The sequence below is a fragment of the Coenobita brevimanus genome, chromosome 5 (assembly GCF_032717465.1).
Source record: "Coenobita brevimanus isolate Jiangsu-jjx chromosome 5, ASM3271746v2, whole genome shotgun sequence".
Lineage (NCBI taxonomy): Eukaryota > Metazoa > Arthropoda > Malacostraca > Decapoda > Coenobitidae > Coenobita > Coenobita brevimanus.
Window position 1 is genome coordinate 3,424,160 of NC_136958.1, and position 70,000 is coordinate 3,494,159.

Below are 70,000 nucleotides of genomic sequence, written 5' to 3' on the forward strand. Positions count from 1 at the left end.
TTTGGTGCGGATCCGGATAAAGGTGCGGATCCAGGATTTTTTTTTTTTTTCCACTTTCTTTAACATCTTGAGATAGGGCGTTTTTCGACATTTTCGTAAAATTTTCAGTGACTATTGCATGGGTCTAAAATCGGGCATATTTAGGATGTTGGTATCTAAGAATGTGTACAGTTTGGCGCGGATCCATATCAAATTCCGGATCTAGCGGATTTAAATATGCTTTTACAAGGGGATCATCTTTTTCCAGCTGCCGTACATTAACAAATAGGATTTAGTTGAATTAAAAGGACATGCATGTTGGGCCTTGGCGGGGGTATAGGCTCTACTGAGTGCCATTCTAGTTTATTTATTTCGAAGACACAATCTCTCCGGGTACACTAGTGCATTACCCTGCTTGCTAGTGTACCGTTACTAGCTCTCAATATCAGGATGGCTATTATGTCGGGAACTAGAATTTGCTGCGGGATGCCAAGCTCTTCCTAATTGCACCTTCACCTGAGTTTATCCACTGCCTGGTTTAGCTTTGGATTAGATTGCTGCCCCAGACTTTCCCCGGCTCTCTAAAAAGCCGCTCGACAGGACAAGGCATGTGCGTGTGTGTGTGTGTGTGTGTGTGTGTGTGTGTGTGTGTGTGTGTGTGTGTGTGTGTGGAGGAGTCTTGGGAGGTCACTTGTGCTGCTAGATTGACGATTTGAAAGTGGGTGAGGTTCTTTTGCTCTCTCTCTCTCTCTCTCTCTCTCTCTCTCTCTCTCTCTCTCTCTCTCTCTCTCTCTCTCAGACTGTTTTACTCAACGTGGCCTCATACTGAAGGGGTTTATTAAGGCTATATCAAACCCTTCCCAATAAAGGTCTCTCAAGCTGAAAAAATCGTAAGAAAATAGCAAGATAAAAATAAAATGAAAAACAAAAAAAAAGTGGCTAATTGGGTTAACTGATGGAGGGAAGGAGAAAGGAATGCAGGAAATGGAGCAGAAGCGGAGGAAAGGAGAGAGAAATGGAGGAAAAAGTACAAAAATGGAGGAGTGTGGTATGTAGAGCAGAAAGGAATGTAAGAAAAAGAAGAAATGGAAGAAAAGAGAGTGGTTTGGAGAGGAGGAGGAATTTTGGAGGAGAGAAATGGAGGGAGGAGAGGAGAGAGGAATGGAGGAAAAAGGACAGATGTGGAGGAAAAGGAACAGGAGTGGAGGAATGGAGAGAGGCATTGAAAAGAAAAAGAGGAATGGAAGAAAATTTATGGAAGAGGGAGAGAGGAAAGGGGAAGAAACTACACACACACACACACACACACACACACACACACACACACACACACACACACACACACACCTTGTTAAATACAAGAACAGGTAGAGAAATTACATAGAACAAAATCAAGATAAATGTTGTTCCGCAGTCAGATTCCATGTTCAAGAATCGTGGAAATTTAGACTTAAAAGAAGTAATTAATCCCCGTTAAGACGAGAACAAGGTAACGGCGACGGTAACTCGGTATTCTTGTGGGTAATTCTGGTTTCTTCCAAGCATCAATGCACATCATCTTGCAAGAAAAAGAAGGTAAATGAGTTCTATCGCGTCTTAATAATGTGTACGTGATTCCTAAGACCGTCGGTACGTTTGTCATTAACTCTTTAAAGCTTGGCAAGGTATGTACGTAATTACCTTTGTGTATACCTGGTTTGTGATCAGTAATTAGACGTTAAATTGAGCTTCTTGTGTCGTTATTGTATCTGTATTATATGTGTTATTTAGGTCATTATTGCCAACAGCGTCTGCATCTGTCTCTTCGGTCACTTCCAATGATGTCTTATGATCAAATGCCCCCCCCCTCTCTCTCTCTCTCTCTCTCTCGTATCTATCTGTCTATCTATCTGTCTATCTATCTATAATATAAACAGCACTGTGTCGGGAGGGTTATTTTGCTTTTTTTTTTTTTTTCACCTTCAAGAGAAAGACTGTTTAAATATAGTAAGCAGAACTGGTGCGAGAACTGACCCGTGGGTTACTGCGGCTGTTTCCTTTCCTCTACCCACACGCAAGTTTATTCAAGTATCATGACTTCTAATTTACGTCTTGTGAGCCAAATACTGATAAAAACTGCTAATCCAGAAACAGAACAATATCCAACACTGTCATCTGCTATTCGACGTAGTGTCTTTTATGGGTAGTCATATAAAAGAATAGAATCATTTTTCCCTTATTATTATTATTATTATTATTATTATTATTATCGTTTAGATGTTAGGTTCGGAGGTATCAAGGCGTCTTGTCTTCATCGTCTCCTCAGAAATCCATCCCAGTTAATATAAAAGCAGTTTATATGGGAAAAACTCTGAACAAAAAAGCTTGAGAGCTAAGAAGAGAGTGTCCAGCAAAAATGATACCACATCTTCCTTCACTCAGTCATCCAGGCCGTCTCAGTTGCGGTATTGTGGAAAATTAAACAGGTATACGAGGCACGATTTCTTGTCTCAGAATGTGTGTTGCTTGTCTCATATTACGATATTTTTATCAAGAGATTTCAGTGGTATTATTCATTTTATTTTTTTTCCAGTGGTGGAGTTAGTACTGAGGCGAGACTAATTGGACGGTAATTTGTTTCTTTTTTTGTCACTTGAAGTTTGGTTATAAAACTGAGAGCCTTGTTACTAATTTGAGAGCTGTGTTGCCAAATTTGAGTGCTTATATATGTGTGTGTATATATATATATATATATATATATATATATATATATATACACACACACACACACACACACACATATGCATACATACATACTGTATATATTCGTATGCACCCACACCTACCGGTATGTCTCTCTCTCAACCAGTGCCAGTTTCTCTGTCTCTGTTGTCTGTCTGTCTGTCTGTCTGTCTCTCTCTCTCTCTCTCTCTCTCTCTCTCTCTCTCTCTCTCTCTCAATTTATTCCCTTGATTGGCCATTCACACTCTTTACGCATGGGTAAGTTTTCTCTCTTCATATTATCACTCTCTCTCTCTCCCTTCCCCTTCTTTGAGGGTCTCGCCTCTTATCTTCTTCAAATCATAATATTTTGTCACCTTTGTTTCATTGCATTTTATTTCATTTTGTTCCTTTCTTATTTTTTTATAATTATTTCTATTATAATTGTTTTATTTTTGTTTTATCATATACCTGTCTCCTATTTAATATTTTTTCATCCTTTTTTGTCTTTTAAGTAGTCCATTTAAATGTTTGCTTTTTTGTTTCCTTTAAAATCATTCTTTTCCATTTTTATTTGGTTTCCTCCGTATATATATATATATATATATATATATATATATATATATATATATATATATATATATATATATATATATACAGACACACACATATACACAGTATATAATGTATGTGTTATGCACATAGAAATACAAGTATACGGTATATATATTATATATAACTCATTTCCTTAAAAAAAATTTCCGTTCCTGTATATTTTGTATTTTTATTTTGTTATTCTTTGTTTTGCACTTTAACATGCTACAGGTTTTACATTGGCTAGTGCCAGGGAAATGTATCCGTTTGACCACCTGATGATTCTGTCCTGATTACTGCCTGACGATAGGTGTCTGCCTTTCATGTATCTTTTCAATGTGCGTCTCAAATATAGAAGTAATGGAAGGAAAGAGAGAGAGAGAGAGAAAGGGAGAGAGCTGGATTGTCACTTCCCACGCTCTCTCTCTCTCTCTCTCCTCTCTCTCTCCTCCCTCCCCTCTCCCCCCGTCGAGTTGGAGAGAGGGAGAGAGGGGAGAGGAGAGGGAACTCGTGCGAAAGATTGGTGGAAGAATTAGCAAGTCAAGAGTGTAGCGATGGTGGTGGTGGTGGTGGTAGTTGTGGGAATAGTGGTGGTGGGAGTGGTAGTTGCGGTTGTGATGGTGTGGCAGAAGTGGTGGTGGTTGTGTTGGTTTCAGTGGTAGTAGTGGTGGTAGTTGTGGTGGTAAGTGGTGGTAGTGGTGATGGCAGGAGTGGTACTTGTAGTGGTGATGGTAGGAGTGGTACTTGTAGTGGTGGTGGTTGTAGTGGTTGTTGGAGCTTGGTCGTGGTAGTACTGGTAGTTGTGGAGGTGTTGGTAGGTATGGTGGTGGTTGTGGTGGTGGTATTGGTTTTGATTGTTGTGGTATGGTAGTAGTCGTGGTGGAAGTGGTGGTAGTTGTGGTGTTGCTGGTATGTATGGTGTTAGTAGTGGTGATGGTACTTAGTTTTGGTTGTTGTGGTAGTTACGGTTGTGGGAGTGGTAGCTGTAGTGATGGAAGTAGCTGTGAAAGCGTAGTTGTGATGGTTGTTTTAGCTGTGGTGAAGGTAGTGGTAGTTGTGGTGGGTATAGTGAAGGTAGTAGTAGTTGTGGTAGTGATGATGCTGGCTGTAGTTGTGATGGTGGTGATATTGATGATGATGGTTGTGGTAGTTGTGGTAGTAGTGGTGGTTGCTACGTTGTTGGTGGTGGTGATGGTAGTTGTGTGGCAGTGGAGATGGTTGTGGTAGTGGTAGTGAGAACAGTGGTAGTCTTGGTCATGTGAGAGAGAGAGAGAGAGAGAGCTCGGTGAAGTGGAATAATGTAGTTATAGGGAAGTTCATTTAAAAACAAAAACAAAATCCCAGCTAAATCCTCTCTCACGGATTTAACAGTCACCCTTTATGCAAATCCCCTTACTTAATTAACTCTATCAAGAAAATTGTCTTCAGCATTCATTTTTCTTCGTCGTATCGAGAAAATTGTCTTCGTAATTCCCTTTTCTTGTCGATAAAATTGTCTTCATTCAATTTCTTCCTTATCGATAAAATTGTCTTCATAATTCATTGTCTTCCTTGTCGATAAAATTGTCTTCATTAATTTTTCTTCATCTTATCGAGAAAATTATTTTCGTTATTCATTTTACTTCGTCTTACCTATAAAATTTACTTCATAATTCATTTCTTCTTGTCGATTAAAATTGTTTTCATAATTCATTTCTCCTCATCTTATTGATAATATTGTCATCACATAATTTTCTTTTCTTCACCGAATCGATAATATTGTCGATTTTATTTTGTCCTCGTCTGTAAAATTTCCTTCATGTTTTAATTTTCTTCAGCGTATCATGAATATTTTCATTTTTTCATTCAATTTATTGCCAAGTTTGGTTTTTTCCCCTTTTCTCTAAAATTTTTCATTTCTTTACGTTTTCGCAATAAATATCATAATTTATTTTCCTTTGAATCATCTAATCGATAACGTGGTCATCATATTTTAAGTCTTTCCTTCTTCACCTTATCGTTAAAATGGCCTCATATTTTAATTTTCTTTTCCTCACCTGATGGCAAAACTTTCCTGTTTTATTTATCGTTTCTTTAGTCATCACAATTTCACACCTGTATTTTCTTGTTTGTCTTCCCCTCTTTTTCGCGGATACACGTGTTTTTATTTATTTTCATTTTATTTAATTTTATTTTAAGCTGCTGCCAGGCGATTTTGTTCAGCTAAAGGAGATTCTGAGTCAGTGGCTTATTTTCGCTCCTATGACACTTTTTTTATTATTATTATTATTATTTATTTATTTATTTATTTTTTTTGCAGTCTTCTCCTGACATGTACCCATTACCCACCCGACCTTTCTCTGCTCCCCCTCTTAAATCTGTACAGTTGTGAGCAGAAGTTTGTTTACATTAAGATACCTTGATGAAAGTGTGTGTGATCTTGCTAAAAATCATCATCGTCATCATCACCATCAACATCATCATCACCATCATCATCATCGTCGTCGTCATCATAATCATCGTCGTCGTCGTTGTGATTTAGTTTTGTTGTTCATTCATTCTCTTCTCCGTCCATCCACTGTCATGCTGTTATTCATTCATTCATATTTTGCATTTAATTTGCTGCCTTCTCTGTTTCATTGGAGGTAATTTTCCCCTGTTCGTTCTTTCATTCATTCGACCTTGGTGCTTATTCACTAATATACTGATTCACTCATTCACAGTTATTCGTTTCATTGTTTCATCCATCCATCCATCTATCCATCCATCCATCCATCCATCCTTTCATCCATCCACCCATCAATCAACGCATCCACCCTTTCATCCATCCGTCCATTTATCCACCCATTCATCCATTCATCCACCCTTTCATCCATCCATCCATCCATCCATTTATCCATCCATCCATCCATCTGTCCATGTATTTCCTGCTTCCTTTTATTTGTGTTGTTTTTCGTTCATTTTTTTTAGTTTCATTCCTTAATTTTCATTCATTCATTTATTCATGCATCTACATTTTCCCCAGTTCGTTCATTTATTCATTCATATATATTTTCCCTTTTTCATTCGTTCATTCATTTTTCATTCATTTATCAACTAAAAATGTGCACTTACTGATCGATATTTTCCCTATTCATTAAATAATCTTTGTACTTTCATTTGGTTTCCCTGATATTTCCGTTACAGGACAGGTGGGAGGGAGGGGAGGGAAGGGAAAGGAAAAGGAAAAGGAAGGGAGGGGAGGGGAGAGGAGGGAAGGGAAGGGAAGGGAAGGGAAGGGAAGGGAAGGGAAGGGAAGGGAAAGGAAGGCAAGGGAAGGGGAGGGGTGGGGAAGCTTAGATGAATGGAAGGGGAAAGACTTGGAATGGAGGGAAAGTAATTAGAAGGTAGAAAGGGTGAAGGGAGGGAAAAGAAAGGGGGAAGGGAAGAGTAGAAAGGAAGGAAGATGGGAAAGAAGAGGGGAGAGAGGGAGAGAGATTCGGGAGGGAGGGAAGGAAGGACGGAAGAGAGGTACAGAGGGAAAAAAGAGGAAAGAGGGAGGGAGGGGGGGAGAGAAGCTGGGGGGAAGGAAGGAAAGGGGGGAAGGTAGATTTAATGCACAAGGAAATGGAAGGAAAGATTTACAGGAAGGAATATGGAAGAAGTATATTTGCCCCATCTTCAGGTGCTGGCTACCGGAAATCAGGTGAGAGCGCACCTTTCCCACTCAGCAATTAACCTTGACAGGGAAGAACATGGGACCTTCTTGCTTTATTACATGGGACCTTCTTCCTTTATTTTCTTTATCTTCAACTTTTTATAGCAGTAGTCTTCTCTATAACAAAGAACTCTGAGAGGATCATGAGGTCTCTTGCTCTGTGCCATTTCACTGTACTACTCTGTGCTGTTTTGAACATATGCTTTCCACTCACTCACCCCGCCTGACCACTACGGCTGTCATTGTCGTAGTCATCATCATCATCACTACCACCACCACCACCATTGTCATCATCATCATCATCATCATCATCACTACCACCACCACCGCCACTATCGTCATCATCATCATCGCTACCACCACCACCACCACCACCATGGTCGTCATCATCATCATCGTACCACCACCACCACCATCGTCATCATCATCATCATCATCATCATTACTACAACCACCACCACCATCGTCGTCATCATCATCTTCGCTACCACCACCACCACCATCGTCATCATCATCATCATCATCATCATCATCATGATCATCAAGCCGAATGAATTTATAGATATTTTTTCCTCACTCCTTTAGTACAAAAAGATTCCTGAACCAAATTTAAAAAAACATCTTCCTAAAAATCTTAATGTAGATTTTTTTTTACATCATCATTAGAAGGAGATTAAGCCGAATAAGATTATCAAGAGGTAACAAAGAATAAAGTAAAATAAATGGCGTCATCGTACTGAAAGGGTTAATCTCACGGACCCCGCTCTCTCTCTCTCTCTCTCTCTCTCTCTTCTTTTTTTTTTTTTCCTCCATTCCTTTTATCTTTCCCATCTACAAGAGGACCGATTTTCTACTGCCGGCTACCCCTTCCATTCACCCACACTCCCTTCCCATTCTCTCTATGGTCACCTGCTCCTATCCCTCTTCTCCATTTATTTGTATTAATTCCTCTTCCTTCTTCATTCCATTCCATTCGTGCCTTTGTTGATTTACTAGTTTTATTTATTTATTTATTTATCTTTCGCCTCTACCAGACCGTGAATTTCCTCTCCTGGTTCCCCTTTCCATCCTTCCCTGGGTCCATTTATTACTAATTTTCCTTCCTGTTTATCAGTTCTTGTTTATCCCTTCCTTTTCTCCCATCCCATCACCGTTCCCTTCCATTCCCCATTCTCATCCTTGCCTTTCTTCTTCCCTTCCCATCGACCTTCCCTTCCTTCCCTGCTTCACATCCTTTCCCCCTTCACCTACTCTGCCCTCATGTCTGCCACCCTCGTCTGCGCACTGATCTCCAATTTTAATTAACAATATCAATTATTCCCTTCAACTCGAGGACTTTTTTTTTTTTTTTTATCGAGCTAACTTTATACGATTTTATACAGGTTAGGAGGGACGTACTGGGACTGAAGGGGTTACACTCCCTCCCCCACCCTCTAAATTCTCCCTCCGTACCCCGCTTGACTTTCCCTTCCTCTACAGTCTCCCTCCCCCTCTTCTCCCCTCTCAATCCCCTCCTCTCCCCTCTCCTACTCCTCCTCTCCCCTCCCTTCCCTTTCTTCCCTCAGCTTATCCTCCCATTCCCCTCTAATTCCCCTTATATCTCAACCCTTCCTACTTTTCTATCCTTATCTTTAGCTGATGGAATAGTTTTGTTTGTTATAACCTTCCCTGTACCAATTAGCCACGAAAGGACCAACAAACTCCCCTCCCCCTCCTAACTCCCACATACATTTCAGACTCTCTCCCCTCCCCTTCTTTTCCCCTTTCCCCGCACTTCCCTTCCCTCTCGTAACATCCCTTCCCTCTCGTAACATCCCTTCCCCTCCCCTTTTAGCATCTTTTCCCCTCCCCCCCAACTCCTCCTAGTTCCTCAAACCCCTTTCCCTTCCCCTTTCTCGTCCCCTCTCACGCCTCCTATCTTCCCCTCCCCTCCCTTTCCTACCTCTGTTTCTCTCCTTAACTCCCCATTCTTTCCCTCTCCTTCCTCTTTCCGTCTGACGTCCCCTCATCGTCCTTTCTCCCTCCCATCTCTCCCTGAAATCATCTACCCTCCCTTTACTTTCTCTTACCTTCCTTCCCCTTCCCTCCCCTCCCCTCCTCCTGATTTCCCCTCCCTTCCATTTAACTTTCCCTCCCTTGCTCCTAACCACCCCTTCCTTCCAACCAGCTCCCCCTACCTCCCCTTCTTTCCCCTTCACGCTTCCTAACTTTCTGCTTTCCCTCCCTTCCCCTTCCCTCTCTCTCTTTACTTCCCACCTTTCCCATCCCCTCTTCCTTCCCCCTCTCAATCAGTCCCCTCTCCCCTCTCCCCAGAAGTACCCCAAATTTCAAGGGGTTTCGGTCCTACTGGCCAGGACGACATAAGACACAAAATCGCACATAAGGGGATCGAATCGCTTTTGAGAAGGGATTTGTTGGGTTCAGTGTCAAAGCGATGGGTTCCAATCCATGTCTGGGTGTGGCCGGGCCGGGTGGTGGGTGGAGAGTTGGATTCCCCCCTCCCCCCCTCGCTCTCTCTCTCTGTTTTCTCTCTTTCACTACCATGCTTATTTTTTCTGTCTCTCTTTCCCGGCTTCCTACCTGTATACCGGTACCTGTGATTTTTCGTCCTCTCGTCTCTCTCTCTCTCTCTCTCTCTCTCTCTCCGGAACTATCCTTTTTTTTACCCCAAATTTGTGTACATTTTCGTTATTGCTTTTTTTTCATGTATTTTGTCTGAATTTCCTCATGTTCAATATCCCACAATGCTGTAGTAATTCCTTACATTTATTGTTTTAATCATCTGCAATTTTCTTTAGTTTCCCATCTCATTATTAACCATTTCTCTGTCCTTCCATTCCAGGTTTTCTTTTCCATAATTCTTCCTTCCTTGATCTCTTTCTCTTTCCCTCTTCCTCTCTATCTCTTTCCCTTTTCCATCCCTACTTCCCTCCCTCCACATCTGCTTCATTGGCTGACTTATCCTCTTATTTCTCTCCTCTTCCCTTCCTCCTGCCATTCCTCTTCCCTCTTTCTTTCCGATCTTGCTTTCCCTCCCTCATTCCTCCCTCCCTCCCTTCCTCCGACCCTCCTCTCTTTCCCTTCCTCCGACCCTCCTCTCTTTCCCTTCCTCCGACCCTCCTCTCTTTCCCTCCCTCCATTGATTTACTCCCTCCTCCTCCTCCTCCTCCCCGCCTCTTCCCCTTCCTTGCATTCCCTACATTCCTCTGCACACTCACACCTTTCATCCCTCCCTCTATTTTATCTCTTATCTCACATCCCATTCTCTCTCTCTCTCTCTCTCTCTCTCTCTCACACACACACACACACACACACACACACACACACACACACACACACACACACACACACACACACACACACACACACACACACACACACCTTTCAAGTCTTTATTGAAATTAATTCTGTTAACTCCATTTGTCGGCTAATTGATCTTGAATTGGGGTACTAGCCAGATACAAATTGTCGGCCCTGGTTTAAGATATTTGCCAATCATGGATCCAGGCTAGTATCTCCGGTGGCCTTACCTCCGTTAAACTCCAGGTGCCAGTCCTAGACCACTACATCGAGGTCCTTTTGAAAGTTAGGCGAGTTAATAACATACGTATAAAGTGTGTTAAGGGACTGAGCACTGGTCCCTGAGGTAGTGTGTATTAAACCTCAGCCAGCATTCTCTCCATGTTAAGTTATCACCGTGTATACCGTGTGCTCTAGCCATCTTAACTGACCTTTCGTGTGGAACCCTATCGAAAGCTTTACTGAAGAGCAAATAAATATCATATGCTTCTTTGCAATTTGCCGCCTCGTAAACCTGCGAGGAAAAATGGTGAGTTTGTGATAAAGGATCGTCCTTGCATGCATATGAGCTGTCATTTACTGGGTTATATCTTTTAAGTCTTCTCTAATTTTATTTGCTTAAACTGACTCCATCATTTTTCCTGCTATTGATGTTAGACTTACCGGGCCAATACGACGCCACTGAATTATCACTTACGAATAGTTTAAAATGGGTACTACTTTTTCTGTCTTCCTCTTTCCTGGAACTACTTCCGAACTTCAGTTGTTAAATAACGTTGTAATTGGCTGACAGATTTCTTCTTCGGTCTCCTTCATAATGTATTTTGCATATAATCGTCCGGACGTGGAGATTTTTTTTTTCTGTATGTTTAGCTTATTAATTTTTTTCAGTACTTCCTCCTTACTAATGGCTGTTTTACTAAGAACATTACCTGTATTTTCATCGTAAATAATTGGTGCTTGAGGGACCAGGTGTAGATTTTCCTTGGTAAATACTGATGCGAAATAATTGTGCAGGATAGAGCACATTTTATATTAACTGATAATGGTACCTAATTCTGTTCTAAGACGTCGTATCCTATATTTGTTTTTCGTACGGTGCAACTGACCAAATTCCTTGTATTTCGTATTGTTTTCTTGAGCAGCCATAGTTTCCTCATTTCCCTCTTTACATCGCTATTCAGAACCGCGTACTGGAGACGTAAGTGTTCCTCTTCCCTTTTTTATATATCTTTATTTAATTTCCTTTGACCTGTGAGAAATTTAATCTCGGCTCTGACTTACTCGTTCTAAACACCGATGAAGGAATAAATAAATCATTGCCTGTGTGTGTGATATTTATTTCTCTCTGACCGAAGAGATTACCTGACGTGCATTCCCACTAATTTCCTCTTCTCCACCTGTCACCTGAAATCTGTTCGGTAAGTGAGGAATTTGACGAATTAGTAAAGATAATACTATAGTCAAACCAGAATATGATGAGCTCTGAGGTGGGGCAGGTAAGAAAAGCGCATATACCAAACATTTAAACCTTCAACTTTACATTGTCGAATGTTAAGATATTAACAACTTTATATTAGCTTGAAATACTCTATATATATTATAAAAGAAACTTCATAGTAACGATTTTTTTCCTTTATGAGAATATAAACAACGACTGTAAGAGGGTTGAAGGAGTTAGCTGGTAATATTTATTGTAACCAGCTTCCTTATCATCCTCTTTCTTCTCTCATACCCCTCCTGTTTCCTCCTTATTTCCCATTTTTATTTCTCCTTTTCCCTGTCTCCCTCCATCTCGTCATCACCCATTCATTCCCTCATAACTTCCCTCGTCGTGTTCCTCTCCCCCACCTCCTTCTCTTCCATTCCTTCATTCCTTCTCCTCACCTTTTCCCTCCAATTCCTCCAGTCCCTCCTTACCTGGTCCTGTCCCTCCCTCTCATCTCCATCTATCCCACCCCTCCATTCCCTCCCACCTCACCCCCGTCTCTTCCATTTCCCTCCCTACCACCCTCTCTCTCCCATCCCTCCATTTCCCTCCCCATCGCCCTTTCACTTCCACCCCTACAATTTCCTCCCCCCTCATCCTCTCCATATCCCTCCCCAACACCCCTCCATTCTTCTCTCATCCTCTCTCCTCCCCCCCCCCCTCATCTTCGTCTATCCCCTCCCTCCAATTCCTCCTTATTCAGTGCATTATTTTGACACTCTCTCCTTCACTTTTCAGATTTTCCTCAGCCAGTCTTCAAGGTGCGGTAAGATTGACTGTTGCAAGGAGTGTCTTTGTTCTTAAGCGTACCTGGGACTTTACCTTCTTTGGCACTTGTCCCCAAAGCGTCTCCGTTGGTGAATGTGAGAAGTTGGGAATGAAGGATATAAATAATGATGATGATGATGATGGCGATGATGATGATGATGATGGTAGTAGTAACGGTAATGGTGACGGTGAGATGCTGCTGTTGATGATGATGATGGTAGTAACGGTAATGGTGACGGTTAGATGCTGCTGCTGCTGTTGGTGATGATGATGATGATGATGACGATGATGATGATGATGATGGTGATAATCTTCATCTGTAAGCCATTTCTTGAAGTTGGTTGTTTGATGATCACGATACCACAGAGTACAGAGGGTAGTGAGGTGTAATGTGCAGAATAAATCGCTAAGGTACAGACGTTACGATAACCCACAAAGCCAGGTATACCCTTTTTGCCTTGTTTTTCAGGGACACCCATTTTACCTTAATTTGTCGAGGGAACGGCATGTGAAATGGGCCACTCACTCATTCTTTCATCGTTCAAGCTCCCGGAATCATGGCATTTTTCATATCACATTCTGGTTACCTTCAGACGGTTTTCTGCAGCAGCAGGAGAGAGAGAGAGAGAGAGAGGGGGGGGGAGGAGAGAATGAAACCCTGCGTTCTTAAGTCATACGTCTAGTTTATTTACAAGGTACAGTATTTTACAGTATTTACAGATTACAAAAAAAGAAGAAGACACATCCACTGTTAGGTAAAATATTAAAAAAACAAATAAATAGGCCTAGTGGCGATCAACTATACACTTATATAAGGTGTTTGTTGTTGGCCGTAAACCCGGTAGACTGCAGGCTGAAGGTATGCATTTATTTATTTATTTTTCTGCAGTCCACCCTCCTCCTTTCGGTGGATGGGTTAACGTCACAGATCCAGCCATTCCCGTTTTCTCGCGTTAATCGTATATGTAGTAAAAAAATGGATTTGATATTTATTATTAAAAGGTACAAAATATTTATTCTTGAGTATGGAAGGTAGAGAGAGGGAGAGAGAGAGAGAGAGAGAGAAGAGGGCGGCGTGGCCAGATTTATTGCACACAGACGATACACAACGACATGCATTTATTGTGAGGCCGATGGGAGGAGGAGGAGAGGGAGATCGAGGAAGAGGAGGAGGGAGAGAGGAAGAGGAAGACCGAGGCTGGAGATAAAGAAGACATTATACACTAATCGTACATCAAAGAGGCATTTATGTTAGAAGAGGGTGACTGAGGATGATGGATAGAGGCATTGTAAAAGAAGAAGGGAAGAGGAGGAGAGAGAGGAAGAGGAGGAGGAGGAGGAGGAGGAGGAGGAATTTTCATGATATACTAATCATAAAGAAGAGGAGAGGAGGTGCAGTAGGACAAGTAAAAGGAAGAGGAGGAGGAAGAAGAGGAGGAAGAGTAGAAGAGGAGGAAGGAATAAGATTAAGATGACGATGAAGGAAGATATACAAGACGTGATATACACTAACCATACATCATACATAGTAATACATTATACACCCCAGTACATAGGGCGGTCCTTCATGGCTACACAACTGACCAGCTTCACTTTCAGAAGGTGTCACTGTCGCCATAGGAGGGGGGGAGGGGAGTAGAGGCGGTGGGGGATTATGGAGGAGTGAGGGGCTATGGATGGTTGTTTAGTGGGAGAGGCTATGGAAGGGTAGGGAGGGGTTGTGGAAGGGGGAGTGAAGAATTACTGAAGGGGAGGAATGGAGAGGGGTTAAGGGGCATAGGGAGGGTGAGGGAAGGGAACCTTGTATGGGGGTTACGAGCTGTGTAAGGGGGTCAGGAATCTATGGGCATGGGTAATGGAGGGGGGTGGGGTTGGAGGGGGTCGGTGGTGGTCCCCCTAGGTCATAATCTGGTGGTTCATCTGGGCCACCTCGCCGTAGTGGTTCCAGTAAGTCATGTAGTCCCACTGCGGGTGCGGGGGGTGCAGGGGGGCGGGCTGGTCACGCCGCTGCTCGCACACACCCATGGCGGGGGTCAGCATGTCCCCCTTGGCGATGGAGGTGGGGGGCGTCACTCCCACGTCGCGCTGCCCGGACATCATGCCGCCCATATCCCCACCGTGGCCTGCTGCTGTGGGCGGCTGGGACTGTGGGCGGTCGTCGGGCGTGGGTGAGAGTGGTCCGTCGGATGTGGGCGGCTTGTCATGGTGGTCTGGTGATGCTGGTGACTCCGGCCCCCCCACCATCCCCCCGAGGCCACCCCCTCCAAGCTCGTTCGCCAGCTCCCCAGCCTCAAGTCCCGCCAGCTGGCCGCTCTGGGCTGCCTTGTACAGCTTCTTGTACTTGGACCGCCGGTTCTGGAACCAGATCTTCACCTGAAACAAAACACGCTAGGATCAGCACAGCAGCGTTTGACCTACAACATAAATCAGCATAATCAGCAACACAGCATAATTAATAAGACCACATTTGGACTGTGCTGTGCAGTTTTGGGTACCCGTAACGTAGAATGGATATTAGAAGTACACAAGAAGTACTGGCAACAAGAGGTCTATTTACCTATAACCAGGTTATCTGCCGTGGCTAGGCTAATAACAAAGAACTTTCAGTCAGCATGGTCAGAAAGCGGAAGACTTCCGCCAACAACATTCAGATGACAAATATAATGCATAACATTAGTAATTTTCTTATTGAGGAAGGATGACTTTCGGTAGAAAGGCAGAGAATCGGTCGCGGTAGAAAGGCGGAGAATCAAGTGAAATTTCCTTGGAAGTATTCAAGAGTGTGTGTCTCCCACCAGAAGCACATTTACATGGAAGTGTGTAGAAATTTACTTCCCGGAACTGCAACCGTTCCTCTTCACTCATTCACTTTCCCTTCCCTCATCTCTCCTCTCCTCTAGTCTTACCTTCGTCTCTTCTCTGCCCTCCCGAACGCTCCCGTCATGGCTCACTGCCTACCTCCCATCCCTTCTTGTTTTGTCAATAGTATCAACTCAGAAATGGATGTCATAAGCATAATCTTCTCTGTAACAGCCTCGAAAGGGCTATTAGGTTTGTTGCTGGTTGGTGTCTTGTAATTCTTTGTGCTCTTCCCTCCCCTCTCCTCCGTCCCTGCCTCCCCCCACCCACCTCCCACCCGGGTAATCCCTATTGTGGATTTAGAGCTTCTGGGGCGCCAGAGGATTAGCACACGCCCCAGTGGAGGGATTAAGGGGAGGGGGTGGGGGAAAGGGAAGGGAAGGTGGGCAGGGGTGAAGAGGATGGGTGTGCATGAGTGGAGAGAGGAGGGAAAGGTGGATAGAATGAAGAGAGGAGGAGGAGGAGGAAGAGAGAAGGGAGTACGGTGGTTTAGAATGGAGAAGAGAGGAGGGAGAGAGATTGGAGAGAAGGGAGAATGGAAGATGGGTAGCGGAGAGAAGTGAAGGACTTTCTCAGTAAAGATAAAATTAACTTAAATCCATACCCTAACTATAGCACTCCATCCTTCCCACTGCCCCGTCTCTCTCGCTCTCTCTGCTACATAGAAGGTGAAGTGTTAGAGAGAGGAGTGAGGGAGGTGGAATGCAAGACGAAGGGCTGGATAGAGAATAGGGAGGGAATAGAATCATGGGAGTAAATTTCAAGCAGCCTTTTCAGTAACAAATCGTTTCAGAAGAGCATACATTCTTGTTACTCTTGTCTTCTACACACACACACACACACACACACACACACACACACACACACACACACACACACACACACACACACACACACACACACACACACACTTAACCTTTTTCTTCTCATACTTGACACCCGCAACGCAAAAAATATGAAGTACCTAAAAAATTAATGAAAAACTCCCCATTACTCTCTCTCTCTCTTTCACACACACACACACACACACACACACACACAACCTATTCCACCATTACCTTCACCCTTCTCACACACACCTGACACCACCCATGCCTATTCACCCACTTACTCCCCCTCCTCACTGACCTGCGCCCCCTCAATGAACGGCGAAAGTCTTGAATAGGCTAGGTAATTAGGCTACTGTTGTGTTGTTGACTCAGGTGTAGTGGTTGTGTGCAGGTGTGTGTGTGTGTGTGTGTGTGTGTGTGTGTGTGTGTGTGTGAGAGAGAGAGAGAGAGAGAGAGAGAGAGAGAGAGAGAAAAGAAAGCAGCATGGAAAGACAGCGATAGAGGGAAGAGAACACCACTACCACCACCATCATCATCATCATCATCATCATCATCATCAACCTAACATCTAAGCACAGTCCCTGTTTTTTTTTATTAATAGTTTTCACACACCCAGGCATTTTTTCGCAATAAAATGATTTGTATGTAATTTATGTATGTGTGTGTGTGTGTGTGTGTGTGTGTGTGTGTGTGTGTGTGTGTGTGTGTGTGTGTGTGTAGGAATTCATTTACGATTATAAATGATAGTCTGAATTTTGCATAATAAGGTTAATGTTGTTATATTACTACATTTTACTGTTCTCATTAGTTTCCTTAAATATTCCAATACTTTAAGGTTTTGCATAGGAGATGGGCGCCTTCACGGGGTGGCATCAGTATTCCCCCTCCCATCCCTCTCACTATGTCCATCCCACTGCCGCTCTCCCTCCCACCCCATCCTTTAGCTCTCAGCACTCATCCTCACTATCCATCTCCCCTCTCATAACTTCCATTCACTCTTCCTCACTTCTCTTACCATGTCCCTCCCTCCGTCTTTCCTCCATCCCTCTTCCTTCCCTCACTCCTCTTAACCAGTCTCCCCCCCCTTTCTCTCTCTCTCTCTCTCTCTCTCTCTCTCTCTCTCTCCCTCCCCTTTTCTTTTCTTTATCCCTCTTTCATTCTCACTGTTATTCTTTTTCCATTTGTCACAACCCTTCCCTGCTTTTCATCCCTTGATTTCTATCCACCACCCGTATATTCCTCCACCTTCCTCGTTCATCCATCCTTCCACTTCCTTCCACCCTCATTCCATCCTCTCCACCCTTCCATTTCCGTCCACCATTCATCCCTCCTTCCTTACCCTTCCCTTCTGTCCATCCATTTCCTTACATCCTCCATCTCTCCGTACCTACCCTCCTCTTCTTCCCACCCTCCCTCCCCTCCCGGACGGTAAAGATGGGGAGAGAGATAACAGTGAGGGGGAGGGGAGGGGAGGAGAAGGGGAGGGAGGGGAGGGAGAGGGGGGGTGTGTGACGTGTTCCCAAAGATACAAGTACAGATTATGTTCACGACACGCTACCACACCTCATGGCGGGGGGAGGGTGGGGGAGGGACGGGGAGAAGGCAGGGAGGGATGGAGGTGGAAGGGACGGAAGGAAAGGGATGTGGGTAGGGGAGGAGTACAAAGGAGTTCAAAGAAAAGCAAACAGTAACAGCCTTATTAGTCCTTTCATGCTTGTTTGGTATAGGGAAGGTTCTTATTATTAAAATATATATATATATATATATATATATATATATATATATATATATATATATATATATATATATATATATTCTATCAGTTAAAGACAGTGGTACGTATTCTCGTCGGTTAAGGAAGCTCCCTAACACCTCATCCTTAGTGATTTATTTTTAGGTATGGCTGGTTAATATCCTTTTGTACGTTATTTCATGCAGAGTGCGGCCATATTGGAAGGATTTATGTAACGCAGAAGACAGTAAGGTGTAACAAACAAAATAAATTGCTTAGGAAAAGGTGTTAGGGAGCTTCCTTAACCAGAGAGACCAGCCAAGGAGAGAGAAGCAGAAAGGCTTCCCCCCCCCACCCACCAATCCTTCCATCCGAGGCCGGTAGGAAATAGTGAGAAGGACCACCATGCAACGTAGAAAAGCAGAGAAAGTGAGTGAGAGAGGGAGGGAGGGAGGGGAAGGAAATAGGAGAGAAAAGAGGAAGTGGTTATTAATGAAAGAGGAGAGCATGTCCAAGAGTGATAAAAAACGAGTAATTTAGATTTATTAAAGTCTGATAAAGTCAAATAAAAAAAAAATAAATGGCCAAAGAGGTGGGGAAAAAATACCTGACTTTTGATATTTATTCAGTGTTTTATTTAAGGCGGGTTTCCATGAAGTTTTGTTAAGTCTTATATTATTTACCTTTAGCTGTTACCGCCTCTCTCTCTCTCTCTCTCTCTCTCTCTCTCTCCATCCTGCTACTCTCTTGCTCCTTAACTTCTTCCTTGGTCCCCCTCGCCTCTCCTTCCATCCATCCTTCCCAGACTTCCCCTCCGCCTGCCAAACCTCTCTCTTCCTCTCCAGTTTCTCCCCTCCAATATTTCTCCCTCTCCTCATGTGTTCCCTCTTACCCCCCCCCTTCCTCTCAGCTTATCTTCTCCCCTCTCCAACCTGTCTCACTCCCTCTTCCCCACCCCAGTTTCACCTCGCTATCCCATCTCAATTTTTCATCCCTCCCCACCCCAACCTGTTCCCTCCTCTCCCTCTTCCCCTCCCTTCCTCTCCCCTCCTTCTTCCCCTCCCCTGCCCCTTCCCCTCTTCCGTAATCCCCTGCTCACGACTCAGCCTTATCTTGCTGTTATATCAGAACACACAATACCTCCGGACCCCACCTACAGTCACTTGTTGTATTGACTTGCTCTTCGGCGGAGGGGGGAGGAAGGAGGAAGAGGATAGATGGGGAAGAGTGGGGAGAGGGATGAGAGGATAGATGTAGAAGAGTAGTGAGAGGGAGAGAGGATAGATGGAGAAGAGTGGTGAGAGGGAGAGAGAATAGATGGAGAAGAGTGGGGAGAGGGAGAGAGGATAGATGGAGAAGAGTGGTGAGAGGGAGAGAGGATAGATGGAGAAGAGTGGGGAGAGGGAGAGAGGATAGATGTGGAAGATTGGTGGGATGGAGAGAGGATAGATGGAGAAGAGTGGGGAGAGGGAGAGAGGATAGATGGAGAAGAGTGGTGAGAGGATAGATGGGGAAGAGTGGTGAGAGGGATGAGAGGATAGACGAAGAGTGTGATGAGGGGGAGAGGATAAATGGAGCAGAGTGGAGAGAGGAATGAGAGGACAGAGTGGTGAGAGGGAGAGAGGGATGAGGGGATAGATGGAGAAGAGTGTAATGAGGGAGTGGTGAGAGGGAGAAGGGGATGTGAGGGGAAAGCAATGAAAGAAAGAGGCTTTAAAATTATGTGTATTGAAATATAGTCCTTATTTGGTGATTCGCTTTTAAAATTAAGACTTATTCCTGTTTCCCGAAGTAGAGAGAGAGAGAGAGAGAGAGAATATGTGGGAGGGTAGAGAAAAGGTGGGAAAGGGGTTATGAAGGTGCGTGGGAGAGGGTGCGACAGTAAACAGGAAGGTAATGATGGACAGGTGAGGGGGAGGGGAGAGGGGAGAGGAGAGTGGGGAGGAGTAGGGACAGGCCAAAGGAAATGGGTGTGGGAGCATGTGGAGGAGGACGAAGAGGAAGGAGGAGGAGGAAGAGGAGGAAGAAATGATGATGATGAGGAGGAGGAGGAAGGGGAGTGGAGGGTCAAGAGGAAACAGGTGTTGATAATTAATACGAGACTAAATAAATAAATATTCCCCAATAAATAAATAAATGAGATATCCAGGACGTCGCCTTCCTCATTGTTGACATTATCGATCCAATATTTTCTGTGCCAATTAAGGAAGAGGAAAAAAAAATTAATACTGTCACTTGTAATTTTCTTTAGTGCCCCTTTGAATGCCTCTTCTCTTCACTGCAGTGTTGCGTCTCTCTCTCTCTCTCTCTCTCTCTCTCTCTCATTGTAATTTTGTGATGCTTGTGCTTCCCTTTTTATGTATGTTTACCTGACAGACAGCCAAATAGAGGTGTGTGTGTGTGTGTGTGTGTGTGTGTGTGTGTGTGTGTGTGTGTGTGTGTGTGTGTCAAGGAACGCACTACTATTTCCCTTTCCTACCCACAATAATTCATTTATGGAATACCGTGGCATTTCTACTTCCTGTTCAGTTTCCGTGTGAGTTGTTATATTCTGCTGGGTTGTTCTCACTTTTTGCTGGCGGGGGATATTGTGTGTGTGTGTGTGTGTGTGTGTGTGTGTGTGTGTGTGTGTGTGTGTGTGTGTGTGTGTGTGTAAGAGAGAGAGAGAGAGAGTTACTGTTTACTCTCCTTCAAGTTCCCTAACGAAAAGAGACGACGATGAAGGAGGGAGAGGGACAGGAGAAGTCGGGGAAGGGAAGGGAAGGAAGGAGGGAAAAGAACGGAAGAACAGGAGAAGGACCGATGAAATAAGGGAGGAAAAGTGAGGGAGAGACGAAGGGAAGAGGAAAGAATGAAGGAGGGAGGGAAAGTAGATGGATGGAACACCAGTCAAATGGAGAAGGAATATGGGAAGGAGACGGTGAGGAGAAAGCTAAGGAAGGCGAAAGGGAGGAAACAGAATGGAAGAGGGAATGATGGGCGAAGGGAAAAAGAATGAGGAAGTGGAGAGGGAAGAGGGAGAGTGAAGGAGAAGGGAAGAGAGAGAGGAGGATTGGAGGAGGGAGGGAGGAAGGCGCACTCCGTCCTTCTTTTGTTTTCTGTGGCCATTTATCCTTCCCACCCTGACCCCGCCTCCACGCTCTCTCTCTCTCTCTCTCTCTCTCTCTCTCTCTCTCTCTCTCTCTCTCTCTCGTTGTCGTCCTCTTCGACACTTTTATCATCCACGTATTTTCCTTCCTGTGTTAATTCCACTCTCACTTTCTATCCCTCTCTCTCCTTTTCCTTTCCTTCCCTTTCTTTTTTCCCTTTCTCCATCTTATTCTTCATTCCTTGTTCCCATTTACTATTTTCCACCTTCCTTGTCATTCTTTTGCTTCCTCTCCCTTATATATTCCTCCCTTTTTCTCTACTCTCCACTCATCTTCTCTCCTCCCCGTCTCTCCCATCTTTACTCCCCCCTTCTTCAGATTATCCTAGACGAGAACAGAGACGACGACTAAGATATCTTTTCGGAATTAGACAAGGATAGCAAAAGACAACTCCCCACTTCCCTATCCACCAGTCTCTCTAGGTAATGCCGAGAGGAAACACTAGTAAATACCTTGCAGCATAGGGGGAAAAAATCAGGGAAATATCATGGTAAGTACGAAAGGAAACCATTACGTGCACTATCTTAAAAACTGTAAAGGAAGTTAATATCAGGCATTAGGTACAGTTGGCAGCATATAAACCTGGGACAGCAGCAATGGGTAACAGAGATCGAGCACGTGGAACACCTGGCAACCTTGACATAATCACATACTTGCTGGCGACATGAATGAAGGAAGGTGTCGAAATATTAGTTGACATGACACGGTAAACGTGATGCATGAATGTTGGATATTGTAGCTAGACCTCCACTTCACACACACACACACACACACACACACACACACACACACACACACACACACACACACGTTTATATGTGGCCAACTGTACATGATGTAATTTTCCGTGATAGGTGATGGAGAGAACCATTATGTTGAATGTGTATTATTTAGCAGTGAAAATGTAAATTAGAAGCCAAATACACATCCAAACGATTTAGAGATTCCTGGTAGTGCTTTATCATTATATCTCATCGCATGGCAAGTTGTTACGTATATTTACTACTCTCTTCCTCACTTTACTCGTTTCTTAGTGTTTTGTTCCCTATGTAGATTTCTCTCTCTCTCTCTCTCTCCCTCCCCTTGCCACTTTGTTTTAGATCTACGACTCTCCTTCTCCCTCTGTGCTCTTTTCTTCAAGTTTTCTTTCATACGTTTACAGTTCCTTTTCCCTCCCTCTTTACCTTTTCCTTCCAGCTGCCTTCACTACATCAACAACTGAGTCACCATATCTTGTCATATAGTACTTTACACCCAAAAAAAAAAAAAAAAGTTCTTGTATGTTCTCCACCTTCAATTCTTTTTTTCTTTTTCCTCCCCCCCCCTCTCTCTCTCCTTCCATCCCTCCCTCCTCCCTTCCTTCCCTCTCTCACATTCCCTCCCTCCCTTCCTGCTTTACGCTCTCTGTCCCTTAACTCATAAATTGATTATAACGTACCCAATAACAGTCAGCCTCGAAATTACCAATATTATGTTTATGTAGATTCTTGTTAGTTTTTGTTAGTACTCCATCCATCTATTCTCTCTCCTCCTTTCCTCCCTCCCTCCCTCCTCCCATTCTTCCCTCCCTCCCTCCTCCCATTCCTCCCTCCCACCCTCCCTCATCTCATATGCGGAACAGTAGCCTAAAGAGTTAAAAGAGAAAAAAATCTTTAAACGTCGAGGGCATTCCAGAAGGAGTGTTGAGAGAGAGAGAGAGAGAGAGAGAGAGAGAGAATGTGGATATGTATGCAAATGTCTCATATCTGGGGGCATATTGTGACGTTACACACACACACACACACACACACACACACACACACACACACACACACACACACACACACACACACACACACACACACACACACACCTTCCTTTAGATGCTTATAAACCCTGGATATAACGCACGCACACAGATATACACATATTGCGTCATCGAGAGAGAGAGAGAGAGAGAGAGAGAGAGAGAGAGAGAGTCAGTAAGGAAGAAAGGAATGATAAGTAGAAAAGAAAGGATGAAAAGACGACAAAGAAATGTGGAAAAGAGAAATGACGGATAGAGTTATGAGAACGTCAGAAGGAAGGATGAAATACGGAAGGATAGGAAGGAGACAGATAAATAAGGGAGAGAGAGGGAAAATAAGGAGAGAGGGATGAGAGTAGAAAATAAGGAGAGAGGGATGAGAGTAGAAAATAAGGCGAGAGAGATGAGAGGGACAGGAGGATGGATGAAAGACAGTGTCCAGCCAGAGCCTTTGTCCAGTTAAAAGGAGCGACTGTCAGCAACGTAGTAAATCAGTGGGTGTCTTTACTACCTCCCTACCCTTCCCACCTTTCCCTCCCTCCCTGCCTTCCTTCCCCTCCCTCCCTTTGTCTCTTCCTTCTTCCCACTCTCTCTCTCTCTCTCTCTCTCTCTCTCTCTCTCTCTCTCTCTCTCTCTCTCTCTCTCTCTCTCTCTCTCTCTCCTTCCTTCCCCTTCCACTCTTTCTTCTTTCTTTCACCCCTCTCTACCTTCCTTTCCTTAATTCCCTTCTTCCCTACCCCTCCCACCCTTCCTGTTCACGCTATCTCCCCACCTTTCTTCCCCTCTTTCCTTTTCCCTCTCCCGTCTTTCCCCTCACACTACCTTCCCTTTCTTCTCTCCTTACCCTTCCTTTATTTCCCCTCTCCCTGCCTTCCTTCCCTCATTTCCCCTCTGCCCTATCTCCCTTTCACTACCTTTATTCCTCTCCCTCCCTTTATAAACGGGAATCGGTACTTTAGTTCTTTCACACCAACTTGGTCCAGATTCTCGTCCTTTTGCAGCTTATTTCACGTGCGTCACTGGTAGAAAAAGACATTGCAAGCACTTATTCGTGACTAGCATCATTTCTAGTGTTGGTCTAGGGTTACAACTCGATTATCATGATGGAGAGATGGAAATTTTAGTCCAATTTAGAGTGAAAGGAGTATAGATAGTCCCTTCATTACGGAAAGCTGTAAAATAAAGGATAATATTCTGTTGATGCCATGAACAAAAAAATACAAAAAAGGAACAAGAAAGCAAGAAAAAGAAAAAGAAAAAAAAAGTCACGTTTTGGAAGAATTAAAAGGTCCTAAAAATCTCCATGCGATAAGGATAATGATAAGAGACGTCGCATCGTACTGAAGGGGCTGCGGTATAGTGACGCTGACAACCCCCCCCCCACCCGCTTGTCACTCCAGTAGGGTGTGGAGGGGGGGGGTTGATCCAGGTCTGTGGGGGCGTATCCAGTCTCAGTGGTAAGAGTGATGGCTTACGTACCACCTTGCCTACACCCACACCCCCTCCTCTTTTTCTCTCTCTTTTCTCAATGCTCTCCTCTTTTTCTCTCTCTTTTCTCAATGCTCTCTTTTCTCTCTCTTCTCTTTATATGTATCTGTCTATATCTATTTGTCCTGTTTATGGAATTTATGTACCTGCCTACCTACCTGTCTGTCTGCCTGTCTGTCTGTCTGTTTATCCATTTATGTATCTACCTATCTATATCTTTATCTATGTCTGTCTTCCTGTGCATCTAACATGTACAAGGAAGGAGCCTGTAACAACATAGAAAAAAATACTGAGGTGAAACAGTTTTAATTCGATAGGAAGTACAATCGGTGACAGAAATTCGTCTCTTATTCCTCAGCGTCTGTTTCACACACACACACACACACACACACACACACACACACACACACACACACACGAGCCTCAGTGGGTGGGTGGTCTAGCCTGGTGGTTGCCGCGTTCCCCTTCCCTCACCCCCTTCCCCTTCCCCTCCCCTCCCCTTCCCCTCCCCTCCCCTCCCCCTCCCCTCCCCTCCCCTTCCCCTCCCTCCCCTCCCCTCCCCTCCCCTCCCCTCCCCTCAGCCCAGTTCCACCACCCACTTGCCGTTCCTCAGTGCCACTCTCTTGCATGTGGTACCCGTGCAAGGCTCCTTCTTAGGCCAGTTATCTAGACCACACAGACCTTGATCATTCCCAGGTGGTTCGGCTTTTAAGGGTACTAAATAAATCGTATTCCATTCACACACACACACACACACACACACACACACACACACACACACACACACACACACACACACACACACAATTATTAAGTGTGTGTGTGTGTGTGTGTGTGTGTGTGTGTGTGTGTGTGTGTGTGTGTGTCGGGTCGTGTGTGTGGTGTGGGTACCCCTGCTGAGAAACTAACAAGCCCCTGCCCCTCACACATACACCTAATAGACCTTCACCTCCCTCTCTCCCTCCCTCTCCTCCCACTCTCCCTTGCCGTTCTTGTTTCCTCCTCCCTTACCCTTAAATCTCCCTTTTTCTTCATTCTCCCTCCTTTGCCCATTTTGTATCCCTTCTCTCTTTTCTCCTGTCTCACATCCCCCTTTCCTCCAACTTCTCTCTTACGTCTCTTCTCTCCTTCCCTCTTCCTTCCGCCTCTCTCTCTACCCATCTTGTTAATCTCTTCTCTTTCCCTTTTCCATATCTTTCCCCTCCCCAGGTCTCTTTCCCTCCACCTCCTCCTCCGTCCAGCCTTCTCTTCTCTCAGTGTCATCCCTTTCCCTATCTCCAATTCTTGTATCTCCTCCTCCTTCTCATTCCTCAGCCTTCTCCTCTTCCTTCCGTTTTTCAACCTCTTCCTTTCTCCTCCTCCTTTTTCTGCATCTGTTCCTCACCGTCTTCCCGTCTTGTCTCATCCATCTGTCTTCCCTTCTTACTTCTTCACCCATTCCTCAACCAGTCTTTATCTTTCTTCCATCTCTTCCTTAAGTTCTTTCTCCTCCTCCGCCTATTCCTCAACCTCATCATGTTCTCCTTGCATCCCTCGGTCTTCCCCTCCTACTCATTCTCCTTCACTCATTCTTCAGGTCCTTTCTGTCTCTTCCTTCACTTCTAAGGTCTTCCCCATCCTCCTTCCCTTCCTCATCCTACCGTTCCATCTTCTGTCTCTTCGTTCCTTCTCCTCTTTCTCCCACTCCTCAGTCTACCTCTCCATCTTCTGTCCCTTCCTTCTCCTCAGTCTACCTCTCCATCTTCTCCTGCCTCTTCCTCCCATTCCTCAGTCTACCTCTCCATCTTTTTCTGTCTCTACTTCTCCTCAGTCTGCCTTTCCATCTTCTCCTGTCTCTTCCTTCCTTCTCCTCCTCCTCAGTCTACCTCTCCATCTTCTCCTGTCCACATTAAAGCCAAATTATGCTGGTTTCTCAAAGACAGCAAACCAGAAGCCCTGCCAGACTCCCTCTTAATGAAGTTTACCCACGCCCCTATCCATACCATTACCATAACATTGGCTTAGTACCCCCTCCCTCACCTCTCTCTCTCTCTCTCTCTCTCTCTCTCTCGTATAAGAACATAGGAAGAATTGTATTAAGTCTCTCCTACGCGGAATAAAGTAGTTTGGAGGTAGGAAGGAAAAAAATATAGTCTTTCCCCAGCTCAATAAAGTGGTATGGATGCAGCAAAAATAAATAAAAATAATAAGTAAATAAAGGAAAAACACGTCAGGTGAGTCTCCATAATACAGTGACACCTGCTACTTTCACGTCCCACATTTTCTTTGAATTTCTTACCTGTGTCTTATTTCCTTTAGACACGCTATTCATATCTCTCCCGTGACTCAAGTTCCTGGTAGTCTTTCTCCTTTATCGTGTTATCATTTTTTTAGTAATTAGTCCTTTTGCTGTCGTGGGTAGATAGATGGGTGGATAGGTGAGTAGGTAGATGAAACATAGGTTGGTAGGTAGGTAGGTAGACAGACAGGTAGGCAAGTAGATATAGATAGGTGGATAGGTGAACAGATAGATAGGTATGCGGATAAAGATGGTTCAATATGTGCGTAGATAAAGATAGATAAATAGGTGAGTAGATAGATAGAACGATGGGTAGATAAATATAGATATAGAAACTAACCCTACACCGGGCCTCTTCACTTTCCACATCGACTTCCTTCCACCTGTCACCTGTTCAGTTCACCTTCCCTCCACACATCCACTTCAGTCATTTCCGCCTTCCACCCCTCTCATTTCCCGTATCCTAATTGACACATCTGCTTTTAGGTATACAGTATTTATGAGATAACACTCTCCATACCACACAATTAACACTACACCACTCTCCATACCACACTACCACCACCACAGTACCCTCCCTACGACACCACCACCACCACCACCACACCACTCTCCATGCCACACTATCACCACCACAACACTCAGTACCACGCTACCACCACCACAGTACCCTCCCCACCACACTACCACCGCCACACGACTCCCCACCTCACTACTACCACCACCACACCACTCTTCCTACCGCAAACCAAGAAGTAATGATTCCTGATTAAGATTGGTGTTAGATTTTCAGTAATAAAAATACCTTGTCCTCAGGTGTTAAATACTCAAGCACTGTTTACGTTGTGTTTATTTTTAAGGTATAATGTGACGTTAACTTTTAATGAATAATGTGAGGTTTGGATGTAAACATACTTTGCCGGTATGATGCTTTCTTTTTATGTTGTCGTGAGTATTTGCGTTCTCAGTTGTAAATCACACTGAACATTCATTTTCCATGTTATTATGTGGATTGGTGTTTTCAGCTGTAAATCACTGAACATTCCTTTTCCTTGCTATTTTGTGTTTTGTCATTTTCAGCTGTAAATCACGCTAACCATTTTTCTTTCACTTCCGTTGCCATGATATTCCCCGTATAAGCATTTGACGACGATTTTGATTATTTGCCAACTGAAAGCTTAATTAATTTTATGTATTGTTGTAGGTTCGTACTGTTAGTCGTGGATATATAGTTTTTAGTTTTCCATGCAGAACTTCTTATTCCATTCCGGTCTGCATCTCACCCTCAAGACCACACAGTTCTTGTTTTTGCTTTTTCTTGGAGGGAACAATTTTTCGGGCATCTGGCCTTTGGTTCCTTCTTCCTTGAAAAAAAAAAAAAAAAAAAAAGTTCCCAATCCAGTTCAGCATTTTCCACTTGCATTCCATCTGTTCCTACGTTCCACATAACCTGTCTAATCTGTCCACCTTTCCACACAGTTCCCACATCCACTTCAGTCTTTAACATATTCATTCCATCTACCCCCACGTTCAACATTTGTCTAATCCTATCCACCTTTCCACGGTAATCCAGTCCTATCCACCTCCTATCCTTGAGACCACACCAGCAAGACTCTAACCTCATCTAACCCAGTCCTGTTCTCTTCCTATCCTTCTTCCATTGAGATTACAGTATACTAAGATTCAGTCCCATCTCGCCTAACCCTATCCACTTGTTATCTTTCTCCCTTTGCGATCACACTAAGATATCTAACCCCATCTAACCCAACTCTGTCCACTCTTCGTCCTCTGATATAACAGATTCTAACCCCATTTATTTCAGCCTATCCATTTTCTATCCTTTTTTCCAAAAGACCAAATACCCCAACCCAAATATTCCCAGCCCCCCTCCCTCCCCATCCCCCCATCAGGCGACAGGGGTTCACAATTCATTAGAGGGAGGGGGTGGGTAGGGGGCGAGGGAAATGGGAGGGAGGGGGAGGGGAGGAGAAGGTGGGTGGGTGGGCTGGAAAGGTAATGAAGATCTCGGTGGAAATAAGTGAAAAAAATAAATGGGCAGTGAACAAGACAGGGCATAGAGAGGGAGGGAGGGAGGGAAGGAAAAGGGGGAGGGAGGGAGGGAGGGAAGGAAGGAAAAGGGGGAGGGAGGGAGGGAAGGAAAAGGGGAGGTGTTGGTTTTGTGGGATGAATGGGTGAGAGGTGGAAAGGGGGAGGGATGGAGAGAATATGTTAGTTTTGGGAATAAATAGGTGAAGACGAGAGAGAGAGAGAGAGAGAGCTTGTTTACACTTTGCCTCTAAATAGTTCTCAATTTCATGTAGTTGTTTGGCATTAGATGGAGTTAAACTGTTGAGGCGAAGGAGTTAAGGGAGTGAAGGTGTTAGTTTTGAAAATGTGTGTGTGTGTGTGTGTGTGTGTGTGTGTGTGTGTGTGTGTGAGAGAGAGAGAGAGAACAAAAGGTAGGTAGGTAGGGTGGAGGTAAAGGTGGTAAGGGATGGAGGTGTTTGTGGGTTTGTGGGAAGGAAGAAAGGTTAATGAGGTCTGAGGCAAAGAAAAGAATACATTTAGAAGTCAGGAGGCTTCCCTCAAGGTGGTCCCTGCCCTCCCAAGGTGTTTTCTATTATTAAATTATTAGACGCTGAAGAGGTGAAGACGTGAAAAATTATTACTGTTATTATTATTATTATTATTATTATTATTATTATTATTATTATTATTATTATCCTTGTTTTCTTTTATTAAATTACTAGACGCCGAAGAGACGAAGACAAAATCATCGTTATTATTATTATTATTATTACGTCATCTCCTTTCATCTTTTGTTACCAAATTATTAGACACCGAAGAGATGAAAACTTAAATGAACTGTCATCATCATCATCGTTTTCATCATCATCATCCACTCCTGCATTGCCCCTACGCTCCACGGCACTCCACCCTCCCTCGTAAATAATCCACGTCGTTCATGGTCTTCTCCCTCTTCCAACCATCCACTCATACACTGAATCACTATTTTGTCAATTTTAACCTAACCGAAAATTGTCATTTCTCGAGTTTGCGGACATGTAGCAAGAGATGAACGCTAGAACATGGTGCTGGTCACGAAGAAGTGCTATGGAAGATTGGAGAGACAGTATACAGTTAATCTGCCAGTGAGCTGCGTGAAATAGCAGATGAAAGGACGAAAATCTGGGCCAAGTTAAAGTGAAAAATTTATACATATTCTCTTGCCTCGCTTTTGGGCCCGTTATTTAGTCTAAGGAGGCTCCGTGACACTTCTTCCTTAGCGATTTATTTTTAGATACGGCTGGCTGATAGAGTTTTGTAAGTTTTTTTTTTTTATGCGGAATATGGCGATGATCATATTATTTAAATACGGTAACACAGAAGAGCATAGCAAGGTGTAGTAAGCAAAATAATTCGCTTCGGAAGAGGTGTTAGGGGAGCGTCCTTAACCCGCTAGAATACGGTCTTTGGTCTTCTTTACTCAGCCACTCAATGTCATGCACTTTCGTCATTCCATAATATACTATCATACATTACCATCCACTCATAAAATAGAGGACAGTCATATTCACAGCCTCGAAAGCAGCAATAAGCCTGTTGCTGCTTGCTTGCTTTTTAATTCTTCGCTCCCTCCTTTCATTTTTCCTGTCCCCTCTCCCTTTCCTTTTCCCTTACTCTTCTTCACCCCCACCGCGTCTGTACCTACCTATCTTCTCACTCCCTCTTCCCTCTCCTCATTTCTCCCTTACTCTCTTCCTCTTCCCCTGCCTTTCATCCTCTCCCTTACCATGTTCTCTTTTCTTCCCATATCCCCCCCCTCCCTCACCTCTCTCTCTTTTCATTCTCTCGTACTCTCCCACCTCTCTTTTCCCCTCTTTTCTCTCCGTACTCTCTCACCTCTCTTTTCCCCTCTTTTCTCTCCGTACACCCCTCCTTTACCCCCATCTCCCTCCTCTTTTCTCTCCGTACTCACTTTCCCCCTCCCCCTCCCTGCCCCTCACCCCAAATTTCATCACCGAATTACTGTGGCGATAAAACACAGCCCTAATAGCCCTCATCAATTATCCAGCTCCATACACTAATAACGCTGAAAATAATGAACCCAAGACGACCCCCCTCTCTAAATCCCCCTCCCCCCTTACGGTTAATCGACCTCCCTCTCGCTCCCCTTTTCTTGTCCTCTTCGCCCCCTTTACCTTCTCCTCCTCCCACTTATCCTTCGTTTCCTTCCCACTTTGCTTCAGTCCCCCTTCTCCTTGTCCTTCTTCTCTTTCCTCATTTCTTTCCCCCCTGCCCCCTGTCTTTCCATTTCCCCCTCTCCCCCTCTCCTTCTCCCTTCTCTGTCTCATCTCTGTCCATCCCCCTCCACTTCTTCAACCCTGCTAATCCGTTCCTCCCATTCCCTCTGTCTTCTCACTCTTCTTCCATCCACTCCCTCTCTCGTATCTTTCTTTTCTCTCCCCCTTTCCTCTCCAATTCTCCTTTCCCTCCTCGCTTCTCCCTCACCCCCTCCAGTCCTCTACTTTTCCTCCAATCTCATCCTTCCTCTCTGCTCTCTCCCTCTCTGGACCTCCCCCATCTTCCTTCAACCCTGCACCCTCCTCTAATCATCCCCCTCCAGTCTCACCCTTCCTCCTTCACTGGACCTCTCCCCCCTTTCTTCTTCCCCTCCCTCATCCTCTCCCTCCATTCATCTTCCCCTCCCTCTCCCCCACCCTCCCTTTCTTCTCCCCATCTACCCTGTCTTAGGCCAAGGAAATAAGCGCTTAAGTCTTTGAGGTGGGGTTCGTGTCCAAGGGCTGTTTGCGTGGTGGGAGGTTGAGAATAATGCTGATGATGATGTTGATTAGCAGGCTGAGAATGATGGTGGTGGTGGTGAAAGTGATGTTGGGAATGATGTTGAGAATAGTGTTGGTGATGATGTTGATTAGCAGCCTGAGAATGATGGTGGTGGTGATGAATGAGATGATGTTGAGAATAGTGTTGAGGATGATGTTGATCAGCAGGTTGAGAATGATGGTGGTGATGATGACTGAGATGTTGGGAATGGTGCTGGTGATGTTGAGAATAATGATGATGTTGAATGCGATGTTGCCAGCTGAGAATAATGTTGAGTATAATGTGGTTTATGATATTGAGATTAATGTTAAATACGATGTCAGATAGTTTGTTAAAAATGATGTTTAATACTATGTGGCCTGTGATGTGAATAATGTTGATGTTGGTGATGTTGATTATGTGGTCTGTGATGTTGAGAATAATGTTGAATACGATGTTGCTTAGTATGTTGAGAATGGTGATGATGTTGAATATGTGTGTCGGATTGCGGTTGAGCGTGATGTTGAAAGTATTGTTAAAGTATGTTGCTCCTTCGCCAGCATGAGAAAGAGTTTACATCAGGCCGTTACTCTCCAATACAAGTATACCTGAGATGGACTGACACACATACAGACAGACAGATGTTCATAATATTGATGACGTTGAATTTCATGTGGTAGCAGAGGTTGTGGTGGATTGTGGTGGATAGTGGAGACGGTGGTAGTTGCGGTGGTTGTGGTGGTGGTGGTGGTTGTGGTTGTGGTAGGGTAGTGCTAATGTGTGTTGGTATTGGTAGTTATGTTGGTAGCTGTGGTGTGGTGTGGTGGTATTTATGGTTGTGCTATGGTGGTGGTGGTGGTGGTGGTGGTAGTTATGGTTGTGGTGTGGTGGTGATGGTGGTAGTTATGGTTGTGGTGTGGTGGTGAAGGTAGTTGTGTTGGTGGTGGTTGTAGTAGTAAAAGTTGTGGTGTGGTGGTGGTGGTAGTTATAGTTCTGCAGAGGTAGTTGTGGTGTCAGGTGGTAGTTGTGGGATTGTGGTGGTGGATGGTGGTAGTTGTGGTGAAAGTGGCACTACAAGATGGATGGTGTCAGGGTGGTGGTGGTAGTAGCTGCTTCCCTAAGGCGGCTTGCTCGGTACACACACACACACACACACACACACACACACAGTAATTACCTTCCACACGTGTACACTCAACTTCCAGAAACATATTGGAACACACACCCACATGAACAATTACGCACACAATACACACTGATGTTCTAAATATAACTGATAATCATACAGTCACTGACTGAGAAATACACACACACACACACACACACACACACACACACACACACACACACACACACACACACCTGTATACCCAAGATACGCACATACTTCCAGACACGCACACAGGTCAACCCACATACACCTTCGTACGAACACACGCACACACAGGTCACCCCACAGGCATAAACGAGTTCTGAGACACACACACACACACACACACACACACACACACACACACACACACAGCTTCAGGGTAAAAAGAAAACCACAATAAAATAAAATAGCGAGTTAAAAAAAAAAAAAAAGTATCTACTTTTCAATCAATATTCCAGGCATCTAACTCAAGAGCTTATTAAGTTACAAAATAAATATATATAAATAAATAAATGAATAAAGCAAAAATATAGACACAAATTTCGAGAAAACCCCTCAAGGTTGTTCAAATATTTTAAAATTATATATATATAGAGAGAGAGCATAGTCGAATAAGGAGTGTGAAACCTGTCTATCCATTTATCTATTCGCTGTATATCTCATTGCTTTGTATCTATCTTTCTAATCTCTCCATCTAATCTGTTTTCTAGTATCTGACTTTCTAATCTGGTCATCTATCAAGTGAATCATATTTATCCATCCTCAGATCTTGTCTTAGATGTGTTAATTATCTCTCTGTGCACACCTGTCCACGTGTGTTCTTCCCCTATGACGCACCTGGTAAACGCTGGCCTCCACATACGAATACCCAGCCATTTCCATCCCTACTCAGTAACGACCCTCTCCCCCACAGCCATCCCTAGTCATAAATAACCCCTCTCCCCACAACCACCTCCATCCCTACTCATTAACAACCCCTCTTCCCGGTCATTTCCATCCCTATTCAGTAACGTTACATCCATCCCTATCCATTAGCGACCCCTCCTCTTCTATCCCTACTCATTAACGACCCCCCTCTTCCCGCTAAATTTGGCAGCAGTAAACAGCTTGGCCAAATCCGGATCCGCCCACACGACTCTGCGAATCCGGTTGGGAGTCATTTAAGTCGCGCTGATATGGTGCTGAGTCAGGCGTCGGCAACCACTTCAGTACGAGGATGTGTTAGATTTGGTTTACTGCGTTGTTTTGTTTATTTTTATCTTGACTTATTTATGTATTGTTTATTTTCCGGGAGTCACTTCAGCTCGAGGAAGTATGGATTTTTTATTTTTTTATTTTTATATATATTTTTCGGGAGTCACTTCAGTACGTGGACGTGTAGATTTAGTTAATTGGATATTTTTATTTTATTTATTTATTTGTTTATTCTGGGAGCACTTCAGTATGAGGACGTCCAGATTATTTACTATATTGTATTTTATCTTTATTTATTGATATTTAATTCTGAAGCCACTTTAATACGAGGTAGTCTATATTTAGGTTATTGTATGTTTTATTTATTTATTTATTTATTTATTTATTTCCTCCCCACATCCCCTCTCCCATCCGCCACCCTTCTCCCAGCCTCTCCTGTGTCCCATTCCTTCCCTCCTCTCGTTTCCCTCTCTCCATCCATCCTTTCTCCCACCCATCATCCCTCTCTCTCCTTCCCCTCCCAACCCCTCCTCTCCCCACCCCCTTCCCAACCTCCCCTCTCCTATCCCCACCCCCTCCCCCCCTCAGGGCTCACCGCTACCCCTCAAGGTTAGTCTTTATGGGCTGTAAGGTGGTGTGTCCAATCAACCCTCTGCTTTACTAGCCTTTTCAGTCTCGTAGAATAGATACCACAGTCCCTGCCCCTGGAACCAAGAGCCTCAGAAGGTTAGTAGCTCCCTCTATAAAGTTTTGTCCTTGCTCTATGAACTGTACTATCTACCACTACCCCACCTACCACCACTCCATCTACCATATACCAGCTACCACCACTATCTACCACATACCGCCACCCCATCTACCAGCTACCACCACTCCATATACCATCTACCACCACCCCACCTACCATCTCATCCACCATCTGTCACGTACCCATCACGACTGACCCCATCCTTAGGTAAAAAAAGAGGTGATGGTGATGATGATGATGATGATTTATATATACTATTTAAGAGTTCGTATACCGACAGCACAAGAAGATAGTAAATTGCATCTCAGTATATGAAGGAGAGTAAATTTCGTAATGTGAGGGGATAATATTTTCTTCACCCATCCATGTGAGGTTCCACAATTCGAGAGATAAGTGTAATGAAATGAGTGTAATGACGAAAGTGTAATGAGTATAATGAGGGGAGTGTAAGTGGAAATGTTGTGCCCATTGTGTTTGCGAAATAGTGTGTTTGTATTAAGCTAGCGACGCGAACAGACGAGGTTGCAAATATATAGTGCTTTCACCTCGACTTGGCCCAAATTTTCGTCCTTCTGCAGCTTAGAGAGAGAGAGAGAGAGAGAGAGAGAGAGAGAGAGAGCTACAGTTCTAGATCCTTTCCATATCACTTCTTCCACGGCCGGCGTCATATTCTAGCGCTAATCTATTGTTACAACTCGGCATTCAAAGTGAAGGTGGCAATTGTAGGCCAAGTTAGATTGAAAAGAGGATAGCACAAACCTACTTCGAATGTCCGCAAAGGCTTATATTTTCTGCCCCAGATTTATGGCACACGCAGACCGTAAGACGAACACGGTAAACACTGGGTCTCCGTGGCTCCCAGCGGTATATTAGTAGCGATCAAAGCAGGAATGCCTAATCGGAGTGGTAAATCAGGAAGGATCAAAGGTAGAGTATTTTTGTCGCGATCAGTAAGTTATGAGTGCTGTGTAGTCACGATCAGGTCATTGTGTGTGTGTGTGTGTGTGTGTGTGTGTGTGTGTGTGTGTGTGTGTGTGTCCTGTCCCTTTGCCAACCTCTTGTCTTCCCCACACCTCTTACGAGAAGGCAGCTAGAAACTGTGTGGTCGTCCTAATCAACTGGAACTCTTAATTTCACCCGTAAAGATTCATATGTTAGTGACACCCCGTTAGGCACAGAATCATAGCCATCCATATTCACTAAGAGATTCATTACTCACCATTTACACCCACACTCCCACCCCTCTACACCCGCAGAAACACCCATCGTCAATCACGTAAACTTGCTTGAGACCCAGTTGGACGAGAATCATAGTTATCGACACCCGGAGATTCACCCTTCCTTTTCCATATCCCCATCCACACCTTTACCTCACCTACACCCTCAAAATACACGCCTCTTCACCCAGCTGTGTATGCGTGAGACTAAACTTTTCAAAATACCTTCATCTTTCTCGTCACAAACCTTTTCCATCTCACCGCTACCCTTACCCATTCTGTCCCCACACCCTCACCCACCTACATCTACACCCACACCCTCATCCCTCTACACCCACACCCTAACCCCTGTACACCCATAATATACACCTCTCTTCACCCACTTGTGTTTGCGTGAGACCCAACTTGGCGATATACCATCATCTCTCTCATCACGAACCCCTACGATCTTCACCCACACCCTCACCTCATCTCCACCCAACTACACCCACACCCTCACCCCATCTACACCCACAAAATACACCTGTCTTCACCCACCTGTGTTTGCGTGAGACCCAGCTTGGCGGCCAGTTCAGCTCGCTCCGGTAAGGCGAGGTACTGAGTGCGTTGGAACATCTTATTGAGTTGCTGAAGCTGGAGGGACGAATAGATGGTGCGGGGTTTGCGGACCTTCTTCCCTTTTGCTGTCACTCTCACCTCACCGCCCTCTGTCTTCTCCGTCACTGCAAGAGGTGGTGGGGTGGTGAGAGAAGGGGTGGGAGAGACAGGAGGGAGATACAAGTGGGTGGGGAGGGAGAGGGTGGGGGAGACAGGAGGAAGATACGGAACTTATTGTATAACTTATCGTATTGGCTTGAAATGATATTAAGACCTGCTTGAGAGAGAGAGAGAGAGAGAGGAAAATTGCCATCGTACTGAAGTCTAATTCTGATTGCAGGCTTACATCAATGGTCCGATTTCCTCACACCAAAAAGTAAATAAATAAATTATAAAAAAAAATAAAAAAATACAGAGCAGAAGACTTACAGTATATTAAAAACAGGCCACCCCAAAATATCAAAAACGAAAAAAAAAAAAAAAAGTAGAATAATGCCAACAATTTGAATTTTCTCACGCCAAAAATGTAAATAAGTAAATAAATATACAAATAAATAAAAACGTTAAAATATTACGGAAAAATACAGAAAACCTGAATATAAATCACCAAAGAAAAATATCGAAACGTTGAATATAAACCACAAAAACGTTCAAAAAAAATCGTGACTGAGCTTAATTGAAAATGTAAAAAAAAAAAAAAAGTATAGCAATGAAAAATGTTGACATTTGGGAATTTTTAAGAATAAATTGTAACGCTAAAAATCATGAGCATAAACGTAGCTGAAAATATCTAGAAATAAATACATATATAAAGTTCTGGAAATATTGTTCACTGATAGATATTATAAAGCACAGAAAAAAAAAATATGATAAGGCTACACGCATAGGATATTACTAAAATTTATTTATATGAAACTAAAAATTACGAAAAGGACGTCATCCGGATTCATTGTGTTACTAACTAAATTTTCACAGTAAAAAAATGTCTGGAAATTAAGCTGTATAAGTTAAAACACACACACACACACACACACACACACACACACACACACACACACACACAAATAATGCTGCATGTAGTGTGTGGTGAAAAATGCAAAAATTATCGAATATATGCTTATATACACCAAAAACAACAGGCCAACCGTACCTGCAAAATTTATGTAAACCTCGCAGAAGAATGATTAAAACCAAATTATAATAAAAATTTGGATATAAACTGCAGTGGAAAAAGATAGTAAATTTTGAAAAATAAATAAATCAGATGAAACACTAGAAATAAAAAAAAAAACGGAAATATAAACAGCGCCGTTATAATATATCGTACCAAAAAGCAGAGAATTAGCCACTCGAAAATAAAAACAGCTTATACTCAGCAAAATGGGCCTACTTAACCCCTTCAGTACGACGACGCTCATCAGTCCTTTCAGTCCGATGATGCAGTTCACTGATTTATTCGTGCTACCTCCAAAAAATTTCATTCAGCTTAGAAACGATCTATTGAAATAATAGAAAATAAATACAAAAAAATACGGCACTGGATTGAGGCAGAATGAAGCTTGCTCCTGGGCCCTAGACTTTTTTTTTTTTTTTTTTTTTTTCATAAACGAAAATATATGAAAATCGACAAAAGTTAAGTATGCAAACAAGCGTCCAAATAAAAACACGTGCAAAAAAAAAAAAAAAAGATAGATAGATTTAGGCATAAACAGAAATATATTAAAAACAGTGAAAGTGAACTAAGAAAACAATAACCCAAAATCGATCATATGGAAAAAAAAAAATACAGACACAGGGTAAACATTAAACATAAGGAGAAATATATAAAAAGTGAGGGAAGTTTAAAAATAACCCAGATTAATCACGGGAAAAACAAAAAAATGAAAAACGGTAAAACTTAAACATAAACAGAAATATATCAAAAACGATGAATGTCGGCCATGAATATCACAAAATAGATCGTAAAAAAGAGATATATCATGAAACGCAGTAAAACTTGAGCATAAACGGATATATAGTAAAAACGAGGAAAGTTAAGCATGAAACTAAGTCCCAAAATAAACCATGTAAAAAAAAAAATATTGAAAGTGAAAAAGTTGCTCATAAACGTAAGTAAATTAAAAACGACAAAAGTTATGCATAAAATTAACTAAAAAATAAACCACTTGAAAAAAATTAATAAAACACGATAAAGGTTTAACGAAAATGGAAATATACTTTATGAGATGAAACTTGGGCTTGAAAGGTACCCCCCAAAAAAGAAAACTTAAAAAACAATAAGTGAAGTATAATTAAAACTGAAAAATTAATAAATGGTGGACATGAAAGGGACTATATTTAAAAGCAATCAGTGTTAAGCAGGAAAATAAGCCCTAAAATAAACCATGTGAAAAAAATATATTGAAATAAGGTAAAATTTTAGCATAAATGGAAATATACTGAAAACGATGATAAGCATAAAAATAAACCCGCAAAATAAACCGTAGAGAAATTATTAAAACACACACACACACACACACACACACACACACACACACACACACACACACAACGCGAAAATTACCAAGCAGGAAAATAACAGAGGGACGATAAGTTGTAAAAATAACCCGTAGAGAAATCACGTCATTGAATTATCTACCCAGAAATAAAACTGAGACAATAAAACAGGACATAAATCACCAAAAAATCACAGGCCAACAGGTGAAATAAGTAACAAATATAAGTGTGATAAGATTTGGACATAAACCACGAGCTAAATCACATAAACCATGGACTAAATCACGAGACTGAAATATACCTGGTCAAAAAAACAAAATTAAAACACGATAGAAGTTGAATATAAACCATACCCCCATAAAAAAAAAACTAAAAAAAACTGAACATAAACTGGAGATAGAAATTGATCCACGCAACTTATCAAAAATTAATAAATAAAATAACTAAATAAACGAGCTAAATTCCCACACCCTGAAATAACCACGGAGGCAAGTATTGAAAAACTAATAATAAATAAAGAAATAAGCCACAAAATAAACACACAAAAAGTCCATATCAACCTTATCGGTAATTGTGACAACGCGCGGAGCCAAATCGGTCGCCGCGGAACATTGCACTTACGATCTCGCAAATCTGTCCTCGCAACTCCGACACTTCCCAGAATCCGTCGTAAAAAAAAAATAATAATAAAATAATAATTAAAAAAAAAGGCATGTCCTAGCTGTGATTTTTTTCGGTCGTATTCTGAGTGACTTGGGGTATTTCTTAGCTTCTCTTCGTTAGCGAATTAGCCCCCGACTCCGACACTTCCCAGAATCCGTCGTAAAAACCAGCGTATGACCTAGTTCGATTTTTTTCTTTCTTTTTTGGGTCATATTCGGAGAGGCTTTGGGGATTACTTAGCTCCTCTTCCTTAGCGATTTATATAGGCATCATGTGTCGGCGCGATTTTTTTTTTTTTTTTTTTTTAAGCGGGTTTGGGGATTAACTTGCTCCTCTTCCTTAGAGCTTTAGCCTGTGTCCCAGCTGGATTATTTTTTTTAATTCTGCGTGGCTTTGGGGGTTACTTAGCTCCTCTTTCTTAGCGATTTAGCCTGTCCCAGCTGTTTTTTTTTTTTTTTTTATTCTAAGTGAGTTTGGGGATTACTTAGCTCATTATCCTTAGCGACTTAGTTCATTATCCCTCAGTACCCTCTTGTATCATTAATTCAGGCTATGTCGATATTAAAACGATATATTAAACATACAAGAAAATGTTAAGGTGTAATGTGGAGAATAAGTCGCTAAAGAAGAGGTGTTGCGAAGCTTGTCACGCCACTTCCGACACTGCCTTTAAGTTACGATGCCGTATCTCCGTTTTCGTCCTCGGGGCTTAGGAAATTTTGTCTATACTCTATTCACTTTAACTGGGCGTAAAATTGCCATCTCCATCTTGCATGCTGAGCCGTAACGATGGATTAACACTGGAATATGGCGCTAGTCACGAAGAAGTGCAAGGGAAGGAGTCGAAGAATTTTTTTTTTTCTACTACTGAGCTGCGGGAAATAGGTTGTAAAATTATTATCTTTCCATCTTGCATGCTTAGTTGTAACGATAGATTAACACTGGAATATGGCGCTAGTCACGAAGAAGTGCCGTGGAGAGGATGTAGAGTCGAAACATTGTCTTTTTCTGTCACTGGTCTGCAGGATATAAGCTACTGAAGGACGAAAATCTAGGCCAGGTTAGAGTAAAAGGAGTATAGTAGGTTTTCGGTAGCTGAAGAAAATCGTCTGTAAATAGTATGAATAATTGTAAAGGTATCGTGTAAAAAGGCATTATTGAATCTTGTCAAACCCTTCCACCAGTAGAGGCCTTTCATGAGATGATTAAAATCGTCTGGACGTAGGAATAATAATAATAATAATAAAATAATAATAATAATAATAAATAAGTGATATAATAGTACAATAGAAGAGAGAACGTAGGTATGCATAGGGAACGTAACCAAGGCCGTCAAGAAGAACGTAAAGACAGCGTAGACTACAGAACGTAAAAAGAGTCGCAAGGGAGAGAACATAGGGAGAGTAGAGAAAGAAGGAGCGATTGTTGAACGTAAGGGGAAAAGGGAATGTAGGGGGGAGAATGTAAGGGAGAGTGGAGAAAGTAGGAAGGAGAGAACGTGAGGGAGAGTGGAGAAAGTAGGAAGGAGAGAACGTGAGGGAGAGTGGAGAAAGTAGGAAGGAGAGAACGTGTCGCAAGGGAGAGAACGTAGGGAGAGTAGAGAAAGAAGGAGCGATTGTTGAACGTAAGGGAAAAAGGGAATGTAAGGGGGAGAATGTAAGGGAGAATGGAGAAAGTAGGAGGGAGAGAACGTGAGGGAGAGTGGAGAAGGTAGGAGGGAAAGAACGTGAGGGAGAGTGGGGAAAGTAGGAGGGAAAGAACGTGAGGGAGAGTGGGGAAAGTAGGAGGGAAAGAACGTGAGGGAGAGTGGAGAAAGTAGGAGGGAGAGAACGTGAGGGAGAGCAGGGGAAGTAGGAACGATCGACGGAGAACGTGAGGCCAAGTAGAAGATAGGACATGGATCGAACGTAGAGGAAAGAACGTGAACGGAGCCAGCAGAGATCGAACGTAAGAACAATACCTAAAGATAGTGAACACTGGTGAACAAAAGAAGGTGGCGGATGAGAGATGACAGAACAAAAGAACGAGAGACAAAAGGAAGATAAACAGATGAAAAAATATATATATTAGAATGAATCGGGTAGATAGTAATTAGTGCAGTACAGACAGATGAAATAACGTGAGAATTGCGATAGATAACTAAATAGATAGGTAGATAGATAGACATGAAGGCGAACGATGAAAGTAAATGACAGAGAGGAAATGAAAATACTCTAGCACATTATCTGGTTGAAGGTATTGTAGAGCTACCTGGCGATATTTCCTTGAGCTATGAGGGGGCCTGTTTAGAGAAAAAAAGAAAAAAGAAAGACAAAGAAAGAAAGAAAAAAAAAACGACCGTGGAAGTGCGTCGGCGCGGAGTGCCTGGCTGGGTACAGATTGACCCTTGGAAGGATGGGGAGTGGACGCCATTACCTAAATAAATTCGCCTGGTAGTAGTAGTAGTAAGTAGTACTAGTATTTGTAGTAGTAGTTGTAGTAGTAGTAGTAGTAGTAGCAGTAGTAGTAGTAGTAGTAGTAGTAGTAGTAGTAATAATAATAATAATAATAATAATAAACCGCTTGAATTTATACATCACCCCTTCACTAAATGAAGTTTCTCGTTTTAATTTAAGTAGCAAAACTATGGCAGAATTAGGATTACTCAAGTTGGCATTAGGGTTACTCAAGACGGCATTAGGATTACTCAAGTTGGCATTAGGATTACTCAAGACGGCATTAGGATTTCTGAAGGCGGCATAAAATAAATAGGCCTTAGACTAAAGAAATTACTAAAGAGTGACACTGACAACGAGAGGGTTAAGAGACGCCCGTGTTCCAGTGTTTTTTATATTTTTTCTTAAAGTTGACGAAAATTGGTGTTAGTCTTTGCCAGCCTCTCCTTAGCGCGAAAGAGTGAGGGAGAAAATTTATCAACATGACTTTAAATGTATACAGAAGTTCAGCAGCTTTATCTTCAGTGTTGATCTGCATGGCCAGTCGTGCTTGAGAGAGGGAGAGAGAGAGAGAGAGAGAGACTGGTATCAGAGTGTAAGGCAGTCGAGTTAGTTTCTTCAGCAGGCAAAAACATTAATTCCTCAGATCGCAAAAACAGCAGAGTCCTTGCCAGAAGCAGCAAGTAGATCTAAAGACACAGCCACTACAAGGGGTGGGGAAAAAATCCTCTTAAATCCGGTCAAACATCTGTAGTAATAGTGGTGAAAAATCCGCGGAAAAACATGTGGCTCCTCTGATCAGCTGATTCGAATGTAAACACAACCACGTGGGCACTTGAGGTGAGTGAGTGGCTGGCCGGGGGAGAGGAGGGGAGGGGGGGGCCATTATGCACTTATCGTAATGGGGATAATGGTAATGATGACTCCGTTACCATAATAGCCACGAGGATGCGAACCCTTGGGGGGTGGTGTGTGGGGGGGAGGGGGAGAGAGACAGACAGGACGGAGGTAGGTAGCTTATGTCGGTTGCATTGAGGGGAGAGGAGTGGCGTTTGTTTTGGTTCGTTGTGCCGCGTTCTGATGCATGATTTATATGTCATTTGCAGTCTGTGGGCGTAGTTCATTGAGAGAGAGAGAGAGAGAGAGAGAGAGAGAGAGAGAGAGAGAGAGAGAGAGAGAGAGAGAGAGAGGATTGGTATACGAGTTCCAGTATGAGTAGGGGCTGAAGATGAACGCCTTCCCGTGGTGGCGCTAATATAATCTCGCGTCGGCTGCCTGATTATACAAACCTCCCTCAGCCCCGCGATTTTGGACTACAGAAGGGCAACGTAGGCCTGCAGTCAACCGGGTTCATGTACAGGTGAGCGTAAGAGCCACAACAAAGCCAACAATTTGTGAATCTAATTAATTCTCGAGGGAGTTGACGAGAAAGAGAGGAACTGCTACGCTACCTTGAAAATCGGGTGCTTAAAGGAGGAAAGACAAAATTTAGCCATACCTTGAATTTTGGGTGCGTAAAACCTAAAACAGATTATGAAGGAAGTAATGAAAATGGAATTACGATATTGTACAATCAACGAAAAATGTAATGGACGGACAAAGCAATGAGATATTTGTGCGCCCTGTGATTATAAGTGTAAATATTGTCCTTGGTAATTGATAGGACTCGAAATCGCCTCAATCGTCACATATTGGATGATGATTTTTTTTTTTTTTTTTTTTTTGAGGCAGTAGATTAATAAATTTGTGTGCGTCTGCAAAACTCTCTCATTTTTTCAACCATCGATTCCCAGCGTGCATATTTTTTTTATTTATTTATTTATTTTGTTGACTGTCCCTGTGAAAGCCTTGGTTGGGCAGCAGTCGTCTTCATCTAAGTAAAATAGCTTGTCGGCAGTCAGAACAAACATTCTTGGTCGATGAGGTTGATGTGAAGTGCTGGTGTGAAGGGTTGGTGGTGTGAAGTGTTGGTGTGAAGGGTTGGTGGTGTAAGTGCTGGTGGTGTGAAGTGTTGGTGGTGTGAAGTGTTGGTGTGAAGGGTTGGTGGTGTAAGTGCTGGTGGTGTGAAGTGTTGGTGGTGTAAAGTGTTGGTGGTGCGAAGTGCTGGTGTGAAGTTTTGGAGGTAGTAGTAGTAGTTGTTCCCTAGGCAGTCTGGCCGAACAGCCCCGAGTCCCTTAGGAAGGCCATGACCGAGACCGGGCTTTCCCACAGAGCTCTCAAGAGTATGTTGTGTTGTTGGCGTAGGTGATTGTGTGCAATGCAGTCTTCCATAATGTGCTTAATAGTATGGGGTGCTGTGTTGCATCCTGGACAGGCATCAGCGACGGAGTCACCCAGCCTCTTCTGGTAGCTTAAGAGGGCTGGATGGTGCCCACATCTCAGCCTGGCCAGGTGGACCCTGTCCTCACGAGGAAGATAGGATTCAGAAGGGTGGATGTCAGGAGGCCGTGCATGCAGCTGTGTGTTGTCTTTAAGTGACTGAATGGAGCGGCGAGTGATCTGAGTGTGGATATGCTTCTGGAAGCTGGTCTGAGGTGGGCGAGGGGGGAGAGATGACAGTATTTGTGTATGGTATCGTGTGCTGGGTGTTGTTTTGATGTTCCTTGGTGTGGGTGGATGTGCTGCCATGTACTGTAGTGGAAGTTGTGGGTTTGTGGAGGCTGCAGCAAGAAACTGGGTGCCTCTCATGTCTAAGTGATCCTTGACTTTGAGGACTTTGGTTTCTTGATGTAGGTGGTCTGTGGGTGTAGTAGCTGTGCAGCCTGTGATTATTTTTAGGGCCTTGTTCTGTATGGTCTGTAGTGTGTTGTAGTGTGTTTTGGTGAGGTTAGAAGCCCAGGCAGGGCTTGCATAATTCATCACTGAACGTATGTATTGTTTGTATACTGTGGTGGTGGTTTCTTTGTTGTGTCCGAATGAGTGTTGGAGGTGTGAAGTGCTGGTGTGAAGTGTTGGTGGTGTGAAGTGCTGGTGTGAAGTGTTGGTGTGAAGTGCTGGTGTGAAGTGTTGGTGTGAAGTGTTGTATTTTATGTAACATTAAAGATTTAGTAAGGTTTTGTTTGCTATGTTTCTTTTATTTTTTTTCTCATTACACCATTTTAGTCTTTTGTACGTTAGAGGCAAATACTTTTCGTACTAAAAATATATATAGATAATGTACGGTAAGGAAGACATTAGGCCGTCAGTGGGTAAAATATATAAGAAGAGGACGCTAGGAATCATAAACGAGAATATCGGGATGTAATAGACAAATTAATTCGCTCCTAAAAAGGCACTACGAGCTTACAATAACGTAAAAGGGAATATCAGGCGTAATAGGCATAATAAATCGCTGACAAAAAGGAGCTAAGGATACAAAACCAGGAGCGCGAGGTGGCAGTGACGGCGGCGGGGTGACGTGACCGCCGTGCCGCCACCCGCTGTGACGGAGATTCTTAACGCATTTCCCTGAGCGATTTGTTTTCCACCTTACACCTCACCTTCGCTTCTATATTAAGCTTATTTTTTTCTTCAGGTTGCGTCATTAACATAAAGGAAGATTGTTAAGGTGTGACGAGACTAAATCGCACGGAAAGAGGCGTTACGGAAGTTCTATCCCCGCTCCCTCCCCCACAACGCCACGCTGGATTCACGTACACTTATTTTACGATCAATTTCCTGTCGTAAGATTCTTTTTTTTTGGGGGGGAGGGGAGACGAGGGTACTGTACATAGGGACATAATAATAATAATAATAATAATAATAGTATTGATAATAATAATAATAATAATAATAATAATCTTACTAACCTCTTCTGGTATATAACCCATTCTATCATCAGACTCCTCATAAATGACGTACAAAATTATATTAGCCGGCCACATTCAAAAATAAATCGCTAAGTAAGAGATGTTAGGGGGATTTCTTAACCGACGGGATTGTGGGCCAGAATGTCAATCGTACCTTTACACTTATATAGGAATTGGATAGATGAGTAAAATAAATAAATAAATAATAATAATAATAATAATAATAATAATCCCATTGTTTTTAGGCAATTTGCGGACAGTGGTGATTAGGGCGAAGTCTCATAAATAATTAATAAAGGGTGATAAGCAAGTAACATAAAGGGTGATAAACAAAGGGTGATAAAAAATAACATAGGGTGATAACTAAGGGTGATAACCAAATAACATAAAGGGTGATAACCAAATAACATAAAGGGTGATAACCAAATAACATAAAGGGTGATAACTAGATAACAAAGGGTGATAAGCAAATAACATAAGGGTGACAAGTAAGACCTTAGTAGATGTAACGTAATTGACTGATAAGCAAATCATACTAAATGTTGGATCGTTGACCTGATGGCTGGTGACCTATTGTGACCCCAGACAAAGGTGAGGTCATTACAGGACTCCAGAAAGGTGGCGCAGTCAACCTGACCCACGTATGAACTATGGAAATGTTAGAGAGAGGGAGAGAGAGATTGAATTCTTTATTTTCTCAAACGTTTCGGGTTCGTTAGAGAAAGTGAAGAATTCAGTCTCTCTCTCTCTCTCTCTCTCTCACCCAACCTTTCCACTTGTCGCAATGGATCATCTGCATATAAACAATCAGTATCTCCTTTTATATCGTTAGCGCTATGGGTGATGAACTAGCGAGAAATCCTGATAGCGTAATAGATAAGTGAACTACGGCTGTCTAAGTAGAAGTGGCGTGATTGGCGAGTGAAGCATTGATACAGAAAAATGGACTGTAAGAGCAATATATATAGGATTTTTTTCTAACGAGACAGGTAGCGTTGGGGATATTAGCGTTCTTACCACCAAACGCAAGTCTCATTCATATTCTTCACCTGTAATGTTTACTCCACTCCTTTCCATCCCTTTAATGTTGATCAAAATTCCTTCCACACCAATAACTCATCGCCTCACTCAAGCACTCTTTAAAAAAAATCACATTACAGTTCACTTTCTACATAATAATAATAATAATCTCGGCATGCACTTTCGTAAAAATTTTCGTCAGCGTCTTTCACACATTAAAATCTCGTTCCAACTCCTTTTCACATACCTGACGCCATCACCTGCCGCCGCCACAGATCATTAGGTCCAGCGGTAACAGTAACACCTGACTCTCTTATCACTATACCTGTCACACCTGGGATAATACCACCATTGACTTCCACACCTTATAAAACCGCCACTCACCTTCTCCACACTGCATAATATATTTCCAATTATCCAAAGACTCCTCTCTCACTCCTACATATTACTACCGTCATGCACTTCCACACCGTAAAGCGCTATCCCTGTTAACATCCACACCAAGCACTACCACCATGCGTTTCCACACTCAGAGCAATATTATCAATCACTTTCACATTTTAAAACGCAATTGTTATTCGCTTCCACATATCAGGACAGTTTTGCATTCATCCACACCTTAAAACACTTAATATTCACATCCCACACCCCAATCACTGTTAATTTTCACATCCACACCGCAGAACACCATTTATATTGAATTTCCACCTCTCAAGACGTTATTACCATGCATTAAAACATCTCAGAGTACCAACAATCACGTCCACACCTTAAAACAATAACCGCACACCTCCCACACCCCAGACTACAATTTCCACACCATTAACATTACTGCCACGCCTCGAACGTTACCAGTCTCTTCCACACCTCAGAACCCTAATCACCACACACATCCTCACTACAGACAACATTCCACACTGTCAGCACTCACCTCCACACCTCGAACGCTATCAGACTACACTCCACACTATCAGCACTCACTTGAACACTATCAGTCACTTGTATTGCTCACGACCATCAAACACTACTCACCAGCACACTACACTACTCACAAAATTAAGACAGCATTAACCACAAACTTAACGTATGACTAATCACACTATTCACAAAATTAACATCACTAACTACACTACTCACAAAAATTAACACAGCACTACTCAGATCAACATAACACAGCACTAACCATCAGTGGGCGGGCTCGCGGCGTGTGGGTAGCCGGCCAGGGGGTAACCATAGCCGTTCTGGGCGTACATAGCCGGAAATCCGTAGCCCATGTTGTTGTATCCGGCCATGCTCTGCTGGTACTGTTGGAATTGGGAGTAGGGGTTGGTGAGGTGGGGAGGGGGCTGTTGTTGGGCGTCCCCTAGGCCCCCCTTGGCTAGTAACTCCTGGTCCAGCATCTCTTTGTTGGGTTTGGTGTCCCAGTTTATCTTGTCTCCGGTGGGCGCTGACGGGGGGCGCTGCGGCCGAAGGGAGCTCACAAAGTTACGCCCCCAGACTGTGCCGTAACTTGCAGCGGCGGCCGTAGACGATTCCGTGGCTGCGGCTTAGTTGTTCCCGTTGTTAAGACAGTAGAGATTGCCGTAACCCGCCGCTACAGTGTTCCGTGGGTTGCTACTGCAGATGATTCAGTACCTGCGACCGTAGATAATTCCGTAACCAGAGTGTTCGTGCGTCACAGCTGTCGAGGATTCCGTCACATCAAGCTGCGGCCGAAGATATGTCCGTGTCCTGCAGCCGAAGTCACTGGCGCACGTTAGTTGCGGCCGGCGATAGTTCCGTCTCTGGCCGTCGATAAGTCCCGCGTTCTGACGGGCGGGTGATTTGCCTCAGACGGCCTGACGAATATCCAGCTGGAGACGACTGAAGGCAGCGGAGGTGTGGAGGTAAACACAAACACGCGCTGGCTGCTTTCTCGCTCAGCCGGCACAAACCAAAACAAGAATCGAACCAGGGAAAAAAAAATAATTAACCAGTAAACAAGCCAAGGGAGAGGGGAGGAAAAAAAAGTCAATTATCTCGGCGAGGTTTCAGAATTCCGTTCGTTCGTCTGTCGGAGGAGTCGTGTTGTTGTTGCTTCGTGCCTGCCTTTTTCGGAATAGATTTTTTTTTTCCTTTTTTTTTCGTGGAGGCCTATGCGCGGCGCGATGGATGGCGAGGTGAACTTGTTACTGTGATGTCCAGCGTGGCTCTCCCTTAGCTGGCATGAACACCACTACCCCTGAGCCTCTCTCCACCAATCACCTCCGCGCAGACACTCCACCCAGGACAACTCTGATTGGATAATTGGCTTCCCGGGAGAGGAACTCTATTGGCCCGCGCTCCGTTACTCCTCCCTCACTGGCTCGCTATCGCACACACAGACACACGCACGCGACGCACACATGCACACACACACTGGTAGGTAGGTAGGGAGAGGGAGAGAGGAGAACAAACACGCAGCTTAAGTTACCATCACGTTTTCTCTCTCAAGCAGAATCCTCGGCAAACACGAGAGAGCAGGCTTGGAGGCGGAACGGACGAGTCTATCTTAGTCTCCCCCGCGAAAAAGTGTAAACAAACAAAAAACGAGAACTCACCAAAACACTGCCTCGCGCGCTAGCCCTCTCACTTTACCATTTAATTTTAGCATTAATCAGCATTTATTTCATTTATCTGTATTATTTTTTCCCAATTTTTTTTGTATGTGGAGGAGGTAAAAGATAGAAGCGCGAGGAGGAAGTCAAAGTGATAATTTTTACGAACTACAAGTAGGATGTAAAGTTCTGTTTTTTCGCCCTTTTTTTTTTTTTTTTTTTTTTTTAAAGGTGCCACGGTAGCGGTATCTGGCGACCCTACCTTGACTCCGCCCCCTTTCTCGTCCTCTGAAGGGGGGGAGGAGGAGGAGGGGAGGAGGAGAGAGAGAGAGGGAAGAAGTAAGGAGGGAGGGAGGTGAGATGTAGGGGTAAGAGGGAGAGAGATGAGGTGAGGTAGAGGGAAGAAGTAAAGGAGGAAGGTGAGAGAGGGAAGGAGAGACTGGGGGAAGTAAAAGAGAGAGAAAAAGTAGCAAAGGAGAGAACAGAGGAAGAAATGAAAATGAATGGAGGAACGAGGAAGTGAAGGAAAGAATGTAGGTTGGGAGGAAGGAGAGGAAATAGAAACTAAATCTGAAGGAAATAAGAGGGACAAGAACTAAGTACACAAAGAAAACGAGGCGAAAATATTATTATTATTATTATTATTATTATTATTATTGGGTGTAGTAGTAGTGGTAGTAGCAACATTATTATTATTATTATTATTATTATTATTATTATTATTATTATTAATAGTAATAGTAGTAGTAGCAGCAGTAGCATTGTTATTATTATTATTTTGATATTAGTGATGATACATTATTATGAGTATGGTGATGATGAAAGTATAGGACACAAGGAGAGCTTTCTTGGCTATCCTTGTCTTATTCTCGTATTTATTCCCAGACGAGCTGCCAACCATAGGGCACTCCAAGCCTCTCTCTCTCTCTCTCTCTCTCTCTCTCTCTCTCTCTCTCTCTCTCTCTCTCTCATAAAGGAATATAAAAAGAACATGAACAAAAATTAATGAAAAGAAACGAACAATTTAGCAAACCAGTCTAGCGTTGAGAGAGAGAGAGAGAGAGAGAGAGAGAGAGAGACCTTAGTCATTTCTCACGCTTAGTAGTTGTGAAGCCGGATTTTTTCTCTCTCTCTAGATATACAATTGAGTTTATTCTTTACGTTTGTTTTTTGTGTTCCGTTCTGATTGCGTGTTTGTAGTGTGTGTGTGTGTGTGTGTTTGTGAGAGAGAGAGAGAGAGAGAGAGATTATTATGGAAGAAAGAAAAAGGGAGGAAAGAAAGACAAGAGGATTACAGAAGGAAGAAGAAAAAGGGAAGAAACAAAAGTAATCGTCGAGAGAGAGAGAGAGAGAGAGAGGGGGGGGGATTTAGGTCATCTCGTTCTTACGGCCATATTACAAGTCAGACCCGATCACCTTCGGGAGGGAAGGTTATGGTGTGGTTGTATTACTAGTCATCGTTTTCCCGATGAATTGTTGGAACCTTCGTGTGCGTATCGTCGGGAGGCCCCCCCCACCCGAAGGTGACTTCCCGATGTTAAAAAGTAGTGTTATTTTTATCTGTTATGTAAGCAAGACGAAATTGTTGCAATCACATTTATTAGAAAAAATAATGATTAACCAATGGATCAACAAATAACCATCGGGAAGAAGTATTTATTATATTTGAAGAATATGTGGATACCCATGAAAATGTACGACCATAACAACAACTCCTCCACCCGAATGGCGTACATATTTGAATAAGACAACCTTCTAAGCATAATTTGAAGGCATATTGTAACATCTACTGTTTACCTGCATCATTTTTATATGGCAATACTTCATCTGACAGTGCACTTTCAATATTAATACCATCGTGAAGCTCACATCATGGGTAGCCAAGTACAGCTTCCCTGCTCTCGATTTTTTGCCCTAGCATGCAACCAAATATTACTATTACTAGCCAAGTACGAAATCTAAGCAGAGCAGGACCACTTAAAGAATTAACTGTGAGGCTAGAAAATACGCTTGTCTCCAAGAATGAGCTCTCCAACATCTATTTAATTATTGTAGTGGGCACTTACTCTAGTATCAACCAGAGGGGCCAAAATTTGTCACAGAAGGAAAAAATAAAACTACTTTAAATGCTGTATAGGTGTAGGAAGTTTTTTTTTTCTCATGAATGTAATGGGTGTCTGTGATGCTAATATGAAATTTACAGTTTAGCAGTGAATTGGGCAGGCAGTGCACATGATTCAAGGATTTTTTTTTCCAAAAGCAGACTAACTACCATATTGGAGATAGGTAATTACAGAGGGTTTCTTGTAGGTGACAGTAGCTATGCTTGCCTTTCTATTAACTTCATTTTTGGCTCCTGCTACTGATACGGAAAAACGTTACAATGCCTCCCATGCTCGAACAAGAAACTTACTAAGAGCGTACTTTGGGGATCTCAGGAAGAAGGTTTGCTGTACTATGGAAGCCAGTCCGTACCAAATGAGGAATCGCACAATATATGTATTAGTTTGCTGTATTATCGAAGCCAATCCGTACCAAATTAGCAATCGCACAGTATATATATTTTAGCCTGTGCGGTTCTGCATGATAAAGATATAATGAACTGCCTTCTTGTTGATGAGCCACAGAAATTTGGTGCATTGGCTCTTGAGGATCCGAAATCAGTACAGAAAATAACCAGGCAGGTCAGCAACGTAGGGCAGATATTGCTGACCGTTTCTTTTGGAAGATACTGTATGTTGAAACATGGTAATCTCACGTCAGTATGACTGATCATTGAAAGCCGTTTTGCACATGTGTCAGTTTGACTGCTCAATGCAAACTGCTTTGCACATGGCACTTGAAAATATTGATAATTTCTTTTACTCTAAATCCATGTTTGAGAGTAGTGGTCAAAAAGCTTTAAGTCCACATGCACAAATTCCCATGTAAATGTGTTTCCTCCACTGGTAGACAAAATTTTGAACTACCAACAGTTCTTCTATTGAAAGTGTAGCTACATACAGTAATTAAGCCTAGCAGGTTTGTGACAAAACCTGTACTGATGACCTGGACTTGTCATATTGTTTCCTGTCACAAACACACACACACATTTATATACATGTATATGTATATATATATTTATATATATATATATATATATATATATATATATATATATATATATATATATATATATATATATATATATATATATATATACAGTATACATAGGCCTAGGCCAGTCCTGCAGCGAACACTCAAACAGCTAATGATGATTATATATATATATATATATATATATATATATAGGCCTAGGCCTATACATAATGTGTATGACTGTAATCATACTGATAATCAAAAAACATCATTTTTCAACATTTGGCCACTAGCCATAGGTTACCTCAATCGACACCCAATTCTGACAGTTTCATAGGAAGAAAAAGATTGAATGCAAAAATAAGTAGGATCTTTATTTAAAGAAAAAAATATATAACAATGCTGATACATGCATGTATAACCTAATGTACATTATAAACCATTACTATAATTTTCAACATGTAAAAAAGGAAAATGACAGTTGAACCATGACACAAGAGTATTCAAAAGCTAAGTAAAAAAACTTACATTAAAATACTTTTATAGAAAAAAACAAAATCCTATCCACACACACCTATTAAACAAAGAATCAGTGAGGAGGAAATAAAATGCTTAGCTATGTTGTGTGTATACTGTTAGGAAAATAATGCTCATACATGCACTCATAAACTACAATGCAGACTTTTTGTAAATCAGTTATATAGAAACAGACTGTGAAAATTGATAATGGCAACTGATCCCTGTGATGACAATTCCCATGCACAACCATACATTAATGGAACATATTCATTCACTGCATGGGTAGGTCCTGCAGGGGCAACTGTTTGTCCAGATTATGGACTTAACAATAAATCCCTCCCTATCCCCTAAAACAAGGATGGTGAACTGCTGTAGAAGAGCAACTTCAGCCTACAGTCCACCAGGTCCACATTCAGATGAGCCTGGGGTTGCGACTACCCCTACAGTTACAACTATCATGGCACTTGATTCCTGAGACAAGTTATTTGGGAAATGAGAGCTATTCTTCAATGGAATCATGCACAGCTGAACTATCAAAATATACTAGTAAAAAAATAATATTTAGCCCAATAAAAACTCAGTTCTTTTTAATCTGCAGTAAACCTAGTTTTCATATAATGAAATATACTCGTGTACTCTTCAGATAGATATGAACTTGTTTTTGAAAAGAAACCATAAATCACACACAAAAAAAGGCCTTAAAGGGAAATTAAAATAATTACTCATATGAATTACTCATGGGATTATGTGCTGCAGTAGCACTTTCTAAAAATGAATGCAATTTATGGAATGATTCAAGCATATGTCCTCAACCTGTGTCCAGCAATTCCTTTTGTTTTTCTAATATCGACATTTTCTGTTGATGTTTTAACATCTTTGCCTCGTGTTCTTTCTTTTTGCCCCTCATGAGCCTCCTTCACTAAGGCAGTCATTAATTCATGGTGCTGCTCCTGCCTTTGGTTACAGGAAGCATATTCTTCAGCCAGCCTCCTTGACCCACTGGACTCTTGGGCACTTGTCCGTGGAGCAGTGGAAGTGAACAAAGGTGGGGAAGATGTAGTTGGGGGACCAGTAAAAGTGCTATTAGAGGAAATACAGAGTTGAATGGGAAGTATCTGTTAGAGCAGCTGTGCGAATACTGTGAAGAGAATATAAAACGCGGGTTGTAATGGTGCTGTATGAGTGTTCGGGGAGAGGACTCATTGGAGGTACACTACAAGTGAAGTGGAAGGTATGTTAGAGTGTAGGTTCAAAGAAGTGCATAAAAGGGAAGCAAAGAGGGAAGGCTGTCAGAAATTAGAACTAGAAATAGGAGTATTCATGGTGTTGTATGCGAGCTGGGCCTGGGGGAGATGAGTGAAAGGAGGTACAAATGACTTAACAAGAAACTTTTCAGAAAACAACAATGCCAAACATTTAGGAATATATATATATATATATATATATATATATATATATATATATATTGAAGATGCCGAAGTGGTTGCCGCTGGAGGCCAATCTGTCATTCACTAGCTATGGATTTCCAGGAATAATGTGCTTCACTCAAGTTGACTTTAGCATAGCCCCATGTTTCCATAGGTATCTTTTGTTCCAAAAAATAGTAGCAAGTCAATGACAAAAAACGGACCATGAAATTCCTGTTGCCTACTTTATCAATGGCCGTATTACAGTAGTTACATGGCAAAAAATAGGAATATAACTATAAAACAAAGAATGAAAATGCACATGACTATATACAATACTAGTTAAAAACAACCATTAATTTATAACCACAGTGTGAATACACTATTAAGAAGTGTAATAGTATTCTGGAAGTGCATACATATAAAATGACTTTACTATAATAAAGTATTAACTTGTACCAATACCCAATCACAACTGAAAATCTGAGAATTACTGGTTGTGACATTAGACATGGGTTCCCCTGCGACGTCCACTGAGTGAATGACCAATATATACACTGTCAACCATCATGAGCTCATGAGTCATCAGTGATGCAGCTGAAGCCACTTCCTTACTGGGCTGTGTTGGCTCTGGAGGAGGGCCACCACCCATAGGTGTGAGTTTCTTCTAGAAGTCCTTTTCTTGTTTAACTCTGGAAAGAGAGTGTTGCAACTGATGATTATGCCAAATTATGAACCAGACTAATCATACAATACAGAATAAATGGTAAAGGTCCAGTTTATTGCAGCTATCATTTTTACCAACTACGGTACCTTTCCCCCCCCCCCTTAATTTGGATCCGATTTATAATGGACCGAGGACCGTAGTAAATAAGTGTATAATTTCCAATTTTCCAACCGTATGAAAACTCGCCCCACACTAGTGGGAAGGACTTTTAAGATAGGGAAAAATGTGGGGTTAAAGATGACAGTATGGCATAACCTAACCTAAGCAACATAATCTTTCCTAACCTAATCTAACCTAACCTAGCCCAACCTATTTGCACTGGTAATGACACAGAAAAAGTATATAATGTAAGAAACCCAAAACACACATAAGAATTGATGTAACAATTAGTGGCAAGAAACTGGACTTCTACAGAATACCGTAAACTTTGTCAAACAAATGGATTGAAAACTGTATGATTGGATGTGTCCCATCACACAAATCTGGGTCACATATAAACATTAAAATTGATTACAAAGAAGGTGTCTTGCAAAAGATATCAAGTTTTGTGAGAAGCAACAACATTTATGAAAAATGATTTAAATCTGGATAATTTTCCAATTTCAGCTACACAACCATTGACAATCCTTCGAAAATTTAACTGTCACTTATTAATTTTGCCATAAATATAAAGACGTGTTGGGGTACTCACTGACCTTGCTCTAATGCAATAATCATGGTGTAGCCTGAGCAAAAAATCCTGGTAGGCGTAGGCTACTCAAACGTTACAATCACACTTCCAACAAATACTAAAGTTACTTCTGTAATATGATGATAGGAACGATAACTACCTGAAAAACACTTCCTAACAGCAAGAGCTTATTATCATGCAGATAAACTAAAGAAGCCCTTACTTTTTGACGTGCTTAAAGCTCCATCAGGATATCTTGGGTTCTGGTCGAGATTGAGGCATTAAACGCTAATGTCACGTCTTCCCATGCCTTCTTCTTCTTCTCCAGGGCAGCAGCTCCTGTCGACCTGCCCTAGACTATTTCTTCTTTTCCTTTATCAATTTCAATAGCTATTCTTTCAGCAGCTGACAGCGGAACTGCTTTATCACCTCCCATCTTGGCGTTGCTATGGTGACCCACATTGCCAACTGTACACATGATGCCGTCGCTGTTATAACAACGTTCTGCTACATAAAAACACATTATTGGGATTAATAATGAAGTTTATAAGCCTGTTCAAAAGTATACATCAATATGAAGGCAAATAACACTCCTTCCAATCGTTTTTATTCACTTTATTCACTATTAGCTTGCATAGGTTGGTACACCACAAGGGATCGTCGGGAGAGCGCGTGTTTTGATGTGCGTCGGGATGACTTGTAATACCACTTTCACTATCCCGATCAACTATCACGATAACGATCGCCTTCGGGTCCGATGACGATCGGGTCTGACTTGTAATACGGCCGTTAGCCCCTTCAATAAGAGGTCACCCATAAGCTGAATAAAATCGTCTGGTACTGAAGGGATTGGGGGAGGGTCCTGTTGGGCTTGGAGGTACCGTGACTCCTCTTCCTTAGCGATTTATTCTCGTCATTTAGTATCCATGACTTACTATGTCTATTGCCAGACGCCTTAATCCCGTATGGGGTCGCTAGAAACAAATCGCCTCCATGTCGCCCTGTCCCCCGCCACAGGTCAAAATTAGTGATAAATTTAACACACCGAGGAATAATATAGGAGTAAAGGATAAGTAGCCAAAAGACGGTTGATACGCATCCTTCTGTGAGTCTTAAGGTAAATATAATCTCTTGGCGGCAGCAGGAATAAAATACTTAAATGTGTTCGTATTGAAGAGGTTGTGACGGTCTCTCTCTCTCTCTCTCTCTCTCTCTCTCTCTCTCTCTCTCTCTCTCTCTCTCTCGATGATTGCTTTCCTTTGTTCTCCCCTATGTTTCCTTCCTCTCTCTTTCTTCCTTCCCTCCCTACCTCCCTGCCTTTCTCTCTTCCATAATTGCTCTCATTCATCCTCTCTCTCTCTCTCTCTCTCTCTCTCTCTCTCATCCATTCTTTAGCATCTTCGCTTCTTCTATCTTTCTTTTTATTCTCCTTGGCCTTTCTTTCCATTATTCATTGTTTCTCCTTCCTTCCTTCTTCCTTCTATATCACGTTCCTTCCTTCCTTCCTTCTATATCACGTTCCTTCATTCCTTTTTCCTTCTATATCACGTTCTGTCCTTCATTCTTTCCTTCTATATCACTTTCCTTCCTTCTTCCTTCTGTATCACGTTCCTTCCTTCATTCCTTCTTCCTTCTATATCACATTCATTCATTCATTCTGTATCACGTTCCTTCCTTCCTTCTTCCTTTATATCACATTCATTCATTCATTCATTCTGTATCACGTTCCTTCCTTCCTTCTTCCTTCTATATCACATTCATTCATTCATTCTGTATCACGTTCCTTCATTCCTTCTTCCTTCTGTATCACATTCATTCATTCATTCTGTATCACGTTCCTTCATTCCTTCTTCCTTCTATATCACATTCATTCATTCATTCTGTATCACGTTCCTTCATTCCTTCTTCCTTCTATATCACATTCATTCATTCATTCTGTATCACGTTCCTTCATTCCTTCTTCCTTCTATATCACGTTCCTTCCTTCATCCTTTTGTAGCACGTTCCTTGCATCCTTCCTTCTTCCTTCTGTATCACGTTCCTTCATTCCTTCATTCTATTTCGCGTTCCTTCCTTCATTCCCCCTTCCTTCTACATCACTTTCCTTCCTTCCTTCCTTCTTCCTTCAGTATCACGTTCCTTCTACATCACTTCCCTTCCTTCCTTCCTTCTTCCTTCTATATCACGTTCCTTCCTTCATCTTTTTTTTTTTTTTTTTGAGACCAGTTCGTAAAATTTTTGTTCGGTTCCTCCTCGTCCTGTGATTTTACCATGCTAGTTTTTTTTTTTTTTTTTTTTTTTTTTTTAACTGCCTAACTCCTGTACTCAGCTTTACCTGCCAGTTTTGTTTGGTGGGCTGGGGAGAGCCTTCTTTCAATGCATATTATTATTATTTTTATTATTATTAATTTGTTTCTACTACTACTACTACCACTAATATTATTATTATTATTATTATTATTATTATTATTATTATTACTATTATTCTTATTCTTATTCTTATTATTACTATTATATCCGCGATGGAAGCTACCTAGCATGTACCATCCACCCTATTGCATTCCCCCCCCCTTTTTTTTTTTTATTCTTGCATTCCCCCCCTTCTTCAATCATCTACCATCTTCCTTCTTGCATCTCACTGCTTCCCTATCCTCATCTTTGCCTCATAGAGAAGATACCGTAGTTATCTTTACAGTGTGTCTATTAGGTTGTATGTGGTTCAGTGTGATAACCAGAAATAACCCTCCCCGATGCTGGCGAAGTACGAGTCAAGAAGGGGTATCTGTAGGAGGAGAAATACTCGTGAATGTGGAAGATTTATTTTGCTATGTTTATGCCTGAGTCTGTATCATCGCTAGAACTGATATGGTGTGAAAATTATGAAGGGATATGATAGGACATACTACCGGCCCCCAGTTTAAATGTCTGCCATCGCCTGGGTTTGAATCTTAATTGGGTCGTATGGTTAAATCTGAAATCTCGAAGTGGACTGCAAGACGCTGATTTCTGACGGTCATTTGTGGAACGCTTGTGGGTATTACGTATGGTTAGCCTGCATGCCATACCTCAAAATGCAGTCAGCAGGTATACAGGAAGAGCAGATACGTTCCAGCATTGTCAGGTACGTCAAAAATCAAAGTCAAAGTTTTGGAGACTGTATCCCATTTCTCGATTTCATGTTTAATTACGACCTCCTCCAAGACACGAGATACACACATTAAACCAGCTGTGTTTATTGGATTTGTATTACGTGGTTGCTTCTGCCATTAGTCATTTGCTTGTCTCAGAGATTAATCCCTTCATAAGTACAATCCTGCGCAATGTAAGACAGCGAGTGGTTCAGTAAAACATCAGTGAACGCGTTACCACCGATCCATCGCTACTCCATCATGGCAAAGAAGTACTGATAGATTGCTTGTGGTGTGGTTAGACCCTTCCTTCCTCCTCCTCCTTTACTCCTTGCTTCCCTGTCTTCTTCACCTGCATTCCTACATTCATTCACCCCCTCCACATTATTCTTTCCTTCTCCATCTTTCTCCCTTCAGCTCCCACCTTCTCTCACGTGCTCCCCTTTGCTCCGTCTTTCCCATTTCTTTCTCTCCTTAACTCCCACCTTCCTTCACTTGCTTCCCCTTACTCCTTCCTTCCCTCTCTTTCTCCCATTTCCTTCTCCATTCTTCTCTTCTTTACTCCTTCCACACCCCTCATCTTCTTTCTCTGTGCTGACATCTCTCTCTCTCTCTCTCGCCTTTTTCCTCCTTTTCCTCCCCTCCCTTTCTCTCTTTTACTTCTTCATTCCCCGTCTCCCCATTACTCCATCCCTCCCTCTCTTCTCTTTTTCCTCCCCTCTTCCTCCCCTGCCCTGCGTATCTCCTCACACCATCAAACATATATTCACTGCCCGTCTGTCCTGCATGTGTCCCGTTACGTAGATAATACAGACCTCTTTCAACAACGCAGTAATGGAGGATAAGTAAAGGAAGTGGGTTAGTTCATTATTACATCTCTTGAAAGGTGTTATGAGGAGACGTTTAGAAGGAGACAAGAAGGGAATATTTGCTTCTGTCCTTCCCTTACTCTATCCCGCTCTTCTTTCTCCTCTTCCTCTTTTTTCTTCCTGTCTGTGTCCTTTCCCCTCTCCTCCTTTCCACCCATGTTTTTCCACTGTCCTATTTTCCTCCCTTCCCCTCTCCTGTTCCTTCTTTCCTCCCCTCCCCTCTCTCTCTTTCCCTCTCTCCTTTATCCCCTTTCTCTTTTCTCCCCTGTCATGATCGCTTCTGTCCCCTCACACTCTTATGCCCTCTTCCCTTCTCTCTTCCTTCCCACGCCCGCTTCCTGCTTTTCTCTTCCCCTCTCCTTTCCTCCCTTCTCTCTTCCTTCCCAGTCCTTCTCTTCCCTCACCTTCTCTCCTTCCTTCCTTTTCTTTCCCTCCTTTTCTCTTCTTCTCTTCCTTTACCTTCTCTTCGTCCTTCCTCTTCTTTCCCTCCCTTTCTCTCCCTCCCTTTCCCTCCTTTCTCTCCCTCCCTTTCCTTCCTTTCTCTCCCCCTCATTTGGTATCAGCTCACACCATCTGACTTATGTTTACTGTCCGTCTGTCCGGTGTCTCGTCAGGTAAATATAATTGTCCCGGCGATGGCGTTGGAGATAAGAGGAGGGGTGGAGGGAGCAGGGAGGGGAAGGAGGGAGAGAGAAGAGGGAGGGAGGGGTGGCAGAAAGGAAGGGAGAGAGAAAGGGATAAGAGGGAGAGAGCAGAGGGAGGGAGGGATGGGAGAAAGGGAGAGAGGAGAGGGTGACAGTAAGGACAGGAGAGGGAAAGGGAGGAGAGGGTGGCAGTAAGGAAGGGAGAGAGAAAGGGAGGAGAGGGTGGCAGAAGGGAAGGGAGAGAGAAAGGGGGAAGAGGGTGGCAGAAGGGAAGGGAGTGAAAAAGGGAGGAGACGATGGAAGAAGGGAAAGGAGAGAAAAAGGAAGGAGAGGGTGGAAGAAGGGAAGGGAGAGATAAAGGGAGGAGAGGGTGGCAGAAGGGAAGGGAGAGAGAAGGGGAGGAGAAGGTAGAAGAAAGGAAGGGAGAGAGAAAAGAGAGGAGGAGGGGGACAAGAAGGGGTGAAGGGAGAGAGAGAGAGAAAAAAAGGGGGGGGGGAGGAAGCCAGAGACAGGGGGAGAGAGAAGAAAGAGGAGGGAGAAAGGAATGAAGAGGTGCGGAGGAAATGGGGAAAAGAAGGAGTTCAAAGGAATACAAAGGAAAACAAACAGCAACAGACCTCATAGTTATTTCGGGTCTGTTTGGTACAAGGAAGACAGAGAGAGAGAGAGAGAGAGAGAGAGAGTCATTCCATACCTCGTCATTAAAATAGTTTAGTGTTCCTGCCAGGTCTCAGTGTTTGTTCAAAGTGTATTATATATATTTCGGGGATTTGAATATAAGTGTACTCGATTTTACACTGAAGTCACAACGCAGAGGAATAATAATAATAATAATAATAATAATTAATAATAATAATATGGTGATGATGATGGCAGTGGAGGTGGTGATAATAATACTAATGATAATAATAATAATAATAATAATAATAATATGGTGATGATGATAATGAGTCTTTCCTTCTTTTCTCTTTCCCTCATACTCTTCTCATCTCTCTCTTACCTTTCCTCCTCCTTGCTTCCACCCCTCCCTTTTCGCCTCCCTCTGTCTTTCCCTCCTTCCCTTTTCCCCCACCCCCATTCCCTTCCTCCCTCCTCCCTCCTTCGCCTCGTCTTCTCTTCGTCTCCGTCCTTCCTTCCTTTCCTCTCTCCTCCCTCCTTCTCCTGCCTCCCTCCTTCTCCTGCCTCCCTCCGTCCTTCCTTCAACTGTACCCCATTCTCTCTCCCTATGTCGCCCTCCTCTTCAGTTTCCCGTCTTCTCTGTCACCCCTTCTGTCCTTCCCTCCTTCCCTTTTTCACCTTACCTCCTTCCCTCTCCCTCCAATCCTACCTCCATCCCTTTGATCTTTCCTCTTCCTTTCCCATCCATTCCTTCCTCTTACTCTTCCTTCCTTCTCTTTCCCCTGCCTTTCCTTCCTCTTCCCTTCAGTCCTTTCCTTCTTCCCCTCTGGATGTCTCTGTCTTGTGCTTCTTCCCTGTACCTCCCTTCCTCCCCTCCCTCTCCTTCCTTCCCTTCCTCTCCTTCCTTCCCTTCCTCTCCTTCCTTCCTCCCCTCTTCACTCTCCTTCCCTCTTCTCGCAGTACCTTCCTTCTGCTACTCATCCTTCCCTCCATGTTTCCTCCCTCCCTCCCTCCCTCCAGCCCATCCTTGCCTCTCCACCCCTCCTATAGCAGCCTCTCCCTCCTTCCTCCCAGCCCCCTCCCCCCATCTCCCATTTTCTTTGATGCCGCTCCAGCCTCTTCCAGTTTTCTATAACCCCCCTGAAAAATACCAAAGAAGAGAACAAAGAAGATGGCGGGGAAACTCATCTTGTATTTCCTCTCCTTAAATTCATCTTCTATTTCCTCTCCTTATATTTTCCTTTATTTCCTTCCTCATTCTTCTCTTTGTTGTACTTTTTTTTTTTTTTTAGATTATTTTGTAGTTTGTTATATATGTATTTTTTGGTTTTCTGATGTCTTGATTTTCTTTCCCTTTTTTTCTTCTTTTGTCTTTCTGTGATCTTTCTCGTCTTATGATTTTCTTCTCCTTCGTCATCTTTTCTTTGTCGTCATCATCGTCATCATCGTCGTCATCATCATCATCATCATTATCATCATCTTAATTTTGTCATTATTTTCATCCAGTCCTTTCTTCATTTTCCTATTTCTCTTTCTTTCTCTTCTCGTCCTATCATCGTCTTCCTTTCTACCCTTCTTTTTTTGCTATCATTTTTCCTATCCTTATCTACATTCTACCTTTTCTTCTCTCCTTTCTTCCTTCCCTCCTTTCTTCCTCTCTTCTCTCCGTCCTAATTTCTTCCTGTTATCTTCCTTCTTGCCGTCATCCTCGTCGTCATTTCTATCCAGCTCTTCCTTACTTCCCTCCTTTCTTCCTCTTCACTCCATCCTCCTGTTTCTTCCCATCCTCCTCCTCCTCTTCCTCCTCCTACCTTACCACTTTCTTCATTTTCATTCCTTTATTCCCATCATCCTTCTTCCCTCTTGTCCTCCTTTCTTCCTTGGTTTATCTTTCCTCCTCCTCCTCCTCCTCCTCCTCTTCCTCCTCCTGCTTATCACCTCATCACACTGCATATTTCATACTGGACTCTATTCTAGCTACTATCTATGTTCTCACCTGCATAAAATTAATGAATAGTTTACCTCTCTACCTGCGATGGAAAGGAAGGAAGGAAGGAAAGAAGGAAGGGAGGAAAGACGGACGGTAGGACTTGTACGAAGGAAGGAAGGATGTGTAGAAAGGAAGACGGTAGGAAAGATGTGTAGGAAGGAGGGAAGGAAGGAAGGATGAAAGAAAGCAAGGAAAGAAGGAAGGAAGGGGGGAAGGAAGGAAGGAAGCAAGGAAAGAAGGAAGTAAGGAAGGATTGGTGGATGGAAGGAAACGAGCTAAGAGAAAAGAAAGGATGAAGAGAAGAAGGAAGGAAGGGAAGGAGAGAAGGAAAGGAAGGAAGGTAGGGAGGAATGAAGGCAAGAAGGAAGGAAGGTATGATCATAAAACAAAAAGGAGAAGCAAAACAGAGGCGAGGGAAGGAGACAGGAAAGAAGAAATAATTTTTTAAGACAAGTGAAGTAAAAAAATGAAAAAAAAAAAAAAAAAGGAAGGAAGGGAGGAAGGAAAGAGGGAAGGAGGGAAAGAAGTTTGTGCATCCATCAACCTATTTCCCATTCTGTGTTTGTGTGTGTGTGTGTGTGTGTGTGTGTGTGAGAGAGAGAGAGAGGAGGTTAATTTCTCCCATTACTCCCATTTAAAATTTAATATCCTGCCTGTATCTCATTACCCTGTGCGAATCCGACGTACGAAGAACTTCTTAAGAAAAATAATTGTCTTAGAATGATCTTAGGAAATTATTAGTGTCTTGAAGGTAGTATGTGAAGTTGTGGGGTCCCCCTATCGATAGCTGTCTTTCTGTCTTCATTCTTTCTTTTTCTTTCTTTCTCCCTCCCTACCTGCCTATCTGTCTATCTGTCAGTCTGTCTACGTCTGTATCTGTCTATCTTCTATCTATCTGCCTATATGTCTGTCTATCTATCTATCTATCAATCTATCTACCCACCTACCTACCTACACCTATCTACCTACCTGCCTACCTACACCTATCTATCTATCTACCTTTATCTTTTTCTATCTAATTACCAAGCCATCTATCTGTCCATGTATATCTATCTATACCTAACCTATATCTATCCATATCTATCTATTCCTAACATCTGTCTATTTATCTATCAGTCTATCTATACCTAACCTGTCTATCTATCTGTATATATGCACCTACCATTCTGTATCTGTCTGTAACTGTACCTACTTGTCTATCTATCTATCTATCTATCTATCTATCTCAGTCTATCTATATCTAACCTGTCTATCTATCTATATATATGCACCTACTTTTCTGTATCTATCTGTCTCATAGCTGTACCTACCTGCCTCTGTATCTATCTGTCTCATAGCTGTACCTACCTGCCTCTGTATCTATCTATCTATCTATCTATCTATCTATCTTTAATACAGCCATGCATGCAAGTAAGACTGTGCATATTTTGACGTGACTGATATGACCTTCGTCTCTTCCTCTCTTTTATCTCCATTTCCTTCTCCTCCTCCTTTGTCATCATCATCATCATCATCGTCGTCGTCGTTCGTCGTCGTCGTCGTCGTCATCTTCACCATCATCATCATCATCATCATCAGTTTCTCTCTCTCTCTCTCTCTCAGTTTCATTATTTTTTATATTTCATTTCTTTTCCCCTCCACTTCCCTCCCTTTTCTCTCTTTCCCTCCCTCCCCCCCCCCCAGGTCTGTCTCCATGTCCCTTCTCATTTTTACCTCTTCTCTCCCTCTCTCCCTTCCTCCTTTACTCCCTCACTGTGTTCCTTTCCTCTCTCTCTCTCTCCTCTTACATTGGTCTGTCTCCCGTATAATTCTTTCTCTTCTCTCTTCATCCCCCCCCCCGCCTCCCTTTCTCTTCTTCTCTTTCTTTCTCTCTTTTCTTTCCCACTTGGCTGCCCTCTTTTCGTTTCTTTCCCTCTCTCTCTTTCCTCTTTTTCCACGCAGTTTTCCTCCACCTCTTCTTCCTCCTCCTCCTTCATACCTCCTTTTCATTTTCCTCAGTCTTTTCTCCCCCTGCCCCCCCTTCTTCTCTCTCTCCTCTTTCTTTCTCCTTCCCCTCCCTTCTTCCCTCCCCCCTCCCCTCCCCTTCCTCCCCTCCTTCGTTTTCCTCTCCTTCCCTCCCTCTTCCCTCCCCCTCCTCTCCACCCTCTTTTTCCTCTACCCCCTCCCCCCCCACAATGAGATGGAGGCCGAGTATTCAACTTAATATTGATTTCCGTCACAGAGCAATTGTTTCTGGCAAGGACGAGGACAGAGAGAGAGAGAGAGAGAGAGAGAGAGAGAGAGAGAGACCATCTTTTTCTCTGACTATTAGACAGACAGACAGACAGACAGACAGACCCCTTCCCCCTATACATCGCCAGTAGGAGGAAGGATTATGCCTGGCTGTCACTCTCCCTCTGAGGTGAAGGTCTGGTCCTGCTTTCGACCTAAGATGGACTGATATAGATAAAATAAATATTCAGTTCATCTACTTTCTTTCTTATCTCATCTTCCCTTTTCTTCTTTATATTCTTATTCTTCCTTCTCATTTCTTCTTTTCTCTTCCCCTGTTCCTCGTCCCTTTTTCTTCTCTCTTGTCTTCTCTTCCTCTTCTCTTCTCATTTCTCTTTTCGTCTCTTCTCTCTTTTCGTCCCCTGTCGTATCCATTCTTTTTCTCTTCTCATCTCCTCTCTTCTTTCTCTTTTTCTTTCCTCTCCTCTCCTCTCCTCATTTCGTCGCTTCTATTTTCCCTCTTCTTTCCCCTCTTCCTTTCTCTTTTATTCTCTCTCTCACACCTCTCTTCTCTTTAATTATCAGCCTCTGTCCTTTCCTGGCTTCCTGTGATAATTCTGAGTTATGAGAGACTGGGAAACTAAGCAATTATTTGATAAGCATTATTATTATTATTATTATTATTATTGTTGTTATTATTGTTGTTGCTGTTGTTGTCATTGTTCTTATTATTTTATTATTATGGTCATTTCTTGTTCTATTCCTTCAACGTTATTTTTCATCTCCCACTCTTTCTCCTCTCCTCTCTTCTCTTCTCCTGTTATATTCCATCCTTTTCCCTTCCCTTCCCATCTTTCCTCCCCTCCCCTCCCCTCCTTTCCCCTCCCCTCCCCTCCCCTCCCCTCTCCGCTCCTCTCCACTCCACTCCACTCCCCTCCCCTCCCCTCCCCTCCCCTCCCCTCTCACCTACCTGTGTTCATGTGATAATTATGAGTTACCTGAGAGGCTTAGAAACCAACCAATTATTTGATAACTTCCAAACAGAGGCAGGGAGGAGGAGGGAGAGAACTGGAGGGAGGGAAGGGAGATGGAAGAAGAGAGGGAAGGGAGAGAAATGGAGAGAGGGAAGGGAGAGAAGGAGGGATGGAAGGGATTTGGGAAGGGAGAGACACAGGAGAGTATTGGAGAGAAGGGAAGGAGGAATGGAAGGGAGAGAATAGGAGGGAGGGAAGGGAGAGTAGGAAGGGAGGGCGGGAAGAGGGAGTATAGGGAGGGAAATGGCTGAAGGGAAGAGAAATGAAGAAGGGAGAGAGAGAGAGAGAGAGAGAGAGAGAGAGAGAGAAGGGTGGGAAAAAGGAGGGCTGGAAAAGAGAAGAGGAAGAGGAATAGGAGGAGGAGGAGGAAGTGGGGGTGAAGAGAAGAGGGAAAGAGGGGAGGGGGAAGGGAGCGAGAGGGGAGAAGAGAGGGGGAGAGGAAAGAGAGCATTTGATCTCAGCAGGTAACTCTCTGTAATGCTCTTTAATTTAAGCGTTTGATTGTAATGTAAGAGGAGAAGGAAGACAGGGGAGAGAGAAAGGGGGAAAAAAAAGAGGAGAGTGATGAGGGATGGGAGGGAAATAGATGTGTGATAGATAAATAAACACATGCATATACTCATAGATAGATAGGTAGAACGATAGATAGATAGATAGAATGTTAACTATACCCTCTTTAACTTGGCGTAAAATTGCCATCCCTCTGTCTTGAGCTGAACGCTAGAGTATGAGGCTAGTCACGAAGAAGTGCCGTGGAAGGGATGTAGACCCGTAGTAGTATTTTTTTTCCGAGCTACGAAAAATAAGATACACAAGGACGAAAAATTGGACCAGCTTCAGGTAAAAGGATTATTGTACATTATTTGATTATTTTTTTATTTATTTTTCATTTTATTCACATTTACATCTATATAATTTTTTTCTTCATTTTTTTTTTATAATTAACAGGAAAATTTTTAGTGTGTTGTTTGGTTTTGTTGTTCCTTAGCGTCTTTTTCGTAGCGATTTATTTTTTGCTGTTTTATTACTTACTCCCTAAATTATTCTCGCCTGTGCTAGTCCTTCCCTCCCATGGCGATTATTATTATTATTATTATTTTTTTTTTTTTTTTGCTACATTCGGACGGCTTAGAGAGAGAGAGAGAGAGAGAGATGGTAGCATGACAATAATAAGAAAATGCGTCGTCGGTGTGAAAGGATGTAATATCCTTTCTTTATGAACAGAGTTAATTATAAGTGTGTGTGTGTGTGTGTGTGTGTGTGTGTGTGTAAGATTGACGTCACCCGTGTATAAATGCGTTTTGTGTGTGTGTGTGTGTGTGTGTGTGTGTGTGTGTGTGAGGAGAATATTGACGTCACCCGTGTTCAAATGCGTTTTGTGTGTGTGTGTGTGTGTGTGTGTGTGTGTGTGTGAGGAGAATATTGACGTCACCCGTGTTCAAATGCGTTGTGTGTGTGTGTGTGTGTGTGTGTGTGTGTGTGTGTGTGAGAGAGAGAGAGAGAGAGAGACCGACCGACCGACACGTGTATACCTGAGTGTTGGTATATAATTACAGGTAAGGTGCCCCCGTTCTCTCTCTCTCTCTCTCTCTCTCTCTCTCTCTCTCTCTCTCTCTCTCTCTCTCTCTCTCGTATGGTTGAGTTTTTTGAAGTCCTTAGCTCGTATCCTCGTCGGGTAAGGAAGCTCCCTAACACCTCTTCCATAGCGATTTATTTTTGGATATGACTGTTAATCCTTTTGTACCGTATTTATGAAGAGTATGACGATATTGGAAGGATTTATGGTACACGGAGATGGACAGTAACATAAGTAAAATAAATCGCTTAGGAAAAGGTGTTAGGGAGCTTCCTGAACCGACGAAAATACGGGTCCTAAGTTATCTCGTAAGCTCAAGAAAATTGTCTTAAGATAGCAAGAAGATATAAAGGGTACGTAACACTGATTCTTTATTCACTTATTTTCAAGACAGTTCCAGTTTTTAACACCAGATAAAACCAGACGATTTTATTCAGCCGAGAGTGAGGCCCCGTATTCCCTAGCACCTTTCCCTCAGCGATTTATTTTTGGAGGTGGAGGGGTTAAACATCCTTTTTGTATCTTACTTATCCTGAGTATGGCGATATTAGCATGATGCAAGAAACACGGAAGAGTACAGTAACGTATAAAAAGCAAGATAAATCGCATAGGCAGAGGTGTTAGGGAGCTTCCGTATCGAATGAGAATACGGAAAGATAACTCCAATCGTAAACCACTTCAATCCGAGGACGTAATTTAGTTATAGGGTGGTCTGCAAATAGCGCTTCAATAAATAGTCACTCGGAGGTATTTTGTGTGTTTTGGGAAGGGCTCAGTCTGCGGGTGTGGGCGTGGGTGTGGCAGCGGGAGAAGGAAGTGAAGATATAATGTAGGGTAGATAGTGTTGGGACTTACTTAGCCGTCTCAGCAACACACGTCATCGGAGTAGAGTGTTGACCGCTTGAATCCGATGTGTGTGTGTGTGTGTGTGTGTGTGTGTGTGTGTGTGTGTGTGTGTGTGTGAGAGAGAGAGAGAGAGAGAGAGAGAGGGGGGAGAGGGCGAGAATGGCTTACAATGGGAAAGAAATCCAGACGAGAATGATGAAATTCAAGTACCTTAAATCCTTGTAGTTTCATTATTATTATTATTATTATTATTATTATTATTATTATTTATTTTAATGGTAGGTGGGCCGCCCATTATCTCCTCCTCCTCCTCCTCCTCCTCCTCCTCCTCCTCCTCCTCCTCCTCCTTTTTCCTTTTTCCTTGATTCCATACCATTTCCTCTTCCAGGAACTTCCCCTCCTTCACATTTCCTCCTACATTCCCTCCATTCTTCCTCCTCCCTTCCTTCCTCCTCTCCTCTTCCTTTTCCTTGATTCCATACCATTTCCCCTTCCAAGAACTTGCTCTCCCTCCTTCCCTCCCTCACTCCCTCATTTTTCCTCCTCCTCTCCCTTCCTCCCTCCCTCACTTTTCCTCCTCCTCTCCCTTCCTCCCTTCCTCACTTTTCCTCCTCCTCTCCCTTCCTCCCTCCCTCACTTTTCCTCCTCCTCTCCCTTCCTCCCTCCCTCACTTTTCCTCCTCCTCTCCCTTCCTCCCTCCCTCACTTTTCCTCCTCCTCTCCCTTCCTCCCTCCCTCACTTTTCCTCCTCCTCTCCCTTCCTCCCTTCCTCACTTTTCCTCCTCCTCTCCCTTCCTCCCTCCCTCACTTTTCCTCCTCCTCTCCCTTCCTCCCTCCCTCACTTTTCCTCCTCCTCTCCCTTCCTCCCTCCCTCACTTTTCCTCCTCCTCTCCCTTCCTTCCTCTTTCCTTTCCGGCCACAATTTCTCTCTCCTTTTCTATATATATATTTTTTCCATTTCACGCACTTTTTCGCCTTCCCAATCCCACTTCTTTCCATCTCTCTCTCTCTCTCTCTCACACACACACACACACACACACACACACACACACACACACACACACACACACACACACACACACACACACACACCTTCCTTCCCCTTCGCCTTTCCCCTCCGCTTTCCTTTCCCCCTTTCCACCTTCCTCTCTCTCTCCTTGTCTCTCCCTTCTCCCCTCCTTTCTTAACCCTTCTCCCTTCCTCCCTTCCTTTTCCCTACCATACCCTCTTCCCTCCCCCCTACCTTCTTCCCTTCCCTCCCCCTTTCCCTCCACCATACCCCTACATTTAGTCAATTCCAGTCCACTCACCCATACAATTATAGACTGACATCCCTCCATCCTTCC

The 70,000-nt window shown here is 42.9% G+C and overlaps 1 protein-coding gene across 1 annotated transcript; it reads right to left on the bottom strand.

The window, feature by feature from the left end:
• Positions 1-14,136: 14,136 nt before the first annotated feature.
• LOC145397857 (uncharacterized) lies at positions 14,137-48,469 on the bottom strand. Its single transcript, XM_080270893.1, has 3 exons — positions 47,947-48,469; positions 36,302-36,486; positions 14,137-14,879 (listed from the first exon to the last, which is right to left on the bottom strand). The coding sequence occupies exons 1-3, from the start codon at positions 48,161-48,163 to the stop codon at positions 14,403-14,405; spliced, it is 879 nt and encodes a 292-aa protein (XP_080127019.1). The 5' UTR covers positions 48,164-48,469; the 3' UTR covers positions 14,137-14,402.
• Positions 48,470-70,000: the final 21,531 nt, after the last annotated feature.

Coding starts and splice junctions, on each gene's coding strand:
- LOC145397857 (XM_080270893.1), bottom strand. CDS start 48,163: ATGCTGGACCAGGAGTTACTAGCCAAGGGGGGCCTAGGGGACGCCCAA. Junction 36,487..47,946: donor CGCGAGCCCGCCCACTGATG/GTTAGTGCTGTG, acceptor CACCTCTTGCAG/TGACGGAGAAGACAGAGGGC. Junction 14,880..36,301: donor TGGGTCTCACGCAAACACAG/GTGGGTGAAGAC, acceptor GTTTTGTTTCAG/GTGAAGATCTGGTTCCAGAA.